The sequence below is a fragment of the Solanum dulcamara genome, chromosome 1 (assembly GCF_947179165.1).
Source record: "Solanum dulcamara chromosome 1, daSolDulc1.2, whole genome shotgun sequence".
Taxonomy (NCBI): Eukaryota; Viridiplantae; Streptophyta; class Magnoliopsida; order Solanales; family Solanaceae; genus Solanum; species Solanum dulcamara.
In genome coordinates, this window is record NC_077237.1 from 37,417,923 (window position 1) to 37,490,011 (window position 72,089).

General features: G+C 37.4%; 1 protein-coding gene across 2 annotated transcripts; it reads right to left on the bottom strand.

Moving 5' to 3' along the window:
• Positions 1–15,099: 15,099 nt before the first annotated feature.
• LOC129884034 (uncharacterized) lies at positions 15,100–45,752 on the bottom strand. 2 transcript variants are annotated; one of them, XM_055958581.1, is made up of 6 exons: positions 45,510–45,744; positions 31,655–31,708; positions 30,596–30,669; positions 15,897–16,014; positions 15,743–15,801; positions 15,100–15,392 (listed from the first exon to the last, which is right to left on the bottom strand). In XM_055958581.1, the coding sequence occupies exons 1-6, from the start codon at positions 45,651–45,653 to the stop codon at positions 15,314–15,316; spliced, it is 528 nt and encodes a 175-aa protein (XP_055814556.1). In that variant the 5' UTR covers positions 45,654–45,744; the 3' UTR covers positions 15,100–15,313. The 2 variants fall into 2 exon arrangements, with proteins under 2 accessions (XP_055814556.1, XP_055815120.1); XM_055959145.1 differs by lacking the exon at positions 30,596–30,669 and having other exon boundaries at positions 15,897–16,009; positions 31,675–31,708; positions 45,510–45,752.
• Positions 45,753–72,089: the final 26,337 nt, after the last annotated feature.

The following is a 72,089-nucleotide window of genomic DNA, read 5'->3' on the forward strand; positions in this document are numbered from 1 at the left end:
AGTATTGGAACTCCTGCAAGAGTTGAGTATTGCCTGTTAAGTCTTTTACGTGTTAAAAAGTAGTGTGTGGAAAGCTATATCTCCTTTCTCTTGATATATATTTGGTATGAAAATGAGGTTATGATTCCATAGTTGTTCACCGAGCCCCAGGATGGGCCGGGTATGAATTATGTACATGATGACCACACGAACGGAAGTACAGACTAAATAGAGCTTGTTCTCTTTCTTTTTTGGCATGTCTTAGTTGTAAGTTAAGTATGATATGAGATACGGAGTAATTCCATTCTTAAGCATCTCCTATTGACTTCTGTATATCGAATAGTTGAACTATTTCCCTAGAAACTTGTATATGTTAAATAAGTACAAAATGTATAGGCTCCAAGTCTTAAAGACTATAGGATAATAAGTGTTTTCGGTTCCATAAGCGACTTGACCTTCCATTGGTACATGTTTAGTGTACCTGAGGTTATAATTGATATAGCCCATAATGGCATTTAGAGGTCACTCGAGATGACTACACTGCTACTCAAGTCCTCAGGCAAAAGCTTAACTTTCTTGTCTTGTCGAGTCTCTGATAATAATTTGAATTGCATATAGTTACTCACTACTCTACTCGTGTATACTGTAACACTTCTTCTCTGAGTCCCAGGCCTATTATCAAATTCGTGCTCAATTCTACTTCATTGTCCACCGCCCCTCACTAGAGGGTCGGGTTACGTATGTATATATATGATGATGTGTTGTAATAAGGTGGTGATGGCGCTGGGACTATGATGGTCCTACAGACATGATTCATTATATCCCTGACAGGGCCAGCTATATGGTATAATTTGAGCATGCATGTTTTTATGATTTACAGAATACAGGTACAGGTTTTGATTCGATATTTTATACCCTGCTTCTCTATTTCAGAGATACTTCTAGTTATGTTATGTTATGTTTTACATACTCAGTACATATGTCGTACTGACCCCCTTCATTTGGGGGGCTGCGTTTCATGCCCGCAGGTACAGATACAGGTTTTGGGAGTCCGTCATCTTAGGATTCCGTTCAACTCAGCTGAAAGAGGCTCCATTATATCGGAGCCTAGTTTTGGCACTAACCGCTGATATATATAATTATTTTTGTTTATCTAGGGTACGGCGGGAGCCCTATCCCACCATATGTTGTCGTTAATATTTTTAGAGGTTTGTAGACATGTATATGTGGGTTGTGTATGTCAGTTTGGTTTAGTTGGGTCTATATGATGTATTGTATGTGTTATTATGCTATAAAAGCCTTGTCGGCTTGCGTTCCCTTTCATGTTATGATGCAATATTTCAAAAATATTCCCCCATGGCACACCCAGAATATGGGGTCAAAAATTGTAGGAAGAGGCTACAAATATATGAAATGCTATAACCCATGGGGGTGTTCTCATGTACGTATCATGTTGTTTGTAGTCCGTCTTGACTACACTTAATTTATATGCATTACGTATCTATAATTCGACTTGACCACAACTGATATAAATATATATACGGAGGGGGGTCTAGGTCGAACTCCAGTCGCGGCCTACGGGGTTGGGTCATGACACTAAAGTGGGATGAAAAGTGGGCTCTACTATCACATGACAAAATCTGATTGGCCCATGCTTTAGTAGGGGACATGTAGTCACCTTGGGCAGCACACATGTTTCTTGTTGACCAATATTTTCAGCCCAAAAAACATTCTAAACTCTAGAACATTTAAGAGAAGAGAGAAGCTCTCATCTTCTCCAAATAGAGAAAGAGAGAGGCTCGATCATGGATGACCATGGAGAAGCTCCAAGATTGGTGATTATTCAAGGTCATGACAGCAAGGTGGAGTTATTAATACAACAAAAACATTGTTGAATCAAGTCCTTAAGTTCAAGTGAATTAAGTCCTTATAGCTTAAGGTAAGATTCAATCTTTCTACATATTTTAGAGGTAATTTAAACTTATGTAAGTTTGTAAATGTGTGATGAATGTATGAAATTATGGGTGTTAATGATAGAATCATGTGGGAGATGTTGGGGGCTATTTATTTTGTAGAAAATGATGAATTAATTTTTCTTAGTATTTCATTGTTATTGTTATGGATTTTATGATGAGAATGAAGGTATTTAGTAGTTAAAGTTGAAGCTAAATTTTTTGTGGGCTGTTGTAAGGATTTTAGTGATAATAATGTAGTTTACTTGCATATGAATAAGGTGATATAATGGTCTTGTGTTTTCTTCTATGTCTCACGAAAATTTGATGAAAAGTTAGTATGAAATAAGGTGTAAAAATCGTATGTGATTTCCTTGGTGCGTCCACAAGTATTCACAAGGTTTCAAGCATCCTTATGTTGTTAATTAGGGGTTGTTTTGATATGTTGTTGTTGTTCTTGTTGAGCTTGGAAGATTAATGATAATTAAGATTATACGTTATAATGCATGTTGGTTGGGTTGTTGTAGGAATATTTCGAAGAAAATGTTAAGACTATGGATCATTAAAGATAACTTGAAGATGTAGTAGTTGTATGTGGATTTGGATTGTTGTCAGATGATATGAATGTGGGATACCTTAATCTAGAAAGGATGTTATAATGAAGATATTAATTTGTATTAAATGAAACTGGAAGTAAGAAAACTCCATGATTAGTGTTGGTGTTGAAATAGACAAGATTGGAGTTACTTGAATTAGATTGGGTTGATTGTCCTTGTTGCTATTATTGTCATGGATTATGTGTTAAAAGTGAAGAGATTGTATATGTTAATGTTAAATCTCTATTTGGGCCAAATTGGAGTTGTTCTAATCTAAAAATAGTGGATTAATATCAATTAATGTTATGGTTATTATTGTGGCTAATTACATGATAAAAATGAAAGCATTCGATATGTCAAGTTGGAGTTGTAATTGATTTAAGGGCTGCTTGTAGTGTGTGGCTACTTGTGTTGAATTGAAGGATTAAGTGTAGTTATGATTATGCATTGTGTAGTTAATTGTTGGGCTGTTATAAATTATTTCAATAAGGTGTGGTGGCTGCAACCTATTAGGAATAATACGATAGCATCGTAGTCGTCATGTTGATAATTAATGAAAGTCGAATGTTATGTGGGCTGTTCAGAGTATTCTTAAATCTCATTTCGGCTAGTTTTAACATAATATTTTAATGTGTGATGGTTGATGTTGCTTGGTAGTTGTATGGCTGATTTGGAGATGAGGAGAGTGAGAATTATAAGGGAGGTTTTGTCCAATTCTTTTCTAGAAATAACCTACCAACGATAAAGTACATTTTATGCCTTTCCATAGCTTAACCATAGTGCTTAACATCTTAATATAGGTTGAGACACTATGGGACAGCATATACATGTTGTGTGCGGATAAATGCTAAAGGTATGTAAAGCGTATCCCTTCTTTCTTTTTGGGCATGTTTTAGATATAAGTTACGAATGATATGTATATGAAATTTGGGGTAATTCTATTCAAAAGCTTCAAACACAATTCATGATTCTTATCCACTTCTTGATGTTAGAACTCTTACAATAATTGAGCTATTGCTTCTCAAGCCTTCTATACGTTGGGAAATAGTAAGTATGTAAAGCTAACCTTTCTTTCTTTTGGAATGATCCATATGAAACAAACGAATGACGAATGTACAAATTCCAAAGAAGCTCTTATTCCTAAATATGCTAGGATGGCTAATGTTCTTGATTCCTAGAACTTATATCATTATATCTTGATATATGTGTATGATTCCAGCCATCCTAATTTGGTATAATTCATGATTCTTATTCACTCCTTAATGTTGGGACTCTTGGAATAATTGAGCTACCGCCCTCAAGTTTTCTATATGATTGGATAGTGATTGATATGAAAAAGCTCCTATATTTTTTTTAAAAAGCTCTATGATGACTAATGTCCTTAACTATCATAAGTTGTTTCATACTAATTTGATATATGTCTATGATCCCTGAGGCTTCACTTACATAGTTCATGATGATAGTTAGAGAAAACTTAACATAACTATTATTTTGATATTCGAGTGTTAGCTTATGTTACTTGTTCTATTGAGTCTCAGATGATAGTTACACATGATTACTAACAATACCCTATTCGTTCATATTTTTATTATATTATCCACCGAGTCCTACAATAGGCCGAGTATGTTATTATGTATGGTTCCACTATATTATTCACCGAGTCCCTCGAAAGAGGTCCGGGTACGCACATTTTACTACATTATCCACTAAGTCCCTCGCTAGGGCCGGGTACGCTATATGATGATGCAATGATATGATTATGACACCGAGTCCCACGACGGTCCGGGTACGGTATATGTGTACACAACTTTATTCACCGAGTATCTTACTAGAGGATCGGGTACGGTATATGTATATGACGATATGATGATATGATGATATAATAATATAATGATACGACTTTATTCACTGAGTTTCATAATGGGTTGGGTACGGCATATGACAATGATAGGTATGACTTCATTATAAAATACAAGTACAGTGATTTCTTAATTTACGTGCTTGTCTCTTGAATCTCTACTTCAAATGTGATATCATTTATGGTATGTTATGATTTATATACTCAGTACATATGTTGTACTGACCCCCTCTTTTTGGGGGGATGCGTTTATGCCCGCAGGTATAGATACTCATTCGGAAATCCACCAGCTTAGGATTTCCACTCAGTTATTTTGGAGTGCTCCATTATTCCGGAGCCTAGACTTTTGGTATAAATTATTTTTATGTATATATTTATTTATCCAGGGGTACGGCGGGGCCTTGTCCCATCATATGTTACTGTCGATATTCTTAAAGGTCTGTAGACATATATGTGGGTTGTATATAGACGTTGTCATGCTATGTTAGCATGACTTATGTTATGGTGACATTCCCTTTTATAGTGGCAGCCTTTTCGGCTTGCATGTATGCATATTTTGGGATGATGTATGTAGTGGCAGTCTTGTCGGCCTACGTATGTATAGTTGGGATGTTCTTATACGTTATGACAACCTTTTTATCTTACGTACTATGTTATCTTTTGATATTGTAACTCCTCAAAAGACAGGTTGCGTTAATATATAAATATGGAACAGTTTTGTGATGACATTCTATTTTCTTAAGTCCCATATTATGTTTAGTTGCTAATTGATTATAGATAACAGGTGTGTATACGAGTGTCCAGTTTGGGCACTAGTCACGGCCCACGAAGTTCGATCGTGACACCCTTCTTGACCTATTTTGCACAAAATTCCTCCATCTAGAAGCCTATAATTGTTGACTTTAACTTAGGCAAAATTGGGCTTCTTTCCTTTGATATTTAACAGTTGACCTTTGGACCCCAATATTCTTTTTGGGCTTTATATTGGGCTCATCTTTGAAATTTCTTCCACAATAAACAACTTCTTAATTTTTATTGAATCCATCAAATTTAATGAAGGCTTGTCATCGTGGATACTATCAGGGATGGTACTCAATCCCATACAAATCATTCATCCATAAGCTCACATCGGACTTTAGTCACTCATCATCCGGATAGTGGTTATATAGTCACTATATCTACATATTTAAATATGCTATCCTCTCAAATTACCTCTTAGGAAAATATCAAGTATACATAGACACAATATCATCATTCAATAACATCATCATATCATAGAGTAATTACAAGTTCATAAGCCATAATATCAATGATTAATCAATTTAATATTTTGCATGCTAAATCTTACAAACAACACTTATTTTCATCTAAACAACAACTACTATGTCCAAAGACCAATCAACATGCAATACAATTCACATTACATATTGGCAACAAAGCAAAGTCTAACTCCAAATAAACTGTAGTCTACCTCAACAAATGAATTGGAGTGAAAAGGCTAAATTGCCGGAGCTTTCTCTTTTCACAATGCCTCAAAACGCTCAAAGTCTAATACAAATAAAGCATAAGACCACTTTAATACCGTATTTACTCAAAAAAAAGGTTTTGAGTATTCAAACCCACTTGATTCTTCCCTTTTTAAAGGTCTAACGAATAATTAACGGGTTACTTTATCAAACCAGAGATTTTTGCGATCAACTCAATTTCATTCATAGAGTTTTAATCCCTATTCTCTGTTGAACAATTTGTATGCTGAGAATTCATATTTATGGGGTTTCTAGATTTCCCAATATCAAAGTGTAAGTCTAGTCTCACAATTTCATGCTAGAAGACTGAATTCAATGAAAAAGAATTAAAAACATGCACAAATATCCTAACTTTACATTCTTTGCTCAACAATTATAAGTCTAGGGTTTAACCCAAAACTTTCTACAAAGAACTTAGCCTTCAATTCGATGAAGAAACTAAATTACGAAAGAAAAAGATGGATCGAAATCGCTTACCTCAAGAGCGAAAAGCCTAAGTCTTGAAAAAATCGCCCTTGGGGTCCTCTGGTCGAACATTCTAAGTTATGATCAAGATTGGATGAAAAATAAATTAAAAGATAAAAATAAAATCCCAAAATTTGCTATAGAGAATGTCACTATAGCGTACCACACCTTCGCTAATGTGAAGTCTCATATATTTGTTGTCTTTGCTATAGCGAAGCCCGACAGTTTTCTCCAACTTGATCATTTTTCAATTTTTTTGGTCAGTTCTTAGCCTGGAAGGACCTATGTAAGGGTACTAGGATCTTATATAGTTATTACAATGGGATAGGTCATTATAGATTTCTAAGAATAGCCATTAGATTTTCGTGCTTTGATTCATAAAATTAAGATTTGAAATCCTAAAACAAAAATAAAAATTATTGATTTGAAGATTGATTTGTAATAGGATTTCATTCATTTTGAACACAACTTAAGGTCTTTATGTTATGGGTAAACAGATTTTGACATCAAATTTTTGATTTGTCAATTATTTCATCATTAAAATCGTGTATGAGCATGAAAATTAGATTTTTGGGCGTAAAGTTAAGAGGTCGTATTCTGATAATTTGAGAGTCAATTTGAACTCTAATTTTTGACGAACTTTCTTATTTGGGTTCCTTACCTTATGCGTAAGTTGATTTTAAAATATATATATATATATATATATATGATTCTACCCTTAAGAGGTTTGGGATAGACATTTTGGATTTGGGATAGAAGTATGGTACTATGAGTATCGATAAACTCGTATTCAATCCTAGATCATGTTCTTGATAGTTTAGGAGTAGTCCGATGTTGTTTGGAAAAAAAGGGCACATTTGTGATTGTTCATAGAGCGTTTGCTCAATATTCACGGTAGTTTATGTCTTACTCCTCTTAGACTTAGCTTATGTGGAACCTTATTGTGTAAAGCATGTTATGAATTGGGTAAAACATTGGGTTTAACCAGTTATTACGTTGATGTGATTTGATATTGTGATCCTCGAAATGAGTTCTAAGCCAATAAATAGCTTGAGATTGAAAATTGTATTGTTGTTTCTTTATAATGGTTTCATACATTGTATCATACATGAGGGGTCGTTTTGATTAGATGGGCATCGTATAGAAGATTATTTGATCAATGAGAAAGTGTGGCATATGAGAATGATTTTTGAGGAAACGTTATTGATTGATGAGGCTTATAGTCTATGTATTGTGTTGAGAAAGACATTTTTATATACTTGTTGAAGTTGAAACTTACTTTATTACTATGATCATGCATATTTTCCATTTTCTCATTGGTCACGAGATTGATACTAAGAAAAAATTGTGTTTTTGATAGAAATTTTCTTTTTTTTTATGTATTTTGGAAAATGGTTCCGGATGAGTGATTCTTGATTTATTATGTCTGATGGAAAATGGTTCTCAGTTTGTGGATCTACATGAGTCCCACATGTGTCCCTCCTCACAATATGCTACTGTGGAGGGGATCTATACTGGTAGGATCATTGATTATTGCATTAAATTTCATATTATTATTTATTTTATTGCCTCTTATTATTGTATCGTTTGAACGTATGGGATTTTTATGCATGCAAGCCTATTTAACATTCTTTATACGATATAGTTATTATCTTTGCTCGGTTGATCTATGATGCCTACTGAGTATTTGTGATTTTTGTGATCATACTAAGCTTGCTGCATCAACTTTTGTGCAGATCCTGGCATCAACTATTCGTGTGATTCTTCATGCATTCCTTGTTTTTGTTAATTCTAATTTGTGGTGAGCTCCTTGCATTTAGGGATAGCAATGGGGAGAGACGGATCCGGAGCGGTGTGGGTTTGAACCCTATGCAGGGCGGGGCGGATTTGGACTTATGCATTTGCGGGGCGGAGAGGGACGAGTTCGAATATTTTGGAAAAAACACACTCCATATGTATTTAAGATGATATATTACACTTCATAAACTTATTAATTAATAATTAATAAAATTACAAATTAATTACGAGTGATAATAGATTCAAATTAATTAATATTAATTTTGTTTTTAATTTTAGTATTTAATGAATGTAAGAGAAAGTTAAAAGAGTGCTTTTTTTTGAGGGGTTACAGAGTAAATCAAACTACTGCAATTTAGGGAGGAGTTACTAAAGAAATCATATTACTATAATTTTGGGGTTGAGTAATACGTTTTTCAAATAGGTAAAAATTTCAACCATTTCTTATAATCTCAAACCTTTCTCCATAATCTTCTCTAAAAAAGAAATTCATAACCATCTCCATTCCCGTATTTATAGATTTTGATAATAATTGTATGTTGTGACTTTTAGTAATGTATCTTCAACCTTATTTCAACGATATTTTATTTATTTTTAAATCTCATTCTCAAACTTTTGTGTGATTTTTTGCTTCAATTCAAAGTCATGAACAAAACATTAAAATCTCCTTTTATTTCATTTTTAAAAAGTCCCAAATTAGAGCATAATCATGGCTTGAGTGACCGATCGAGCTTTGATTTGCTCACGCAAAAATCGGAGAAGGACCGTAAGAAGAATACGAAAAGTGACAATGTTATCATTCAAATTAGTTCTACAAAACAATCATACAAAAAGAGAAAGTGCAAGAATGTCGCCTCTTCTCCGTTAGGCAATTTTGATTCAGACTTTGTTCAAGAAACACATCACAAAAGAGGCAAAAATTTCATTAAGGATGAGACTTCACCAAAAAAAAAAATGTTCAAAGCCTAGTGTAGGTGTAAAGAATAATTTAAAGGATTTCAAGTCTAAAAAAGAAAAGTTGTTTCAAATGTATTAAAAGTTTAATTATTTTTTTCCATATTTTGATGATATTTATTGTTTAGAACCTGTATATTGTGTTTTATAATTTTATTAAGTGATATATATTCCGCACACACAGATGCCCCAGTGCGGAGGTGTGAGAGGTTGGCCATAGATGATTTCAGAAGAGGTAGGGGTAGGCCGAAGAAATATTGGGGAGAGGTGATTAGACAGGACATGACGCAGTTACAGCTTACCGAGGACATGACCTTAGATATCGCTTTGAACTTTTTAGCTTTATCTGATCTCTTTTTATGCTTCTATTGAGCCGAGGGTCTCTCGGAAACAGCCGTCCTACCTTGGTAGAAGTAAGTTCTGCGTACACTTTACCTTCTCCAGACCTCACATTGTGGGATTTCACTGGATTATTGTTGTTGTATATATTTCGCACACAATCTTTGTTGAATGAATTATGAATGAACTTGAAATATGTTCATCCGTCTGCAAAATAGGTATAAGAATTGGATTTTTTGATGGTGGATATGAATATGAAGTAGGTATTAAAAATGCATTCTTATTACTTTTAGAATCAGGTCGATTTTTGAAATGTCTTTCTGGATATTTTTCAATGTCATTAATTAGTTATTTTCAAAATAAAATCGAATAATTTTTTGAGAATCCTACAAGATCCGTTCATTGGACAGAACTTCATCTAAATTCGAATCCAACTAAGAGGTCCACTAGAGATCAAAAATTATTGAAGAAATAACAAAAAAAAATTGTGTTCCTTCCAGACGATCGAAAAATTAAAAATGGTTATATTCAAGATAATTACGTAATTACAAAATATCGTTTCAATTCATCTTATTTCATCATATTCGGAATGTGATATGGTTCTGAAGGATGAACTAGATATGGACAGTTCCAATAAAATTTCATTCTTGAACAAAGATTCATTTTTCAATTTATTTCATCTATTTCATAACCGAAAGACTTAATTTCATTTATTCCATGAACAACGTTGATTTTATACTTCACTATGAATTATTGTTGATGGATGTGAGTATGAATTAGGTATTAAAAGTGCATTCTTATTACTTTACTTATGATTTTAATGAAATGTGTGAAATCTACATTAATCTAGGTTCCTAACCCTTTCTCAAGTTGATTAAATTTAGTTCATCATTTGTTATCAATTTATATGTCAAATTCATACACTTATGAATAAGTTAGTGAAGCAGTTTTCATTGACATTACATACAAACATGTTTTAATACCAGTTACATACTCTACATTATATACTATATATTTAGTAAAGCAGTTTCTATTAACATTACATACAAGCAGTTTTCATTCACATTATACCAACTATATACAATACTGTCGTAAGCATTACCTTGTTTTAATTTTCTGTATATTTACTTTGTTTTAAAGTTTTTTATTATTATTTTAAGAAAAAATAAAAATAAAAAATCAATCTAGATACTAGAAGAAAACATACTGGCACTTTCTCATCTATCACGTTGAATCACTATTGAAAACATACTGATACTTTCCACCAATAAATCACAAAAAAATCAATCTAGATATTAGAAAAAAAGGTGAATAGAGAAGAAGAAAGAAAAATAAAGTATACAACAACAACAACCCAGTGAAATCCCACATCGTGGGGTTTGGGGAGGGTAGAGTGTACGCAGACCTGACTCCTACCAATGTAGGACGGCTGTTTCCGAAAGACTCTCGGCTCAATAAAAGCATAGAAAAATGTCAGACAAGAATATTAGAATAAATAAGTAGATAAGTAGATGACGAAAACGGTCCAAACAATAGTATAATCAAAGCACAAAAAATAGTATATATTATTATTGGATAATAACATAAATACCATAAATAACATACATCAGAGTACAAGAAATCATAGTGCGTTAATACGCCTACGAATAAGGGAGAATAAAACCACTATGTACTAGCCTTCTACCCTAATGTGTGTCCTCCACACCCTCCTATCTAGGGTCATGTCCTCGGTAAGTCGTAAATGCGCCATGTCCTGTCTGATCACCTCTCCCCAATATTTCTTCGGCCTACCCCTACCTCTTCTGAAATCATCCATGGCCAGCCTCTCACATCTCCGCACTGGTGCATCTGGGACTCTCCTCTTCACATGTCCAAACCATCTCAGTCGCGTTTCCCGCATCTTGTCCTCCACCGAGGCCACTCCTACCTTTTTCTCGAATAGCCTCATTTCTAATCTTGTCACTTCTGGTATGCCCACACATCCATCTCAACATTCTCATCTCGGCAACCTTCATCTTTTGCACGTGGGAGACCTTAACTGGCCAGCACTCCGCCCCATATAACATAGCTGGTCTAACGACCACTTTGTAGAACTTGCCCTTAAGTTGTGGTGGCACCTTCTTGTCACATAACACACCGGAGGCGAGCCTCCATTTCAACCATCCTGCCCCAATACGGTGTGTGACATCCTCGTCGATCTCTCCGTTGTCTTGCATGATAGAACCAAGGTACTTAAAACTACTTCTCTTTTGGATGGCTTGGTCCCCGAGCCTAACTTCCGCGCCAACCTCTTGAGGTGTCTCACTGAACTTGCACTCTAGGTACTCTGTCTTGGTCCTACTCAGCTTAAACCCCTTAGACTCCAAGGTGCGTCTCCAATCTTTCAGCTTAGCGTTAACTCCGCTACGAGTCTCATCGATGAGGACTATGTCGTCCGCAAAAAGTATACACCATGGCACCTCACCTTGAATTTGTCGCGTCAATCCATCCATCACCAAGGCAAATAGGAACGGGCTAAGAGTTGATCCTTGATGCAACCCCATCATAACTGGGAAGTGTTCTGAGTCCCCTCCTACTGTTCTTACCCTGGTTTTGGCACCCTCGTACATGTCCTTGAACACCCTTATGTACGCTACAGGTACACCTTTAGCCTCCAAACATCTCCATAGTATCTCTCGTGGGACTTTATCGTAAGCCTTTTCCAAGTCGATGAACACCATATGCAAGTCTCTCTTCCTCTCCCTATATTGCTCCATTAGTCTCCTCATAAGGTGGATGGCTTCTGTAGTTGAGCGTCCCGACATAAATCCGAACTGGTTCTCTGAAATAGACACGCCTCTCCTCACCCTCATCTCTACCACTCTTTCCCACACTTTCATAGTATGGCTTAGAAGCTTAATACCTCTATAGTTGTCACAGCTCTGGCTATCCCCTTTATTTTTGTAAAGCGGGATCATGATGCTCGATCTCCATTCTACGGGCATCGTTGCCGTCGTAAAGATGACATTAAATAACCTAGTCAGCCATTCCAAACCTACCGAGCCCGCACTCTTCCAAAATTCTCCAGGGATCTCGTCATGTCCGGTCGCTTTTTCCTTGCGCATCCTACGAACAGCATCCTTAACCTCATCGACCGTAATACTCCTACAACCCCCAAAATCGTGACTCCTTCCTGTATGTTCCAAATCTCCCAACACAATTTCTCTGTCCCCTTTGTCATTCAAAAGTTTATGGACGTATGACTGCCATCTTTGTTTGATAAGGGTCTCCTCTATCAATACTTTTCCGTCTTCGTCTTTAATGCACTTCACTTGATCCACATCGCGTGCCCTTCTCTCCCGGGCATCAGATAAATAGAAGAAACACAAACTGATTGAGAGAAATTTATGGAATGCAATATTCCATCAGTTATACACTCCTAAATTTATGGAAAATATACATTATCATCAATGCATCACTAATTTATTTATTATTTACACGTTTTTAAATAAAATATGTTAGATGTTAGTAATTTAACGCTAGGACTTAAAAACTTAAGAATCTTGTTAAGACAAGTAATAACAACACTTAAATACATCCCTTATTCAATTTTCTCAATATTTATTTAGAAAATTTATGAAGGGAGGGGTTGCGAATTGTAGAATTTTTAGGTTTAAATTAAATCATTTCTTTTGAACTAAAACAAATTTTCTTAATTTCTCTGCTATTAAATTCTTTCGTCTAGCATGTCTTTTTTTTCTTTTCTTGTAAAGTTCACTTTTTAAATGTTTTTCTCCGATATTGTGAGATCTTTTATTTTTTGAGGAAGCAAAATTAGAATAAACTTATTTGGTATCCGTTGAAAAACTATCCTGTAGCTTTTTCAATTTTAGGATTTATAGTTTCCACTTCATCACTTTTTTCTAGAAAAAATATCACTTTCCTCGTAAAAAGAAAAAGGAATAACTTATTCCCTTATTTATCAATTAATTACCTTCTAGTTTAACAATAACTAAGAAAATGTATTTAAAGAATGTGTGATGAATTTTCAGAATTAGAAAATGTATATGTCGTTTAAACTGAAAATATGAAGTTCTGTGGTGTGTTTTCAAAAAGGCTAGTTACTTTTTATATAATTAACTTTGAGAATTACTAGTTATTATAATAACCATTATAAAAAATACTAAATTAATTAAATTGACTACTACTGTAAATGTAAAGAAAATATAATTATCTTAAAGAATGAAAATTTTGGAATTGATAGCGTTCTATCAGAAAAATTATTATACGATGCGGTGTGGGATGGACTTTTGCAGAAAGAATTAAAAATTTTAAAAAATATTATGTGGAGCGAAGCGAGGTGGGTTGAGAATTATGCAAGTTGATTCTCAACCCGCCCTGTCGTTGGCATTCCTACTTGCGTCCTGACACTTGGTCGAGTCCCTTTTTATTCGTTTCTGTCTTAGTAGCTTTTTGACAGTTTATACACTAAACTTGATACTTTTCTTGTAATATAAAACTCATGTGCATGTGACACTGAATCTTGAGTTGGTTTTGTCTTGATTGTTGCATAATTTATGAGTTATTTGAGATCTTGATTATTGTGTTATCATTTACATTTTTTCCGCAATTTCTTTATTTCCCTTTGAATTTAGTTATTTCAATTATTCTTTACTGCTTCGCATAGTCTTTCATTATTGTTCATTACTTCAAACCTAACTTCAAAAAAATATATAAAATAATTGAATTGATTTTGTTGCTATAGACCCTTTTAAACAAAATTCAACTGATTTTCCTAATAAACAAATTTTAGGCTAAACAACCTTCTAGTCGCATTGTATCGAGAGGAGTCCTCTCATATGTTTAACGCTTTTATAGTATTTAGGAAGCACTGTATTGTATCGGGAATGAGTTAGGCGACCTTAGTAGATTGGTCGACTTATGAACCAACTTAAGAACGGAGTTAAGGTTTATATCTCCCTCCTTGTATTTTTCCTTTTATGTATAATAAGGCTTGGGGGTGTGCGGCTCAACCCCTGGCTGTGCACAAGAGGTGAAAATCTCGTATAGGGTCTGTTCCCGGAAAAAAAAAAACAACCTTCTAGTTTGACTTGTAATTTTTATAATTCTAAAAATCTATTTCACGTTCAAGATGATAGCCATTCATCAATGTTTAATTCAATTTTGTCAAAGATATTTTGGGTATATCACAACTAGATTTATAATTGAAAAAAAATCATTGTATAAAATCTTATTATATTCCTTTAAATAGCTAAATTTGAATAATGCGTACGAATTATGTGTGTGTGTGTGTGTCATTTTGTTAAAGAGTTATTAATTAGAAAGCGTTATTTTGGAATATAGTCAACCTGATATGTTCTTGAAATTATATTATCATATATTTTATATTTAAAAAGTAACAAAAAAAAAACGACAAAATCAACAACATCCATAGCAATGAAAAATCGACTTAATTGATTTAGTTTGATTTTAATATTTAAAAAACCAACTTAATTTATTTACTTTACTTCTAGGGAAAAATCGAGTCAAATCAAACCATGCACGTCCCTAGTTTACATCAATCGAGTCAAACCAAATTTTTGACCAACCCGCCCACCATTAGTCAACCCCAAATGGGTACTCGATAGTCTCCATTCACTTCAAAAAGAAAAATTTACGCGTTACATAGGATCAGAAGTTAGCTCGTTTGATAAACAACGAATTTCAATCAAAATACCTCCATTTGACCAAAGGTTCACTCACCTAACCCATTCTATGGATTAAAACACCTGCTGCAGGTGGTGCAAACTTGCCAAATGCACACTGTACATATTTGCATGTATAATCCTTCCCTCAGGGTATAGAACCCTAGAATTCTGTATCAAAGCAAGCCATCATCACTTTGGAGACCATGGACCTTGCAAAAGGAACGTAACTCAAACTATGCCTGTAATGCAACAAAGAGCATCAGCTTTCACGTCTAAAGAAATTATATTTAGGATTTGACAACTATCTTAGAAAGATAACAAAGTCCAGTAGACGCGGATCCAGAATAAGACAGCAAAAAGGGCGAAGCTTTCTATTTATAAGCTAATGGTCCTATCTGCCCTAAGTTTGAGCCAAATGCAAAAGCTGATAAATGAGAGATAATTACCAGCGTGCTGCACACAAGGTTACATGTTCATCAACAAAATTACATATACAACATCTCAACATACTAGTTTATTCAAATTCTCTAAATTATTAACGCAAAATGTCTGTTTAAGACTGAACCAGTATGACTACAGGCCGACATACCAGATAAGTGCACCAAACTCCAATATAATTGACAACAGTGTCAGTAGCTTGTTCCGCACCTGATGCAAGCAAATGTACATGAGATACAGAATAGCAAAGTTTGTCGAAAGACAAAATGAGGAAACTAAAAAGTGTGACTGATACAGTAACTCACATATAGAGCACAAAACAGAGCAATGATAGTGCTTGCTATATAAATGGCAGTGGCATATATACGAACTGGGTCAAGCATCATTGTCACTTGTCGTTTAGGCCCTATGAGGAATGCTGTGCTGCCACAAAAAAAAATCCCAGTGAAAAGATGAAACACAAAATGGAACAAAGAAAGGCAGAAACCCCGGTTGTCGATGCTATATATTATACAGCATATCTTAAAAGCGAGGAAATTACCATTATCAAGTCTACTCTCTCCAGCATGCTTGCATACTACATATCCGTGTTCCCTATTCTATCCTCTCATCAGGAGATCAGAGAAGTTGGATTAAAAATTTCCTATGCAATGGAGTAGGGGAAGGGAAATATGAATGGAAGAAGGTGGTGACTCCTTTTGAGGAAGGTCTGAGTGCGAAACATTTCTAAATCGAACAGACCTCTCCTTCAGAAGTAATTTTGGATGTTTAAGAATGAGGGAGGGGATTTTTCGAGAGGGGGTTGATTGCACGTAAGTATGGAAGAAAGAGAAATGCTTGGTTCACTAAAAAGGTAAGAAACTCATGGGATTTGTGTTTGGAAAGGAATAATGAAAGGATATCTGACTTCTCAACATATATCGGACTCCTAGTTGGGAATTGTTAGGGTGTGCTTGGTACAACTAAAAATGGTTTCCTAAAAATTATTTTCTTAGAAAAGAAGTGGGTTTTATACTTATTTTCTAATGTTTGGTAAGTAACCAAAAAAAATTATCCCAAGAGTATTTATATGCAATCTAGCAAAACACTATGGGGTGAGATGAGGTGGGGAATGAGAGTTCAGAGCTGGAGGGGGTGGGGTGGGGGTGGGGTGGGGTGTTGGAATGGTCAAGAGGTGGGGGTTGGAGGTGCTGGGTGGGTGGAGAGACGGCAATGAACTTGGAATGTCACTTATGCTTGTTTTCTCTACTTCCATTAGAGAAGTCGAACTTGTTTTCCTACAACATTCCCAGTGAAATCCCACTAAGTGGGATTTGGGGAAGGTAGAATGTACGTAGACCTTACCACTACCTCATGGAGGTAGAGAAGCTGTTTCCGAAAGACCATCGACTCAAGTGCATCGAACTGAAGTAAAAGAAGAAGACATGAAGGAAGCATAACAATTGATACTAAAAGCAGTATAGAGCCTACAAGACAAAAACAATACCAACGGCAAAATACGCAAAAAGACAAAAACAATAGCGTAATAATTGACACACAATACACAACATATGCAGATAAATAAAAAGCAAGGCAAGACAACACTCTACCACTACTAACATTCTACTCTAATACGTGACCTCCACTCCTTCCTATCTAAGGTTATGTCCTAAGTAATATGAACTTGCGCCATATCCTATCTAATCACCTCACCCCAATATTTTTTTGGCCTAACTCTACCCCTCCGCGTACTTAGTGGAAATTTTTACCAAAATATTTTGATCAACCAAACATGGAGAAATGGAAAATATTTTTTGAAAAATGTTTTCCTCCCTACAACACTCTAAATTTGTTTTTCGCTTGACATTTGGTGGGAGAAATTAACATATAGAGATGCTTCTTGGCTATACTCCATAGCAAGAAGCAAAGAAGTACCAACACCAAATTTAATTATAAGGTTGCAACGAAATATCATAGGATATAGTCTTCAAAGAACTTATATGATGGTAAATGTTGGGCTGAAAAAGTCTAGCATATCCACAAGATAAGTGTTACAGAGATGTAAATATTAAGATGGACGGACGGTCAAAAGATTAAACAAGATTAGAAAAGATTACATTTGACATTAGCGATTGTGTCTTTCTTAATTTTATCTATTATAGGGAATATATTGTAAGTGTTTGGTTCACACTACGGGGGTGGTTTGGTGTCAATCATGACTAGGGATAATTTGGGTGGGCCATGACAAATTGGTATCAGAGCCCTAAGTTTCCAATTTTTACGAGTCATGAGCATTGTCTTGATGATAGGTATAGAGACGTCTAAAATTATCTACGACAAGCTATAATGACATTTAGGAAACTTCCCTCACTATTCAATCATGATCAGCTTTTAGGCAGGTAAATATTTTCATTAATCACAAGGACAAAAGATATGGTTCTCTACAAAAGACACCCAATCTTCTATACAACCCAGAACTACATGGGTGCATCAAAAATAAATAAGGAATTGGAGACTACTCCTCAACTACCAAACACTCAATTTTACCCCTTCAAAAGCCCTCAAGCTTCTATCTCCAAACAATCCACATCAATGACGTAGGAACAACATTCTATGCCCTGCACTTTCCCCTACTTCTTCCAACTTGTTTTAGTCCTTATCTCTTACTCTTTAGGAAGTTACTCTTCTATTTAAGTTCGTAGTTAGGCTGATGCCTCTGCCGAGTCCTAAACTCCAACTCTTGAAATCAAGACTGTCCGGACAGGCCTATTTTAAGCTTGCTCAGGCTGATGTTCCCAGTGATCTTGACTTTACAAAGTATCATCTGTTGCCTTTCCATACGGAGTCTTGACACTATTCTTGCTTATTTTGTTTTCTTTCTTTCCTTATTGCACGGTATGTGTTTCAACGAAAGTATAACTTCTCGTTCATTCTCTCACATAAGGTGAGGACACATTCATCCGAGTCTGATGAGCAGGAGGTTGCGCTTGGTGCTAAGGCCACTACTGGGAGTAGAGAAAGTCCTAGAGAACGGGCTGGGACAGAGGCTGAGGCTTGCACAATGACTCAAACTATGGCTATAGCACAGGTGGCTTCTCGTGGATGAGGTCATGTTGCTAGATCTGTGTCAGTTGATCCACCTGCAGTTCCAAAGGTTCATTAGGGTGTGATTCAGGTTCTAGATGAGTTTGTTGCTACACCAAGGCTACAGGATACCCTGTTCCATATTCTGGAATTATTGGAGAGGTTTGTTCAGTCTGGAGTGGTTCCTGCGCGTCCAGCTACGTCACATGCTCAGGCGGTATGGGAATGCAGACGCTCTAACCAAACCTAGGGGTTCAAAATGATACTTAATCCATCTAGGTTATCCAAAACAAACTTTGAATCATCTTTCAAGAGGTAGAGAGATATCAGCTACAAAATTTATTGTGTACATGCCATGAGGTTATGTTTCTCTTAATGGGAATTCTGTTTGTTTTGGTGCTTATCCATGTATTAATAGCCCATGTATTGTTAATACCATGGTTTGTTATGTATTCGTTATACACCCTATAATACTAAATAAATAGGGTGTATAACTAATACATTTATTAGTTACACATAGGCTCAAAATCCTACCAAACAAAGGATTAAATAATACCATGACGAATATATGTATTAAATTCTCTAATGCATCCTATCAAACGACCCCTTAGAATTGTTGCAGTAACATCAGCAAAAGCCTTCGTACACCAAAAACAGAATGATAATATACAATTGATCTTAAGCTTCTGTATATTACTACTCCTATTCTGAAAACATCTAGAATTCCTTTCTTTCCAAATTGTCCACCAAATACATGGTGGAATAATTCTCCATCTATCTCTATCTCATGCACCAACTTCAGCTTCCTCCCAGATGAAAAGAGTGTCAACAATCTTTCTAGGTATTGTCCATGAAATGCCTCTGAAATTGATAAAAATCTTCCACAATTGATTAGTGACAGGACGGTGTAGAAACAGGTGGTTGACTATCTTAATATCCTTCCAAATGAAAAACATCTTGAGCAAAGAGATATCCCTCTATTGGCACTCAATCTGGTTTAAGATCTGATTTTTCTTCCAAAGGCATGCCAAGGTATGCAGTAGGCAGGTCACCTACTACACCCAGAATTTGTATCAGCTGCTCTATATTAGGTACCAAATTAAATGTGTTAAATATGGTATTATTACATAGAGTAGATATGAGAATTGAGAATATCCTCAATTCCTATAATTAGGCAATTAGGAGATTATGTAATATTCGTATTAGTTTCCTTCCTTATTTACATTCTTTGCAACACTAATTAATCCCATTAGCTTGAGGGAATAATCAAGACACTAACTCCCAAATTCTCTTCTCTTCTACTTTTAATTTCTCATCATATTAGAGCCCTCATTTCTCTAATTTTCCTTCTTTTTCTCCAAAAACAGACTCTGCAAAACAGAATCAAAGAAACAAAAAACAAATCTGCCAGTTTTGTTCAGTTCGGTTACTGCTGGTTTCTATATCTTTTGGGTGATAAATCATGCATCCACGCAATAGTGACCGCCCTCGATACGCAAAAAATGTGGCTTATAATGGAGATGATAACAGCCCACTCCTGATGTCAGGGATGAATCATCTCAATCTATCACATTAACTGGAGCAGACTATAATGACTTCCTTCAGTACCAAGCGTCAAGCCAACAGTCATCAACTTCATCAGTTGCTTGCACAAAGCAACCTAGTAACTCCTTTGCTTATGTCGCATAGTCTTCATCTAAGGAACAATGTATTCTTGCTGGTGCTTCTGACCAAATTTCTGGTAACAAAAATACTCTCTACTCTTATTACCCCTTATCCACTCTACTGTTACTTTGACTAAAGGATCAAAGACTATTGTAAAAGGGATAGGTATAGCTCACCCTCTGTCTTCCATACCTTTAAAACCAGTCCTTTTTGCACCTGCATGTCCATATAATCTTATTTCCATTAGCAAATTAACCAAAATCCTGAAATGTGTTGTAATGTACCTTGGTGATTCTGTTCTTGTGCAGGAACGGAGTACGTGACAGATAATTGGAAAAGGACCCGAGTCACAGGGATTGTACCTGCTATCCATCCAACAATCACATGTTGCTTTCATTTTCGCTACTTCCTCTGAATTGCTTCACAATCAACTAGGTCATCCGAGTCGCTTGAAACTGCAGAAGATGGTTCCTGATTTATCTAGTTTATCTTTGTTAGAATGTGATCGTGTCAGCTTGGGAAGCACACTCTTGCCTTTTTCCCAAAGCGCATCAATAATAAGGCCACCTCTATGTTTGAAATTGTTCATTCAGACATATGGGGTCCAAGTCGTGTCAGTTCTTCCTTAGGCTTTCATTATTTTGTGACTTTTATTGATGATTATACTCTACGCATGTTGTTATTTTAATGAAAAATAGATATCAGTTATTTTCTATCTTCCAGAAATATTGTGCTGAAATTCGCAATCAATTTGGTATTGCCATTAAGAAGTTAATTAGTGATAATGCCCGAGAATATTTCTCCACTTCTCTCTTCTTTTATGTCATCCCAGGGCATATTGCACTTTCGACTTGTGCACATACCCCTCAACTTGTTGAGCATAAGAATAAACATCTAATCAAAACAGCTCGGACATTGCTTATTCACAATCATGTCCCTGTACATTTTTGGGTTGATGCCAATTGTTATTGCCAGTAATTTAATCAATCGTATGCCTTCTTTAGTTTTGCAGCACAAGAATTCACATTCAGTCCTCTATCCAAACCAAAATTTGTTCCCCCTTCCTCTACGTGCGTTTTGTTGCACATGTTTTGTTCATGACCTTACCCCGAGAAAAGACAAACTTTCAGCAAGAGGCTTTTAAATGTGTCTTTCTTGGGTATTCTTGCCTACAAAAAGGTTACAAATGCTTTGAGCCCTCTACTACTAATAAGTACTTGATATCTGCAGATGTTACTTTTTTCGAGTCTTCTCCATATTTTTCTCCTCAAACGGAAAATTAAAAGACCATATCAACAGTCCATCCAATTCCAACTATTCCACCCCCCGCTCCACCTCCGTCTCTTAAGGTCTATTCCCGACGACCTCAACCTCCTTCTGAGCCTGCTACTCCAGTAAGTATTTCTAACTCTAATACAAATACAGAAAGCACTCTTGGTGACTCGATACTTGCTCCAACAATGTCTCCTTCTTCGGTCAAGCACTCATCAGATAATCTTCCTATTGCTCTTCACAAAGGTACTAGAACTACTGCCAATCAAGCACCCATTTATACTTATTTAAGATATCATCATTTGTCACCTTCATATCATGCCTTCATTACTAGCTTCTCCACTGTCAAAGTCCCCAAGACTGGCAGAAGCATTGGTTCATCCAGGTTGGCATCAGGCTATGATTAAGGAACTGACTGCTTTGCATGGTAATGGTACTGTTATACCCCATACTCATGAGCTCGGAATGTTTCTTAGGCTTCTTAGAAGTTATCATGTGAGCCGGATAATCTACGACACTATCAAACAACTCTAAGGAAGGGAGAATGTGATACCCCATAGTAGGGAAGGTTGGAAATAGGGTCATGAGAAGTCGGAAGGAGTTGGAGACCAAGTAAGGAGTCGTAGGACTCGACTTACCTACGTAAGCTACTAGCTTAGAAGTCCTACATACTTAAGCTACTTGAGTACATACCAAGCTTACGTAGCAAGGATTACATAGGTTCTTAAAATAAGACGAGATTACGAACCCACGAGAAAGAGGAGAGAATGAGACGTGGCAGCAAGGAGGGAGTGACACGTGGCAGTAGATGAAGAAAGCAGGTGACTCACCTGCCTGCTTGGGGGGTGGACCTCACCTGCCATGAGGCAGCCACGGATTGGCTGCATAGATGTGTTGGCCCAATAAGGGCTGGACACGTGTCACCCTAAGGGGATGACACGTGTCACCTCCTAAGTCATCATATATATGTATGTTATGTGACTAATAACCTTATTCTTTATCCAAAATTCAGCCAAGAACAAAGAAGAAAACCCTAAAGCTAAGAGAGAGAGAGAGGTGGTGGATTTGGGAGAGAAAAGGTGAGTCTCCAATTTTTCTCCGTGAATTAATTATCTAAGGTGTTCCTCGATCACGTGGAGATGTATATATGTATCTTATGATGACTAAGGAGTCATTTCTTCAGCTGTACACTTGGAAAAGTTGGAGAGAAACTTGAGAGAAAGAAGAGAGGAGGGCTACGGCCTAGGGGCTGCCAAGGTAAGCCTCCGAGCTTCACTCCGTAAATTAATTATCTAAGGTATCCTACGATGAATTGAGGGTGTTAATAACATAAATTTACTGGTTGGGGCAGCAAGGAAGTGAAGCAAACAGCCCCACCAATTTTCAGCATGTTAAGGAACTTCCGAGGCAAGTTTTGGCGAGTTTTGATAAGGTAAGGTCTTTCCTTTCAATTTGGAGTTTATGGTGTTATTATGAAGTGTATTACACGTCTTGTATGTGGCAAATATGAAAATTTCATAAAGATGGTTGACGTTAGAAACAATCTAAATTGAAGTCGTTATAGTTAAATTGAAGTCGAGTTGGGTGTTGTGCTTGTGGTGCTGCGGCTGTAGGTGGTGTGGTGGTGTGTTGCAGGGCTGAAAAGTATTCTAAAAGAGGTGTGGGTGCTGCTGATTGCAGACATACGACCCTCCGTTTCGTATGGTTAAAGATTTTGCGAAATAGAGACTAGAAACCCTATTTTGGATATCGTAATTTTGAGCAAGTCGTTTGGAGTTTGTATTGTGTAATGTTGATGTGAATTACTTGTATATGTGCTGCAGGTTGTTGTTGTTGGTTGGCTGTAGTGATTAGGGATGTAATTGAAAATTCAGATAGGGCATGTTATAGGGGAGGTGCAGCCCGATTTCCGTTAACGCCTTAACTAACTAAAGAACTAGTCGAGAAGACGAGTGAGGAAATGAGTTCTATGAATACTCGTGTGCAACCTAAGATGCTGAAAAATCAAGGGTTGTTGATATTCGTATTGCTTCCGTGTTGAATAGGTTCAAAGGACGACGAGGCGAACGTGATAAAGAGTAACCCGTAAGAGATATGTAAAGCTATCTCTCTTTCCTTTTGGCATGTCCTAGCCTTAAGTGGGTTGTATATGAAATGTGGGGATAATTCCATTCCCAGAACTCCAAGTATGCCTCATAATCCCTATCCACTGCTTGATATTGGAACCCCTACAAGAATTGAGTATTGCCTTTCAAGGCTTCTACATGTTAAAAAGTAGTGTGTGGGAAGCTACCCTTCCCTTCTCTTGATATGTATTTGGCATGAAAATGAGGTTATGATGCCATGGTTGTTCACCGAGCCCCATGATGGACCGGGTACGAAATAGGTACATGATGACCACATGAAGGGAAGTACAGACTATGTAAAGCTTATCCTCTTTCTTCTTTTGGCATGTCTTAGACGTAAGTAGAACATGATACAATCTCTGGGGTAATTCCATTCTTAAGCATCTCCTGTTTACTTCTGGATATCGAACTCTTATGGTAGTAGAACTATTTTCCTTGAAACTTCTATATGTTAAAGAGGTAACAAATGTACAGGCTCCAAGTTTTAAAGACTATATGATAACAAGTGGTTCTGGTTCCATAAGCAATTTGACCTTACTTTAGCACATGTCTAGGGTCCCGAGATTACAATTGATATAGCCCTAATGGCATTTAGAGGGCACTCGAGATGACTACACTAATACTCGGGTCCTCAGACAAAAGCTTAACCTTCTTATACGGTCGAGTCTCCGATAATGATTTAAATTGCATATAGTTACTCACTACTCTGCTCGTGTATACTATAGCACTTCTTTCACCGAGTCCCGGGCCGGATATGTAATCGTGCATTGTTCACTACATTATCAACCGAGTCCCTCACTAAAGGGCCGGGTACGCTATATGGAGACATGATAATGCAATGACATGAACAACTCACCGAGTCCCTCACTAGAGGGCCGGGTACGTATGTATATATATGATGATGTGATGTGATAAGGTGGTGATAGCGTCGGGCCCTATGATGGTCCTACAGATATGATTCACCGAGTCCCTAAAAGGACCGGCTATATTGTATAATTTGAGCATGCATGCTTTTATGATTCACAGGATACAGGTACAGAGGTTTCTTATAAGATATTTTACCCCCTGCTTCTCTATTTCAGATATGCTTCCAGTTGTACTATGTTATGTTTTACATACTCAGTACATATGTCGTACTGACCCCCTTTCTTCGGAGGGCTGCGTTTCATGCCCGCAGGTACAGATACAGGTTTCGGGAGTTCGTCAGCTTAGGATTCCGCTCAGCTCAGCTGGAAGAGGCTCCATTGTATCGGAGCCTAATTTTGGTACTGACCGCTGATGTATATACCTGCTTTTGTTTACTCAGGGGTACGGCGGGGACCTTGTCCCGCCATATGTTGTCGTTAATATTTTTAGAGGTCTGCAGACATGTATATGTGGGTTGTGTATGTCAGTTTGGTTCAGCTGGGTCTACATGATATATGGTACGTATTATTATGTTATGGCAGCCTTGTCGGCTTGCGTGCCCTTTCATGATGTGACACAAATGAAAAAGGCTACGGGTTTATGAAAATGTTATCACCCAATAGGGTTCTGATGCATAGTATTACGTTGTTTATAGTTCGACCTGACCACAACTGATAGATACGTATACGGGGGTCCAGGTCGGCCCCCAGTCGCGGCCTACGGGGTTGGGTCGTGACAGGTACTTGGGAGCTTGTTCCATTACCGAAAGGCAAAACCACTATTGGTTCTCATTGGGTATTCACAGTTAAGGAAGGTTAAGATGGAGCTATTGATAGTCTCAAAGTGAGACTGGTTGCTAAGGGATACACTCTGATTTATGGCATTGACTATGGAGATAGTTTTTCACCAGTTGCCAAGATGGCTTTTTTCCGTCTTCTCATCTCTATGGCAGCAATGAAACATTGTCCCTTTTTCCAACTGGACATCAAAAACGCATTCCTTCACGGAGAAGGTTTATATGGAGCAACCATCAGGATTCGTTGTGGGGTCTGGACTAGTATGTAAACTTCGTTGGTCCCTTTATGGTCTCAAGCAGTCTCCTAGAGCATTGTTTGGTCGTCTGTTTCAAACTAAGGATTTGGGCAAGCTGAAATACTTTCTAGGCATTGAAGTGGCATAAACTGGCAATGATATTGCTATTACACAAAGGAAATAAGCCTTGGGCATTCTGGAAGACACTGGTATGTTGGATTGCAAACATGTGGACACTCCCATGTATCCAAAAACTAAGCTTATTCCAGGATAGGGTAAGCCTCTAAAAGATCCTAGCAAATATGGGAGACTTATTGGCAAACTCAGCTACCTTACAATCACAAGAACAAACATCTTATTTGTTGTCAGTGTTAGTGTTGTTAGCCAGTTTCTGCAATCACCTTGTGACAGTCACTAGAATGCAATGATTCGCATTCTGCAATATATACAAAGCTCTCAAGGACAAGGTTTATAGTATGAACACAAGGGACGCCACCCACATTGTTAGGTATTCTGATGCAAATTGGGCCGGATCTACTTCTGATAGGCGGTCCACTTCAGGCTATTGTATTAAAATGGGAGGCAATCTAACATCCTGTAAAAGTAAAAAAGCAAGATGTCATGGCTAGATCAAGCGCAGAGGCAAGGTATCGAGCTATGGCATTGGCTACATGTGAGCTTATATGGTTGAGACAACTCCAAGAATTGAAGATGGGAGGAATTGAACCGATGAAATTGTTTTGTGATAAACAAGTTGCACTAAATATCTCTTCTAATGTAGTGTTTCATGAAAGAATGAAACACATTAAGATAGATTGTCACTTCATTCGAGAGAAGATTGAGTCTGGATACATCTCCACGAGTTTTGTCAACTTAAAAGATCATCTAGCAAATATTTTCACAAAATCACTCTGAAAAACTAGAATTGATTATCTTTGTGGCAAGCAAGGAGCATGACTTATGCACTCCAGCTTGAGGGGAGTGTTAAATATGGTATTATTACATAGTGTTACATCATATCATAGATGTTTATACACAATTTATACAATATGGATACATTACATATACATGTGGGCATTTAGTTGGGGAAAACATTGGCCGATGGTACATTTACGTGAAGATTGGCAAAATAACACTAGGTGATTTCTTCTCATCCGTCTAAGCTTTGATGGTAGAGTTACCCTCTACCTATGCTGGTGGGAGATAGTAAGTACCTAGTGGCTAGTAGAATAGTCGAGATGCGTACAAATTGGGCCGGACACCACCATCATTAAAAAAAGAATATCTTGTCACACAAGAAAATTGGTACAAAGACAAAGAAGACGCAGCCAATTTTTAAAGGATGAAGGATAAGAACCTCTATTGGAGAATCAATGCTCTAAGAAAATGATGTAGAGTAATGTCAATTGTTTCCAATAAAGATCACCTGCCTCACCTGGATTGTTCTAAATGGAGCAACTCTTACCCAGGACAATCTCAAAAGAAAAAACATTGCCATAGTCAACAGATGTTTATGAGGCTACAGGACTCGGAGAGTGTCAATTATCTCCTACTACACTGCCCATTTGCAATAGAATATCTGGAATATTTTTCTGCCTATTTTTTGTCTGCAATGGGTCACACACAATCAAGGATGCTTTCACAAGCTGGAATTTTTGGAGAGTTGACAAATCAATCAAAGAAGATCTGGTGATTGATTCCAGCAGCAATTTTTTGGTGTATCTGGAAAGAAGGAAATAACAAAGGCTTTGATGGGATTTCAACACCAATTCACTCTCTGAAGTCTAGATGTTTAGTCCTTTTGTTTAGTTGGTACTATAGCTCCCCTGTAAATAGTATGGACAGGTTTTTGGCCTTTGTTAGCTCCCTGATTTTAGTTAAGACTTAAATGTAATGGAGCTAACCATCTTTTGTAACTTTTTGCTCTCATAGCATCTTCCTGATGTTTTTCAATGATAACTACATCATCAAAAGAAAGAACACACTGTCAAACCATGAAAGGAAGAGAAAGGAAGCTGATGAGGGGAAATTTTTCAATACTCACTATGGTGGCCAGCCAGTAAGCAGGAACTACACAGTCAAACCATCCACGACCAACCACCTAGGGCCATCAGAGGAAGAGAAATAAACGAAAACATTATTTTTTTTGTCCCTAACTTAGTATCCTGTGTTACTTTGCATGACTATTGAAGTATGAGCTAATGATGTCAATTTCGTTAAGTGACTGATACTGTGAGCCTACATACTAGTTTTCTCTGGAAGACTATAATTTCCTGGCAGAACTTCAAAACAACTTCCTGTGTTCATCAAAAACACAATGAAATAGGTGGAGAAATGAAGTGCTCCAGCTTTGTGGTATTTTTCTAGGTTTGATGATATTTTTGCATTACAAGTACATATTTGCATCTTCCTTGGGAAGGAGTGCATCAAAATTTTCAGTTGAAAGACTTTCCGGCATGCTTGATCTATAGCCACAACCATTATTAAGTCAATCCTTTTCACATTTATCATTTGTCAAGTATATAGGTCCTCAATGCATGAAAAATAAACAGAGGGGTAAAATGAAATTGCTGTAAAGCTTCAGCTATCCAAAACCAGTAGAATTAACACCAATCAAGCAACACAAAAATATCTAAATTTCTGTGTCCTCAAATTTAAAAGAGGGCAAGCATTTGCTTCTCCAAGAAATGACAAAAAAGATCATAGAACTCTAGTTAATCAATCTTCCCATGCCCTTATTAAAAACACAAATTCAGTACTTAAGGAAAAGCTCAAGACTATCATAACATCAAGGCAAACCTAAACAACACTTGGCTAGATCAGTGCACAAAAGCCAGATATCTCACTAAAAGGATCCCTAACAAAAAGGTTATACTGGAATTAAATCTAAATGACCTGGTTTCATTATTTATTTGTTTTTTGGACAAGGTAGAGACTTTTATTAAATGGTACCAAGATGGTACAGGGAAAGAAACATAAACAGCATAAAACAAAAAGCAGCCTACTACACTCTTCTTCCTAGCATATCCAAGAAACCCATACAGATTTCAAATTATCTATTAAGCTATTTTACACCAGAAGTACAAACTTTGTAAACGTCTATCCTTAATTTTAAAAATGTGAATTCTCTGCCCTTTAAAGCAAACTTTGTTCCTCTCCAGCCCTACTGTCCATAAGATGCACAATGGAATAGGTCTCCGTAGCTACTTTATCTCTTTTGGTATCACCTGCTGCTGCAAGTCTTCCAGCAAAACTTCCACATTCTGAGGCATCACTGAATTAATACCACGAAGATATAGGAATAACTCCCAACATTCTCTTGAAAATCTGCAATGGAGAAAATGGTGCTCAACTGTTTCCTGATCTTCTTCACACAGGAAGCATCTACTACATATGTTAAAACCTCTTTTCTACAAGTTATTTTGAGTTAAGCATGCCCCCCAAGTTGCAACCTATCCAAAATTTGCTACTTTAACAGGAGCTTTTGTCTTCCATACCATCTTCCAAGGCCAAGAATTCCCACTGACCTGGCTGCTTTATCAACATACTATAGCAATTCTTAACTGAAAATTTCTTGTCTTTACTTGCCAGACAGAACAGGGTATCCACCTTATTCTGATCAATATAAACTGATCCCAATATTTGAAGCAACTGAAAAAATTCTTCTATCTCACAATCATTCAAATTTCTCCGAAACCTTGGCTTCCAACCAGAGTTAGAATGAAATTCAGCAATATTACCATCCTTCTTAGTAGAGCAGTTAAACAGAGTAGGAAACTTATCTTTAAACATTTATCACCAACCCACAAATCTGTCCAGAATCTATTATTGTTTTTGCCATTTCCCACCTCCAGTCTAGTAAACTGACTGAAGTCTTCCCACAGTCTGCTTATGCCCTTCCATACTCCCCATTAACAGTTCTCCATAGTCCATATCTATGTTGCTCGGACTCTTCAAAAATATCATTGGATGCGTATTGGATCCTTCAAAAGTAGTCCATTTTTGGAGGATCCGAAATGGGTGCGGAAACAATTTTGGAGAGTCCGAGCAACTTAGCTCCATATATCCTTCTTCCCATAGATGGCATTAATATGCATTTCCCAAACTTCCTTACCTTCCATACTACACCTCCACAACCATTTGAGTAGAAGACTTCAATTTTTAAGACTACAATAATCTATCATATTAAACAATAGATTTTTGGGTACGTTGTTGTTGTATTAAACAATAGATTAGGGCTAACAAAGAGAATAAGATATTTCATTACACTATCAAAACAACATAACATGTTGTGTCAAATGGTATCATGGTTATCTGACAGCAGTGATTATCAAATGATCTATGAGTTGCAAATTTAAACGATATCTAGTACAAATTGGAAACATTGGCAAAGCTTAATGTATCAAAACAAGCATCATGGTGGGAAATATTGAGATAGTCTGGAATTGAATGGTGATGTCAGGCACGGTTGAAGAAGCATTGCTTTGTTGGACCCGTAGAAGACAAAAGAGAAGATGCAGGGCTTTGGATGTTGATCCACTAGAGCTTATGTAGATTGTACGGAAGGAGAAAAAGAGGAAAGCTTTTGATGGGATATAGAAGGACTTGGTATACTTGAGGAATAGCCTCTTATTTGATTTCTTTTTGGTGCATCCACGAGGTTCCTATTGGTATAGAAGATTGGGTATTGTTTGTAGAGACTCACATTTTCTATATGGCTTTTCTACTTTTTGATATACCTTTTGTACATGGGTGTTGAATCCGCAAAGTCTACAAACAAGGAAGCTATAAGTAATGCAACTATGAATCTCATGGGAAGTTCGATCTTGGCTCAGGATGAACTTTTCGTCCTTCATTTAACAAAATTTTATGTCATTGTCACAAAAAATCAAAACATGCATCATACAAAACAAAGGAAAACAGAGAATGTTATAACAGACCTTCCAAGAGCAAGCAAATTCCCAAAAGAAAATGTTATTCCAAACTTGATTGGATTGAAGAAAACCAGCATTGACTGTCATAAAGAGAATAATTACATATGCATGAGATCATATGTCAACCGTGCAATTATACTATAAAACTAATAATATAAAACTGAAAAAGATTACACTGCCAAGAAAATAAGTTACCAAGTGAATACTTCATTGAAGAACAAAAGAAGAACTAATGAGCTAACTACTAAAAAAAAATGACCGCTGATGTTATTCAACACAAAATCCTTCAGATTAATGTCCAGTTAAATTTAACCATTAGTTCTGAACAAATTTGTATACAAGAGATCATTGCTGGTGCACATAATATCTGTGCAATAATTATGACCAAAAAGACTCGACTGCAAAATGTTACTTTTCAAAATAAATATAATTTGTCAACAAAGTAAGAAATTCATTGTCAAGGACTTAATTCCTCAGCATTGCTATGAAGAGATTGGAAAAGAAAAAGCTAGTCCCCTTTACTCCTGTAATACATTTGTAAAGCACCAATCCAGATATCTTCCTTAGATCAATACTACCCAGAAATAAGCCCATTCTGCTCCCACAGACAACATAAGAAATGGTATATGACAATAGATTCTAGACTTTAATCCAGCCATCTCTTCCCGTAATCATCACTCTTGCTAAAAGCTATGATACTTTTAAAAGAAGAATAATAAAGAAAGTGAAGCATCCTCCCTAGGCCCACAGGTATAACAACACCAGGTTAGAGTTGCATCACAATTCAAAACGAAGCAGAATTACTAAAAAAGTTACTGTTTAAGCTCTAATGAGCTGAAAGCAACTAGCATGCAATGATTGAAAGCTCAAGCACCTATAAAGATAAGTCGCAACACGACAAAAGCCCACTACAACAGTCACCTATAAAGCAAGAAATTCTTTTTTACTGGAAAAAGTTGAACCAATAGGCTACACATCTGTGACTCCATGTAATGCATTCCAAGAACCAAAAAGAACTAGACACAGAAATGAAAGCAGGAAAGGAATTAAAGAAGTGAAACTAACCAAGAGAGTACAGACGATACCAGTTGTTAAGCATATAGCAAAACCATAAAGCCTCTGTTGAAAAGAAAAAAGTTGAGCATAGTTGGTCACTGGTTACATATATCATAGTGCAGTTAGTTTTCCCATTCAATTTATGCAAGAAAATTCAGTATAGATGTATTGAAGCCTCACATTCTAAGATGAATAAAATTGAACACAGAGGATTTTATAGACCAACGGACAGTGGACATTTCCACTAATCACCATAGTTAGTTCTCCTTGGTTAAATCTCACTAAAAGCACGTGTTATATTTTCTTGAACATTTTTCATGTTGTAGTCATCACAAAGTAGATTCTTTTTAGCCCAATACTGACAATATAGGAGGCATACTAAAAGGAGAGAAGAAATCTGGAAACCCAATAAAGAAAATTGCATAATGAGAAACCCCGTTCACAAGTAAATACACACCAAAGCCACATGTCGGCATAAAATTAACAAGTCCATTCCTTAGGGATTGAGAACTTCCAGGCACTTTATCCAGCATTTGTGAATCCTCTCTTGTCTTTGGTGCCTATCTTACAAGGATTCTTCATTTTTTTATATGTAGCTATGTCTAATGAGTATTAAATGGTTGGGTTCTTCAAAGTACTTAAAGAACCGAAAAACATCATTATAAAATAATGCTGTGATTTCAGATGCTGCAACGTGCTTCAATGCAATGTCCAACATGACATGTGAGGAAGATATGAAGATGTCTTATACCTTATTTTCTTTTTTTTACAACCACTGGTACTTGTTTCCCAAATTGTCCAAAGATGGCCATCTGTTAAAGGCTTAAAGCAAACATGTTTCATTGGGGAGTTACACATGTGACTGACACTATAACATATGTTCATGTACACTCAACAAGGCCCATCCTAATCTACGTAAAGATTATTGACTTAGCCCTATGTTATCAACTTTATAATGGAGCGCATGATGTTAGACAATCACATGAACATTTCTGAATGACATTCTAATTAACCTACCTCTAATTACTAAGTTATAGTAATTTCATATATTTTTGGACTGTTTTGTGTTTTCATCCAAAATCTGAAATCTGATTACATCACATCAATGTTTAATGCAAAAATTGGTTAAATAATCAGAAGCCATATTGGATCAAATACAGTAGGTAAGACGGACAAAGTTGGCTCCTTGGAAACAACAATACCTATCATTTGGGAGCATATTGACATTAGTAAATAGTGTTCTTGATGGCATTACAACCTATCTAATGTCTCTGATCCCTATGCCAGCTAGTGTGGAGAAGAATATTGATAAGATCAGAAGGCAATTCCTATGGGAAGGTAATGCAGAAAGGAGGAACTTTCATTTAGTAAAATGGAGCATTGTGACAAAACATAAGAAGGAAGGGGATCTGGGAGTTAGAAATCTTAGAGCTCACTATCAAAACTTGCTATGTTAATGGCTATGAAAAAGGTTCCCTGGAAAGCAGTGGTAGAGGTGATTTATGGAAGATAGGGCTTTTAAGCACCTAAAGCAGTGAAGACTCCATATGGAGTAGGCAATGGAAGGATTCAACAAGTATGTTGTTTTGAGGGTAGGCAATGGGAAAAAGATCAGACTTTGGGAAGATAATTGGGATGGTTATGGTTTGCTGAAAATTCAATTTCCCAATTTGTACAGATTGACCTATAATCCGGAAGTCCTCTTAGCAGATATATTTATTGATTAAGAATGGAACTTCCAGTATAGAAAGAATCTCTTTGACAGGGAAATGCAAGAAGTTGATTCATTTATCCAAAAGATGCAATCAGTAGTGTTAATTCCAAATAGAGAAGATAGCCTTATCTGGGAAGCGAGTAAAAAAGGTTCTTTTACTGTCAGTCCATTCTATAAGATACTAAATGCTATTCAACCAGTGCAAGTACAAAAGTGGCCCTAGAGGATGATCTGGAAGACTACAGTCCCAACAAAAGCTGCCTTCTTTGGTTGGCTAGTTTCTCATGAAGCATGTCTAACACAAGAAAATTTGAATAAAAGGGGTTGGATAGTGTGCAGCGGATGCTACTTGTGTATCCGTGAACCATATTTTGTTGAATTGTAAATTTACTTGGCAGGTGTGAACTGTGTTCATAGCTAACTTTTGCATTCATTGAACAAGTCCTATGGCGTTCAGGAATGTGTTAGAGTGCTGGGAAACTGCATGTCCAGATGCATCCTTATAGAAGATCTGGAGAGCTACTCCTCTTAGCGTAGCTTGGACTATATGGAAAAAAAGAAATAAGAAGTGTTTTGAAGGCAAAAAGGAGCAGTTGCAGACTGTGAAATATAGTTGTTTGCACCACCTGTACTATTGGAAAGATGGAAATGTTGTTATGAATTTAGATAACAAGGTGGACATGCTAGATTGCTTAGGGTTCTAATGTAATCTAGCCTGCATTTTCTCAGTACTTTCTCATTATCATCTTGATACTACAACAACATACCCAATGTAGTGTAATCCCACAAGTGGGGTCTGGGGAGGATAGAGTATCATCTTGATACTGTTTTTAATAAAATCTTACCTTACCCAAAAAAAAAAAATCTCAAAGATATGAATTACTAACTATATCCACTGCATGTTTTTTTCATATGCTAACTATATGAACTGCATATTTTCTTCATATCCTCTAAAGATTACATGTTGTATATTTTAAGTACTCCCTCCGTCCCAATTTATGTGTCAGTGCCTGACTAGACACGAAGTTTAAGAAAGACCGACTTTTGAGACTTGTAGTATAAAACAAGCTTTAGATATTTGTATGGATATAAATTAAGAAAGGGTAAAATAATGGAAGTTTAATGATAAATTGTTTCTAAATAGGGAAGTATGACACTCTTTTTGGACAGACTAAAACAAAAAGTATGACACATTAATTGGCACAGAGGGAGTATATCGGCATCCATAAATATCAAAGTATTAAACCAGGATTCAGCAGTACCATATCACTTCTTGATACATCATGCCTCTTGAGATCAACATTAAAAAGTTTGTTATTCAAACAAATTGACTATGCTGTTAGTGTCTTCCGAAGATCATCTAGTTACTTCAATTTTTCTTTTAACTTATCATCCATCCTAATTGAGCAATTAATTCTCGGTTACCTACAAAAAAGTTCACATTGTTGAACCTTGTAAGGAGGTTGAAAGGGAAGTGTAGGACCCCGGAAGTTGGAAAGTCCTAAAACGAGGAACAAAGGATGAAATCTAAGAAAAATGCAGAAACTGGCACCAGTGATGACCAAAGAAGGCCATCACGGGCCGTGGTGAGCACCATGCCTTTTGGTGAGCCACCGTGGCGGGGATTCAGAAACTCGGACCTGCAGGAAAGGGACCACGATGAGGAACTACGGACCGCGGTGAGCACCACGGACTGTAGTGCCCTCTGTGGTGACCCCTCCCCTAAGGCCCCGGGAAACTTTCCAAGGCAAGGACCACGGACGACCACCACGGGCCGTATATTAGTCTTTTCCTGTGTTTTAAGGGGTATTTTAGTCTTTTCCTGTGTTTTATGATCAAAGTGTGGTCGTTTTGGGGACTGAATTGACCTATCTACAAGATCTAAACTATCCCAAACCCCTCATTTCTTACACTTAGACTCAAAAACACAGTTTTTTTCTCTCAAGTTCTCCCAAGGGTTTCAAGCCAAGTTAGGATTTCATTTCAAGATATCTTCAAGTCTCCATTATTTTCAAGCTTGCATTAGGGATTCATTCCCCAAGGTATGTGGGTCTCATTCATGGGTTCTTCCACCCATGAAGCCCAAATGTTTTCCAACTTCATAGTTCAATTCAATGGTGGAATCTTATGGATTTTTATGCTATGACTCCAAATGCATGGATTGTTGTTTATTTAAAGTTTACTTATCTATCTTAGTCTATATTGACTCTTAATTGCATGAAATTGATGATTTTATTAAAGATCCCTATATGAAGGCATGAAAGGGTTTTTAAGGTGTTTTGGTGGGTTGTTTCAAAGATATCTAAATTGATGCATTTCATTACTCTCATGTACGCTAGCATTGTTTTAAATGATTTAAAGGTTGAATGAATAGAACCCACCTAGTTTTGCTATGTTCTCATTGAGGTTTGAATTGAAAGCTTCGACTCCAAAATAAATGTTTATGAAAGCAAATGTTTATGATTAAAGGGAGTCTCAAGAAATGAAAGATTGATGAAATGATTATGAAATGATGCACTCCACTTGTGTGAATCAAATTAAAGTTTTTATGAGCTATTCTACCGAATGATGTTTTGATAGTCTAAAGCTATGTAAATGACTATGTTCTTATTATATAAACTATTCCGTGGGACTGACTTAGCACCGAATGAGGCATTGAGCTGGAATTCGGTAAGGGAATCCTAGTAGCAACTCCTTGTCTCATTAACTATGTGCCAACATAGGAGCCCTTGTAGGCTTAGGCTAGTAGATCCACAAATAGCCCTTAAATTTAAAGTTAAAGAAATGAATGAAGTTGACGGAGTTCTACCCGGCAAGTAGTCTCCCCGTGCCAACGTAGGGGTTTATGTTGGATTCCATGTAATAGCTCGCATGGTCTTAAATGTCAGTTACAGTCATCATCCCACAAATGAATATTTCAAATGTTATTCTCATGATTGATTATGCATGCATTACACTATGTCTCATACTTCATTAATGTTCAAACGTTCCTTTAATGTCCATGCATGCCTACATACTTAGTACATTCAAAGTATTAACGCATAATCTTTTGCATACATAATATCACCATGTAAGGACCGGCGTTGCTCCACATTCAGCTCCACGTGGCTAGTTTGATCGTTGAAAGCTACTACCTTGGTGAGTTCCCATGTTTCGGGAACAATACCCCTTTACCTTTCTAGCTTATGATTTGTATAGACGTTCGGATTCCTTTCAGTACTTAGTTTCATTTATTATGAGGGTGAGCTAAGGACATGTCTTAGCTCCTGTCAAGTCTAAAGTAATAGAGGTATTGTTGGACAAATAGACGATGTTTGATGTTGTGTATCACTTTCATGCTATGTTGTTTTCCCTTAGTCCTATTATCCTCATTTATTTCCACTTATTCTTGGATGTCATTACCTATGAAAAGCTAAATGAATGCTAAGAGGCTTGGGTGAGGTACCTCCGGGTGCCTCATTCGCCGTGTCACGCCTAGGCCCTAGGCTTGGGTTATGACAAACTTGGTATCAAAGCTCTAGGTTATTAATGGTTCTCGGAGTCCAACATACCACGTCGAATAGGGTCTTGTTTATGGTTGTGAAGCGCACCACAACTATGAATAGGAGACTATGGGATGTTGAGGAAAGTTTTCACTTCTTTCAAATTCATGTCATGCACTAGAGTGTCCTAAGATTTCCTCTAACTAACAAACCATTTTGTGTTCTCTAGATAATGCTTCGAGGAAGAGCACCTCCACCTAGAGCAAGGGTTGATAATGAGGACCAAGCCCCTCTGGTTCTCGAAGCTCCACATCATGAGGAGGGAGTGACCTAGGCAGAATTCCGAAATATTATCACATTGTTGGCTCAAGCTGTAGCCAACCAAGGGAATCAAGGTGTTCCTATTCCTCCTCAAGTGCCTACTCCGGCTTCTAGGATTCGGAACTTCAAGAGAATGAATCTGCCCGAGCTCGATGGTTCTAAGGTAGATGAGGACCCTATGGAGTTTATTGAGAAGGTTTACCAAATTCTGGCTATAATGGGTGTGCCCCAAATGAGAAGGCCGAGCTAGTGGCCTATGAACTCAAAGGCGTGGCAAGGGTTTGGTATGAGCAATGGGTTGTGGAGAGGGGCGAAGATATGGAGCCTATAGGATGGGAAGAGTTCAAGAGTGCCTTCCTAAACCATTTCTTTCCGTTAGAACTAAGGGAGGCAAAGATCCAAGAATTCATCAATCTTCGCCCAGGGGCATGAGTGTGAGAGAATATGCCCTCAAGTTCACCAAATTGTCTAAATATGCTCCTTTCATGGTCTTCGATCCAAGGGCAAGGATGAGCAAGTTTATTTCCGGTGTTTCTAGTTTGGTATCCAAAGAGTGCAAGACGGCCATGTTGGTCAAGGAGATGGATATCTCCCAACTCATGACTTATGCGGAACAAATTAAGGAAGAAAAGTTGAGGGAGAGGTCAAGAGGGTTCAAGAAGGCTACAGTTGATGGTGGAGGGTTCAATCCTCAAAGGTCCCGCTATGGTGGTAGTGGAAAGGGCCAAGGTGGGCAACGGTTTGTAGGACAAGGTTCCACCAATACTCCTCCAAGGTTCAACAAGGACAAGAGTGCTAACCTGATGGTTCCAAGAGAGAATGTTGGTGCTCAAGCTTTCCCCGCTTGCAAGAAGTGTGGAAGGACTCACAAAGGGGAATGCTTAGCCGACTCCAATGCATGCTAGAGAGAATGTTGGTGCTCAAGCTTTCCCCGCTTGCAAGAAGTGTGGAAGGACTCACAAAGGGGAATGCTTAGCCGACTCCAATGCATGCTTCAAATATGGTAAATCGGGACACCATGCTAGATATTGTAGAGGTGGTGGTGGTAGGCCTCAAGGACAAATTGCTCAAGGACAACAAGCTCAAGAAGGTGGCTAACGCACCAACCGCTTTTATGCCTTGCATGGGAGACAAGAGGTTGAGGAAGCACCCAATGTTGTTACCGGTATGTTAAAGGTCTTTGCTTTTGATGTATATGCATTATTAGATCCGGATGCAAATTTGTTGTTTGTTACTCCATTCCTAGCTAATAAGTTTGGTGTGTCACCCGAAATGTTAATGAGCCCTATTTGGTGTCTACTCCCGTTGGTGAGTCGCTTGTTGCTAGAAAAGTCTATAAGTGTTGTCCCTTGTCGATCTTGCATAAAGTTGTTCCTTGTGATCTCATTGAGCTTGACATGGTAGATTTTGATGTTATACTTAGGATGGATTGATTACATGCATCTTATGCTTCCATAGATTGTAGGACTCGTTGAGTCAAGTTTCAATTCCCAAATGAATCTATTCTTGAATGGAAGAGTCAAAATTTGGTAGTGAAGGGTAGGTTCATTTCTTGTCTTAAAGCCCGAAAATTGATTGCTAAAGGTTGCGTTTACCACATTGTGAAGGTTAGGGATGTCGACTCCAAAGTCCTTCTCTTGAGTCGGTTCTCGTAGTTAATGAGTTTCTCGATGTCTTCCCCGATGACCTTCCCGGTATCCCTCCCAAAAGAAAAGTTGATTTTGGTATCGATCTCCTCCTCGATACCCAACCTATCTCTATTCCTCCCTACCGAATGGCCCCGACAGAATTAAAAGAGTTAAAGGAACAATTGAAGGACTTGTTAGAGAAAGGGTTCATAAGGCCACGTATTTCACCATGGGGTGCTCCCGTGTTGTTTGTAAGGATGAAGGATGGGTCGCTTCAGATGTGCATAGATTACCGTCAATTGAACAAGGTGACCATTAAGAACAAGTACCCAATTCCTAGGATAGATGATTTGTTTAATCAATTGCAAGGAGCAAGTCAGTCTGAAAGATTGATCTCCGGTCTTGCTATCATCAACTAAGGGTAAGTGAGTGTGACATTCCCAAGATGACATTTGGAACACGGTATGGTCACTTTGAGTTTGTGGTGATGTCGTTTGGGTTGACGAATGTGCCGGCAAAGTTTATAGATCTAATGAATAGGGTGTTCAAACCGTACCTTGATACTTTTGTGGTGGTCTTCATTGATGACATCTTGATTTACTCTCGGGTGAGGAAGAACATAAGAATCACTTGAGGGTTGTGCTTCAAACCTTGAGGGAAAGGCAATTGTTTGCCAAATTTAGTAAGTGCAAATTTTGGTTGAAAGAGGTGGCGTTTCTTCGTCACATAGTGTCTGGTGATGGGATCGAGGTTGATCCTAAGAAAACGGAGACGGTCAAGAATTGGCCTAGACCCTTGTCTCCTTCAGATATTAGGAGCTTTTTGGGTCTAGCCGGGCACTATAGAAGATTTTTGAAGGATTCTCTTCTCTCATCCCCTATGACGAAATTGATCTCAAAGAAGGCAAAATTTATATGGATGAATGATTGTGAAAAGAGTTTCCAAACTTTGAAAGATCAACTTACCTCCGCTCCTATTTTGACTCTACCGAAAGGATTAGAAGGGTTTGTGGTGTATTGTGATGCTTCAAAGATTAGTTTGGGTTGTGTCTTGATGCAAAACGGTAAGGTTATAGCCTATGCTTCTAGACAATTGAAAGTGCATGAGCGTAACTACCCTACCCATGATCTTGAGTTAGCGGCCGTTGTATTTACTTTAAAGATTTGGCGGCATTATCTCTATGGGGTACATGTGGATGTGTTCACCAATCACAAAAGTCTCCAATATGTGTTCACCCAAAAGGACTTCAATCTAAGGCAAAGGAGGTGGCTTGAACTCCTCAAAGACTATGACATGAGTGTGCATTACCATCCAGGTAAGGCCAATGTTGTTGTTGATGCACTTAGTAGAGTATCTATGGAGAGTGTGGCTCATGTGGATGAAGGAAAAAGGGAGTTGGTGAAAGATGTTCATCGGTTGGCTAGGTTAGGGGTGAAGTCGAGTGGTTCCGATGATGGTGGTATGTTGGTTCATAACGGGTCCGAATCATCTTTGATGATGGATGTTAAGTCAAAACAAGACCTTGATCCGACATCTGTAGAGTTAAAGAAGTTGATGAAGGAAAAGAAGGTAGAGGTTTTTTCAAAAGGGGGAGATAGGGTACTACACTACCAAGGTCAGTTATGTTTTCGGGATGTGGATGCCCTAAGGAGTTTAATCTTGAAGGAGACTCATAATTCTTTATATTCTATTCATCCCGGTTTAACAAAAATGTACCAAGACTTAAAAGAGTTTTATTGGTGGGGTGGCATGAAAAGGGACATAGCGAGGTTCGTGGCCGAATGCCTAAATTTCCAACAAGTTAAGGCCGAACACCAGAGACCGGGTGGCCTAGCACAAGACATTGAAATTCCTACTTGGAAGTGGGAAGGTGTGAATATCGATTTTGTAGTGGGTTTGCCTCGTACTTGGAAGCATCATGACTCGATTTGGGTGATTGTTGATAGAATGACAAAGTCGGCTCACTTCCTACCGGTCAAGACATCTTATAGTGCCGAAGATTATGCTAAGTTGTATATTCGGGAGTTGGTGAGATTGCATGGTGTGCCATTGTCAATTATTTCGGATCGTGGAACTCAATTCACTTCTCATTTTTGGAGATTGTTTCAAAGGGGTTTTGGTACTAAAGTGAAGCCAAGTACCGCATTCCATCCTCAAACCGATGGGCAAGCCGAATAGATAATTTCAACACTAGAGGATATGTTAAGGGCTTGTGTGTTGGAGTTCAAGGGAGGTTGGGATGACCATCTACAGCTTGTTGAGTTCACCTATAATAATAGCTATCACTCACATATTGAGATGGCACCATTTGAAGCTTTGTATGGGAGACGATGTAGGTCTCCGATTGGTTGGTTCGAAGTAGGTGAGATGACCTTGTTGGGTCCCGATTTGGTGCTTGATGCTTTGGAGACGGTGAGAGTCATTAGAGAAAGGTTGAAGACGGCTCAAAGTCGTCAAAAGTCCTATTCCGATACTAGGAGAAGGGATCTTGAGTTTAATATGGATGATTGGGTATACTTAAAGGTTTCACCATGAAGGGTGTAGTTCGATTTGGTAAGAAGGGAAAATTGAGCCCTAGGTATGTAAGGCCTTATAGAATCTTGAGACGTGTTGGTAAGGTTGCTTATGAGTTCGAATTGCCATTGAAAATGACTATGGTTCATCATGTGTTCCATGTGTCTATGTTGAGGAAATGTGTGGGTGATCCTAGTTCCATTGTCCCATTGGAAGTAGTGAATGTTAAAGAAAACTTGACCTATTAAGAGGTTCCGATTGAAATTTTGGACCGGCAAGTTAAGATATTGAGGAACAAAGAAAGTTGCATCCGTCAAAGTCCTTTGGAGAAATCAACAAGGTGAAAGCGCTACATGGGAAGCGAAAGCGAAAGCGGATATGATGAAGCGTTTCTTTCATTTTAATCAAGCCTAAGGTACTAAGTTATTCATGTTCAAATGTTTAAGACTCCGATGTTTTAGATTTTCCTAAGTCCTCATATGCATGCATGTTCATGAAGTTGAGTTTTAAAGTCATGTTTTATGCTAAGTTTAAAGATCAAGAGTTTTATGCATTTTGAGTGTCATTGTATTCATGTTGGGCTGCTAGTCCTCGTGTCATGTCCTTTTCTATGCTAATGATTCTCATTCGAGGACGAATGTTCCTAAGGGAGAGATATTATAAGACCCCGAAAGTTGGAAAGCCCTAAAATGAGGAACAAAGGATGAAATCTCAGGAAAATGCAGAAACTAGCACTAGTGATGACCACGGAAGGCCATCACGGGCCGTGGTGAGCACCACGCACGGTGGGGATTCAGAGACTCATACCTACAGGGAAGGGACCATGATGAGGGACCACGAGCCGCGGTGAGCAACATGGACCGTGGTGACCCCTCCCCTAAGGCCCCAGGAAACTTTCCAAGGCAAGGACCACGGACAACCACCACAGGCCGTGGAGCTCTTCACGGACCGTGGTGTGTTTTCGTGGTGGTTACTCTGCAGGCCTTCTGTAGGACCTACATCACGACCACGTGTCACGAGCCAAGATGCCCTCCACGGACCGTGAAGGTCTCCATGGAGGAAGTTCAGAGACTCCATATAGACTTTCAAAATCTTTCTCCAAGTCAACATCACGGGACACAACCACGAACCGTGAAGGTCCCCGCGAAGCCTAGTCCTGCCAGATTTAAAAAGGGTATTTTAATTTTTTTCCTGTGTTTTATGATCAAGGTGTGGTCATTTTGGGGCCTGAATTGACCTGTCTAAAAGCCTTAAACTATCCCAAACCCCTCATTTCTTACACTTAGACTCAAAAACACAGTTTTTTTCTCTCAAGTTCTCCCAAGGGTTTCAAGCCAAGTTAGGATTTCATTTCAAGATATCTTCAAGTCTCCATTATTTTCAAGCTTGCATTAGGGATTCATTCCCCAAGGTATGTGGGTCTCATTCATGGGTTCTTCCACCCATGAAGCCCAAATGTTTTCCAACTTCATAGTTCAATTCAATGGTGGAATCTTATGGATTTTTATGCTATGACTCCAAATGCATGGATTGTTGTTTATTTAAAGTTTACTTATCTATCTTAGTCTATATTGACTCTTAATTGCATGAAATTGATGATTTTATTAAAGATCCCTATATGAAGGCATGAAAGGGTTTTTAAGGTGTTTTGGTGGGTTGTTTCAAAGATATCTAAATTGATGCATTTCATTACTCTCATGTACGCTAGCATTGTTTTAAATGATTTAAAGGTTGAATGAATAGAACCCACCTAGTTTTGCTATGTTCTCATTGAGGTTTGAATTGAAAGCTTCGACTCCAAAATAAATGTTTATGAAAGCAAATGTTTATGATTAAAGGGAGTCTCAAGAAATGAAAGATTGATGAAATGATTATGAAATGATGCACTCCACTTGTGTGAATCAAATTAAAGTTTTTATGAGCTATTCTACCGAATGATGTTTTGATAGTCTAAAGCTATGTAAATGACTATGTTCTTATTATATAAACTATTCCGTGGGACTGACTTAGCACCGAATGAGGCATTGAGCTGGAATTCGGTAAGGGAATCCTAGTAGCAACTCCTTGTCTCATTAACTATGCACCAACATAGGAGTCCTTGTAGGCAAGCTAGTGGTTCCACAAATAGCTCTTAAAGTTAAAGTTAAAGAAATGAATGAAGTTGACGAAGTTCTACCCGGAAAGTAGTCTCCCCATGCCAAACGTAGGGGCTTGTGTTGGATTTCATGTAATAGCTCGCATGGTCTTAAATGTCAGTTACAGTCATCATCCCACAAATGAATATTTCAAATGTTATTCTCATGATTGATTATGCATGCATTACACTATGTCTCATACTTCATTAATGTTCAAACGTTCCTTTAATGTCCATGCATGCCTACATACTTAGTACATTCAAAGTATTAACGCATAATCTTTTGCATACATAATATCACCATGTAAGGACCGGCGTTGCTCCACATTCAGCTCCACGTGGCTAGTTTGATCGTTGAAAGCTACTACCTTGGTGAGTTCCCATGTTTCGGGAACAATACCCCTTTACCTTTCTAGCTTATGATTTGTATAGACGTTCGGATTCCTTTCAGTACTTAGTTTCATTTATTATGAGGGTGAGCTAAGGACATGTCTTAGCTCCTGTCAAGTCTAAAGTAATAGAGGTATTGTTGGACAAATAGACGATGTTTGATGTTGTGTATCACTTTCATGCTATGTTGTTTTCCCTTAGTCCCATTATCCTCATTTATTTCCACTTATTCTTGGATGTCATTACCTATGAAAAGCTAAATGAATGCTAAGAGGCTTGGGTGAGGTACCTCCGGGTGTCTCATTCGTCATGTTACGCCTAGGCCCTATGCTTGGGTCGTGACAGGAAGCATACAATGTTTCAAGGTGATGGGATAAGATTGTGAAGATTCATCTGTATAAACTTTCTACATTGGTTGAATTTATCCTCCTTAGTTCTCTCAAGGATTCATACAAATGAGCCCACATTTGGGATCCAATCTCTTGAGCTCTTACCAATCTTAAAATTTATTGTTTCCCCTGATACAAGTGCTTTAATTATGAAGTCGTCTAAAACAGAGACACAGAAACCCCCTGCTCAGAATATCCCTAGATAGAGATATTTTCAGTAATATTTAACTACTAACTACAGCATTTTATTTTTCAGACAGCTTAGTTAACAAGTATATTCCGTTTTCCAATATGCTAAACAGGTATATCTATTAGAAAAATCTACTAACCCATTCAGTGACCTTCCCATTATGTTATTCGAGTACCATTCCAGCAGCCAGAAAGATATTTCTTTAGCATGTAGCGTTTCACCAAGCAGGATAGGTCAAGTGAGTTAAAAGCACAATTCCAGGATTTTACCATTGCTAGAGTTTCTAGAATTTCTTCCATTCTTCTAAATTTCGCTAGTTCTAGCTCTAAATTCAAGTCATCATACACAAAGTACTTACAATAATTATTTTAACCTAATAGCATTGAGGTACTTGTACAAACCTCTTTACAGTACATCTACTTTGAAACAGAAGCTGGTCAACGAAAAGTTGGTTAACTTATGTCAAGTTATCAATCCCAACACATTTTTTTCTCTCATTAAAGGAACTGTTAAGACAATATTTGATCAAAGTTCTCAAGAAAAAACTTTGGAAAAGAAGTCTGTGAAAGTTGAATGTCTTTTAATAGAAATCTAAGCTACCCCCACCTACACTTCCACCCCGGACCCCCAAAAAGCTTTCCCCAAGACAGATCTAAATGGCTCGTTATTAGACAATCACCTAGTCACAAACTTAACGCGAGGAAAATAGTTTTCATTCCCAGTTTCACAATTTGAATATGCATTTATGGTCTCGAGTCCTAGTATATCCAATACAAAAATGCACAAGGTTTAGGGACATTCAGATATTCCACACGTTTTTAGCTATTTAGGTTATTTTAAGGGATCCATTTGAAGTATCTATTGCTCATACTCATGTCATGAAACACAGTAATAATGAATTGATGTGCATTTTAGCTCAAAAATGTAACCAATTAAAGAGAGAAATACTATTTCTACCGAATCAACATTAGATCATACAATAAGTCCACCGCAACCAAAAAAATTACTTGGTATTGAATTATAAGACTATGACAACCGAAAGGATTGAAGAGAAAATGAAATTACCCATTTACTGGGAATGAAATTTAAGAATAACGGTTACCTGTTTGGTAGATAAAGTGCAGTTGCGATTCAAATCATCCATGAAAGCAAATGAAGATTCTTGCTGAGGAGCTGCTGCTTCATCTTCTACATCCATTCCCACCAACATTTTCATCTTCTCCAATGTCTGGTTCATTTTCTCCATTTTTTCTAATCTCACCCTCTAAGGATGAAAGACGGGCAAGTAGCAGTATCAAGAAAAGACAGGTAAAAACACCTCGAGTCTCAATTAAAGAACCGAATAGACGCGCATAAGTGGGCGGGGCGGGATGGGATGGGTATTGGGTTGAAATTAGTTACATTTTTTAGAGGTCAAACCCGTGCCCTAAAGTTGGTATCAACTTTCGCTTACACACCTAAATCATGAGATGTTCATTTTATACAGCTCAAGTAAGGTCCTGATATGTTATTTTGATACTTTATGCTGACTTGGCATATTGTGTGTATTATTTTTTAAAAAAAAATTCTTGTTCTTCTTCTTCTCCATTTTCTAAAAGTTTTCCTCCATAGCTTTGGACCTTGATTTTGTAATCTCATTGTCATTGCCTAGATCTAGTTTTTTCTTTTTCTTCCATTGTTAATTAGTAATTGATTTTTTAAAAGTAACAATTCAGAGCCAACATTTACTCTCAACATTCACGGTCAACATTTACTCTCAACATTCTCAAATTTCATTTGCAATAATATACTCTTTCTATACATCATAATTCCCTATTCCTATTTTACCCTTTTTGAAATAATATACTCTTTCTATACATCATAATTCCCTATTCCTGTTTTACCCTTTGAGTTTACTTTTTCGCATTAGTATCAGAATCAGCCATGGCGGAAAGTTCCACTCAGATCAAATCAGATGCTATATTCGATCAAATGAAACTTCATCTTTCTACCCAGCAGCTATTATAACTCAAATCACATACGATCCGACCCAGTTCAAAGGCAACAAAGATGCCGGATTTGAGATACTAGTCAATTACATCGGCCTATTGGGTACTCCCCAAAACTCTAAACTTAAAAAATCGCCATGACAACCCTTTTAATCACCAAATAGTCGGAGAAAATCGCGATGACTACACCGGTGGTGACTAAGAGTGGTGACGGAGAAAACAAAAATGTAATCTCCAACACTAGATTTCAACATTTAAACCTGGAAATTAGCAACATAAACTAACATAACAGTTAGTACTAACTAAGAATTGAATGAAAATCAAGAAAAATTGAACTTTCATATTCTTACCTAGGATTTTGATCATTGAAATGAAGAAGATAAAATGGGTTTTTGAACTGAAGAAGAGAAAATGGAGTTGAAAATCAACTTTTGACCCTTTAAATCTTAAAGCTATATGATGTGTAAAGAAGACAGTGTTGGCATAATATAATTGATCAACTAATCCATGTGGACGAAAGTGTAATACACGCTCTTAACTCCAACTTCAGATTATTTAAAAAGTGTCAAAATGACACATCAGGACCTTACTTGAGGTGTCTAAAATGAACATCTTTTGGTTTAGGTGTCTAAGTGAAAGTTGGTGCCAACTTTAGGGGGATACCGATGGGTTTGGCCGTTTTTAAAATTGATGCCGGGGTAGATTTATGTGGGTTTTTTTTTTTGGTAACCAGGGATAATTTCGTTAAATAACTTTAGGATACTACAAAAGGAATTGAAATAGTACTATTAGCATCAATAATAGAAACTATATTGCTAGCATCTCTATTAGTATTGCTGTTATCCATCACACTAAGGTTGCCTAAGGTTGCTAGTTTAGTATAGGTAGACAATGATATTGATCTAGTAGATACTACTCCGTCTTTGTCTACACGCAAAATGGGATAAGCCTTTTCTGGAGGAGCTACCAAAATAGGGAGTTGATTGACGATACTTAGATTAGATTGCAACCTTTTTTGGCCAAAAAGACAGCTAGTTGTTGGCTTGGCAAAAGCTATGGCGGGCCATTAGATTCCCTAGCCTCCTCAACAATGACCTGCATGAATCCCAACATAGAGTGATAAATGGGGTGAGTGAAGAAGTTCAATTACCTCAGTGGAGTCAGTTTCAACTTCGATTGGTATCATTTCTCTGTCGAGGGCCAGCTGTAAACCAAGTACTAGGGCCTGAAATTCCACCAAAGTGTGGGTAAAAACACTTATTTTTTTTATAAAAATCAATAACCTAATTATCATTTGGATCTCTAACAACTCTGCCAAGTCCTCCTATTTGGTTTTTTTTTATGAATACACCATCCATAGTAGCTTATAATAATTAACAGTAGAGGGGGACCAATAGATTAAAATTTCTTTTTTAAGGGAGTTATGAGCAGGAGAGGTGTTCAAGAGCTTAAACTCAAACGCATACATCATAATCAGCCAAAGTAGTGCAGATGGAGTAATAATGGGGTCTTTTGCAAAAACTTTTTGGTTTCTTTGCAACCAAATGTGGCATAAAGCAAAAGGGTAAAAATCTTTCCAAGTAAGATTATTATCATTATTATTAAGGGATATGTCCAGATCATAGAGGTTTTGAAGCTAGTGGAGTTGGGTATTGGCGATATGATGTAACCTCATATCTAGCCAGAATTTCTTAACCAAATGGCATTCCAAGAATATGTGAGTGATAGTTTCAGTTACGATATGGTAGGTTCAACAAGAAGGATCAGCAGTGAACCCTAAATGGTGAAGGTACGAATTAGGGAGGACTCTATTATATGAACATAACCATAAGAAGTGCAAGCGACCAAATCCATTAGAAAGAGTAATCAGTTCCGTTATCTGGATCTATTCTTAATATCATCAGGAATGGCTATAGAAAGACTATCCAGTTCCAGTTACCATTATTCAAAATGTTAGAAAGCTTGATAGTATTTTCATTATAGTTTAAGGGTCCTTAGATTAGAGTTCTAAACGGGGGAGTATTAGGAATCCAACTATATTTTCAGAAATCAATGACTTTCCTTGAGCCCGGGGACCAAGCTACACCTTTAGCGCATAGCTTACCTCCAATCAGAATATTACACCAAATAAAGGAGGAGCTAGTTTGAGAAGTCCTAGAACCATATTTACTAATCAGAGTGCAAGCCCACAGGGATTTATAATTGGTGAGAAGTCTCTAGACGAGACTGTCCATACTAGCGAGGTTTTTATCAAGGGAATTTGAAATTCCCAGGCCTCCATTGCACTAGGGCTTTGTCATTAAGTCCCAGTTAATGTAGTGTAATTTCCTTTTTTGAGTATTAGAGCCCCAAAGGAAGTCCTTCTAGATCTTATCTATGTCCTTACAGATACTCTATGGAAGGATAAAGTATTGCATAGTGTAGGATGGAATAGCATCTAGATTTGATTTGATGAAAGTTAGGCGATCTGCCAAACTAAGGGAATTTAGTTTCCATTTAGAAAATTTACCTCTCAAATTGTGCAAAATGTATTGGAAGTCCCGAGGCTTAGGATTCTTCTTAAGAATTGGGAAACCTACATACCTGCCAAAATTATCAGTGTAATGTATTTAGAGGAGCATTTGGACCTGATACGAGTAGCATCTAGACAAGTATTAGAGAACAAAACCTTTGATTTAAGAGGGCTTATTTTTTGTTTAGAAAGTTGACGAAAAATGGAGAGCGTACAGTGAATGGTGTTGATAGATTTAGAGTAGGCTTTGGTCATACGGGTTAGATCATCAGCGTAGAAGAAATGGGAAAGGGGCTGGCCTTTTCTCAAAAGGGTAATTAGATCCCACTTGAGGAGACCAACCTGATGGCTAATGTAATTTGAGAGTGTCTCCATACATAGAATGAATATATATGGAGATATTGGATTGCCTTGACGGATACCCCTAGAGGGGAAAAAAGTTATGTTCTAGTACCATTAACATGGATGGAAATCCTACTAGTGCTTATGCAACTCATGATAAGCTTAGTGATTTTTAGAGGAAATTTGAAGAATAAAAGAGTACGGTAGACAAAAGACCAGTTGATATGGTCAAAAGCTTTTTCCAAGTCTATTGTAAGAACAAGACTCCCTTTAGAGCATTTGCTATTGGACATGTAATGAATAATTTCCTGAACAAGAATAGCATTATTACAAGCTCTTCTACCCTTAAGGAAACTAGTTTGTTGAGGACTAATGAACTTGTCCAAGAAAGGTTAATGTAGTTAGCAATAATTTTGGTGACTACCTTATAAATAGTGTTGTATAAACCAATAGGTCAAAAGTTTTATATTTGTTTATTATTTTTAATTTAGGTATTAGGCAGAGGAAAGTATCGTTTAGAGGAGTAGGGATGGTCTGAGTTTTTATTATACCCCGCACTTTTGTACATTGGAACATTTTTTTTCCTGAAAGGTTGCCATATGATCCATGTTATCCTTAAAGTTCTGTGTGAGTAGTGATGGTTGGAAATAAGTTTAGAGGGATTTGAAAGGAGTTGGAGGCCAAATAATGAGTCGTGGTAATCGACCTACTTGCGTAAGCTATCGATTTGGATGTCTTACATAATTAAGCTACTTGAGTACATATCGAGCTTAAGTAGGAAGGATTACGTAGGTTCTTAAAGGGAGACGAGATTACAAACCCACGGAAAATGAGTAAGTAGGTGATGCACCTACTTGGAGTAAGGAGGTGATGCACCTACTTAGAATGAGTAGGTGATGTACCTACTAAGGTGGACCCCACCCCGCCATGTAGCAGCACCTGGGTGGGTGCAGGGGCTGATGTGGATGCCTAGGGGCTGGACATGTGTCACCCTTAGGGGATGACACATGTCACTCTCAAGAGAGGGATATATATATGTCTAACTGTGACTAAGCCCTCATTTCTCATCTTCTACACTTAGAGAAGCTTAGAGAAAAATAGAGAGAAAGAAGAAGAAAGAGCCACGACAAGGGATACAGCAAGGTAAGTCCTCCAATTTTGATCCGTAAATTAATTATCTAAGGTATTCTTCGATCAAATGAAGGTGTTTAACAACATAAATTAATTATTGGGGCAGCAATAAAGTTCAACGAGAAGTCCATCAATTTTCAGTCGAGTTGCGGAGCCAAGTTGCTAAGGTAGGGTTTCTTCCTTTCAAATTGGAGTTAATGATGTTGTAATAAAAAGATTAATTGTGTTAAGTGATGTTGGAGGTAAGAAAATTACATAGTTATTATTGACGTTGTAAATGGACAAAATTGAGGCCGTTCTAAGTTGGATTAAAGTTTGGTTAGTGTTGTCGTTATTATGGTATTGTGTTTGAAGGTAATTTGTATATGTTGAAGGGTTGGAAAGGTGGTTATAAATGTGTATAAGTTCTACTATTCGTAGCCACAGTATGCTCCTTTCAGTGTTGTTGTGATTTTAGGAAATAAAGATCGAAAACTGTATTTTGATGTCGTGATTTTGGGTGGGCTATTTGGAACTTGTATTGAATAATGTTGAAGTAGTTTTATTGTATATGGATGGTGTTGGTTGTTGTTGGTATGACTGTGTTAATTGGAGATTAATTGGAAGTCCGGATTAGGCGAGTTATATAAGGGACATGCTGCCCAATTTCCGTTAAAGTTCTTAACTAACCAAAATACTAATCGAGAAGTGTGAATGAGGAAATGATTCCTATGGGTAGTTTGTTATAGATTTATAAGTTAGAAAGTTGTAGTTTATTAATAATAGTATTATTTTTGTGTTAAATAGGTTCAACGGATAACGAAGCAAGCTTGGTTACGGTTAATCCATAAAAGGTATGTAAAGCCTATCCCTTCTTTTCTTTTGGCATGTCTTAGCTATAAGTGATATATGATATGAGCTTTGGGGGTAATTTCATTCATAAGCTCCGAGTATTATTCATGACTCTTATTCACTTCTTGACGGTAAAACTCCTAAAATAGTTGAGTTATTGCCCTCGAGCCTTCTATATCTTGAATAGTAGTTGGATGAATAAGCTCCTATTCTTAAAGACTCTACGATGAAAAATATCTCTGATTCCATAAGCTGTTTAGCATTGTCTTGATACATGTCTATGATTCCTGAGGCTCCATTTGATATGATCCCTAATGATATGTAAAGGGTACTTGAGACGATTACTACCCTGATCTTCAGGTGATGGTTCACTTGACCTTTCTATTGAGTCTCAGATGATAATTTAATTTGCATATGGTTACTCACTACTCTGCTCATGCATATTGTTAATACATCTTTTACCAATTTTCGGGCCAGGTATGATATATGTATACGATAATATGATGATGTACTGACATGGTTATGGCACCGAGTCCTATAATGGGTCGGGTGCGATATAAGTGTACACTACTCTATTCACTGAGTCCCTTACTAGAGGGCCGAGTACGGTATATATTTACATATGATGATATCATGATATAATTGTAACACCGAGTCCCAAAATGGGCTGGATACGATATACGATGATGATATGCATGACTTCATTTTATAAGATACAGGTACAGTGATTTATTAATTGTTATACTTATCTCCTGCATCCTTATTTCAGCTGTAATTTCCTTATGGTATTATATGCTTTATATATTCTATACGTATTCTGTGCTGACCCCCCTCTTTTCGGAGGGCTGTATTTCATGCCCGCAGGTACAGACTCGCATTTTGGGGATCCACCATCTTAGGATTTCTACTCAACGATTTTGGAAGTGCTCCACTATGCTAGAGCCCAGATATTTGGTACTGATCTTTTTGATATATATATTCGTTCATTCATGGGTATAGAGGATGCCCTGTCTTGCCATATGATACCGTTGACACTCTTAGAAGTCTGTACACATATATGTTTGTGGGTTGTATGTAAGTTTTATTCAGCTGCGTCTATACGATGTATTGCGAATATTAATATGTAATGACAGTCTTGTCGGCTTGCGTGCCTTTTCCTGATATGAATAATGTTGACTTCTCAGGAGATAAATGGTAGGGCTATATGTAAATGAAGATGTATGACCCGTTGGGGTTCTTATGTAAGTTAGCATACTATTCGTAGTTCAGATTGACTACATCCGATAGGTATGGATATGGGTGTCCAGGTCAGACCCCAGTCACAGCCTACGGAGTTGGGTCGTGACAGTTTTGAAGATAGAATGACAGTATTTAAGGACAAAATTACCAACTATACCCCAATATTTTTTGATATAGAAAAGTATGGATACCATCAGGAAATTTGAGGGGTTTAAAGGTGAAGATATCTTGAGCGACTTCTAGATTATGGAGAGGTCTGTCCAGAGTTGTTAAATCCAAATTGTGAAAGATCTTAGGAGAGTAACAAGTGCCTTTCCAATTAGAACACAGATGGTCAGTGTGGTAAATTTGTTAGAAGTAACTGGAGGTGTGATCGTCTATCCAGTAACCCTTCTCATATTTGAAGAAGGATATTTTGTTCATACGTCTTCAATTAATGACAGAGAGTTGGAAAAAATTAGTAATAGCATCCCCATCAGTGAGCTAATTTATACTAGAGCTATTTTCCAGTGATCTTCCTCGATTCTAAGAATATTATTATAATTTTGAAGAAGGTCTTATTCTAGTTCTTGAAGGAAGAGGCTAGGGCGATAGGCATCGGATTGTTGAATGCCATCAAGTCTAGCTAAAATCCTTTTTTGTTTTATGAGGGAAGTCGCCAAAGGGGGTGTTTCTCCAAGAAGTAGCCTTATTTTAAAGGTGACTAATGGCCTCACTTAGATTCCTATTCTGCCAACTATTGGATAATGTTTTGAAACTCAGGGTGATCCATCCAATATTTTTCTAGTCTAAAGGATTTGTGCCTAAGAGGGTTATCTGAGAAGAGAGCTTAACTAAGAACGGATTATGATCTGAATGGGTTTTGGGAAGGTGGGTAATAGAAACATTAGGATAGTAATCCAACCAACTACTATTAGAGAAGCATCTATCTAGTCTCTCTAATAACAGGCCTTTAGAATGCTTTATATGATTTGACTACGTGTAACGACAACCTTTAAAGACTAAGTTGATTAAATTATAATGATTAACACAAGATCAGAATCTAGAGCTATGAGAATAATTAATAGAGATGTCTTCCCATTTGTCTTATTGAGTAAGAATATCATTAAAATCACCTGTTATGAACCATATTTCAGTAGATAGAGAATGAGAAAATATGGTATGGGAGATAGATTCTAAATTTTCCCAAAGCATGTGTCTCCTATATCTTTTAGTACTAGCATAAATAACACTAAAGAACCAAGGTTTCTGGTTAGGATATACCTAAATCATCGCATGCAAATCTTACTCAAGTTCCCTGAAAAGCGAGACAGTAACCATGCCAATATTCCAAAGTAGAACAATTCCTCTCGATCTACCCATTGCAAGAACTTCAAGAAAATCCTCAAAACCAAATTCATCTCTAAGTTCCACATGACATGCCATTCGAGTTTCCAACAAAGCTACCATGCAAGGCTTGTGTCTATGAATAAGATCCCTAAAATTCCTTTTGAAGGTGGGGTTATTTCCACCCCTAATGTTCCATACAATAAAGCTACAGAGATTGATCATGGGGGTACGTGTGATTGATGGGTTCACTGTTAAAGGAGTATCCTTAATAGAAAATTGGATTTGACGTATAGTGGAGTCATCAATGTTGTGTATTTGTCCAAAGTAGGGTTCATCGCTGGGCATAGGTCAAATAAGCATTTCATTAGTGCTATAGGGCATAAGTAGACGTATTTCTTATCCTTTCCCTCAAGAATTATCATCTGTACCACCTGTCTAAGGATTGAGATCTCGGTGTAAGAACCCATGGGCATCACTTTCGGTGGCTCAATTTTATCTGGACCATATGGGTGGAGGGGAAAGTCTATTGGCATCTGAGGAACCTGGCCCTGGAGAGGAATTGGGACCCATAGAAAAAAGAAGAGGGTTGGCATCTATGGCTTCCTGCGAGGTGTAGAAAGAAAGATGGTGAACATGATTTAGGTTCACATGAGGATTGAAGTGATGTGGTAGGTTCCAGTAAAGTTGGACATTATGGAAGCGAGTTGGGGATACAACTGAAGCTAATAGGTTCAACACATTTTTCATCCATTGGTGATTCATATAGTTATCCATGGACATCTTCATGCCCTATATGATTAGTTGAGCTGGGTAGTTAGGATTCTCGATAATAATCATCATGTTTTCTCCATTGATGTCCATTATGAAGATAACTTCCTGGTCTCTCAAACCAAGTTCTATCCATAATTGCGGTTGGTGGAAAGGATGCACTAGTTATGTTGCTACCACCCAAGGATGATGAAAAACTTGTTGAGGAATTTGAGGGTAGTTTTTCATGTTTGAAAGATTGGAGTTGATCGGATGTGTATGATACTGAGGATACTTTCTTTTGTTTAGAGGGATTAGGGGTCTTAACATAGTTAGAACTATTAGAGGTACTAGATGGAAGGAAGAATGTAAAAGCAGTGGTGATGATTGAAAATATTTGGAGTGGGATATATAACACATGGCATTGGCTAGATTTTGGATTGGTAATACGACTAAAAGATTTTGTGGAGGATTATTTTCCTCAAATTGTATGGCCATTTGGCCATTCTTCGTTACCACCTAGCTAAGATCAATTGCCACTTGTTTTTGATTTCTAGAGGAGGGAAGTTAGGTAGTGTCCAAGTAACCTATGAGACTGGTTAAAAGTTTAGGGTTAATGTGTTTATTTGGGGTAAAGAAAGGTTATTTACCGTAGAGTCCCTTTGAGACACGTGTCCTTTTTATTAGGGGTCTTCCTCATTGGTAACAAAAGGGTAGTGGGAAGAGATTGAGGATTTTGAGACTCCTCATTTTGTTGAATATTGCCAGAAGGCATAGATTGTTCCGTAACATATTCAGAGATGTGAGATAGAATAGAAAAACTATTGAGGACCTTACCAAGATTTTAGGTAGGTTGATGTTTTCTAAAGTTGAAAATAGATATAAAATTATTAACTTTCTACATAGTATTATTGGATTAGGCTTAACAGACTTAAAGGATAATTTTTGAGAAGATAGTAGTTTACCTGAGTCTGCTAAAAAAAATTTAACGCTAATACCTGGATTGTTATCTCTTTGTTTTCATGCTTTGAGGATGTTGGCTTTGCCTTCCTCGTGAAGGAGGCAACTTGCATTCATGGAAGTCGCCGCCTTTTCGTTGCTTCTCTTCCATATTGGTGGGATTATCCATTTTTTCATTTCTAGCTGATGACAAATACGGACAACCTGGTGGCATGTGTCCAAGTCGTCCAGAATTTTAACACAAGAATCCTTCCCTCTCATAAATAATTTTTTGAATATGGGGTCCGATTCGGATGCAAGTAGAAAAAGATTCATCTAGAGGGACTTCTATACATAAATGTGCATATCTTCCTCTTAGTGTAGAGCTAGTACATGCATCAATTTTAGAATTTTACCAATTGTACTGCCAATTTTCTTTAACAATGATCATCATAGAACTCTTTCGGTAGCAGATGTAGCCTTACCCACACTACTGAGTGTAAGACCCCGGAAGTTGAAAAGTTGAAAAACGAGGAACAAAAGATGAAAACTAAGAAAAGTGTAGCTTTTGGCACCAGGTGATAAACACGGAAGGACATCACAGGCCGTGGAACGCACCATACCTCATGGTGAGCTACTGTGGTGGTGGTTCTGAAAGTGAGTCCTATAGGGAAGAGACCACGATCAAGGACTACGGATCGTGGTAAGCACTACGAGCCGTGATGCCCTCCGTGGTGACCCCTCCGCTGAGACCTCAGAAAATGATCCCTAGCAAGGTAGCCTCCCTCTTCTCGATATGGGGATCATCGTATTTCATGTAATAGTTCATATGGTCTTAAGTGTCGGTTAAGGTCCTATCCCACACCAGTTAAATTAAAAGGTATGAGTTCTCATAATGATGACATTTTGGTACATTAACCAATAGTTATAATGTTTTCATGGTTTTATTCATGTTTTAATATATTTGTCTTACATCCCATGTTTCATATTGATTATGTTCTATGTTTGTTGTTCATGCATACTTCTAATATACTTAGTATATTTCATCTACTAACACATATTTTTTGCCTACGATCACGCTCATCCTCCCGCTCGTGGCTAGAGCTTATTATACTTGTACTGGTGGTGAGTCATCATGTTCCAAGTATGTGACACTTTACTTTCTTATGAGTTTATTATATTCTTTCATCGGTTATATTGGGTGAGCTAGGAGCTTGTCTTACGCCCCCATCTATTAGTAGAGACATGTTGGATATTTTGAGTTTATTTTGTTGTTCATTCTGTATTTTGAGACTTGTGCTCCTTATTGAGACTATGCTTCTGAATCTATGAATTAGCTAATTTTCTTGTTTACCTTATGTATGCTCATGAATAATATGCTAAGAAGGTTGATTGGGGTCCTCTGAGATTCTAATCGTTGTTTTACGCCTAGGAACTAATTTTCATCATGGCAGGAAGTGGAAGCGCATTACTATGGACTTTGTAGCTAGATTACTCTTTAAGTTGGGTAAGTATGAATCTATTTGGGTGATTATGGATCGATTGACCAAATTGGCATATTTCATTCTGGTAAAGACTAGTTATAATGCAGAACAATTGGCCAAGATCTACATTCGTGAGATTGTTCAGTTGCATGGAGTACCTAGCTCTATTGTGTCCTATAGAGGTACACAGTTTACCTCATATTTCTAAAGCTCTATGCAGGAGCAGGTGGGTACATAGCTTAAGTTGAGCACTGACTTTCGTCCTCAGACCAATGGTCAGTATGTGAAGGCTATTCCAATGCTTGATATATGCTTTGGGCTTTTTTTTTATAAATTTTGATGGTCATTAAGACCAATTTTTTCTCCTTGTGGAGTTTGCCTATAATAATAGTTGTCATGCCATCACTCAAATGACACTAGTTTGAGACATTATATTGGAGAAGGTGTTGATCTACCATTAGATGGCTTGATTTATTTGACGAATGACTTTGGGGTACAAATTTGTTGAAGAACTGTATGGATAAAGTGAGATTGACTCAATGACATCTTGGAACAGCCCAGAGTAGGTAACAAAGCTATACATATAGGTGTGTTCATGATGTGTCCTTTTTTATTGTTGAGCAATTTTTGCTTAAGGTGTTGCCTACTAAGGGTTTTATGAGGTTTGGTAGGAAAGAGAATCTTAGTCCGAGATTTATTGGCCCTTTCAAGATTTTGGAGAAGTATGAAGAGGTAGCGTATAGGCTGGATTTGCATCTAGACCTTTCAGCGATTCACCCCATGTTTCATATTTTGATGCTTAAGCGATACCATCATGATGACTCCCATGCGATTCAGTAGGACTCGATTGCTTTGGATCAGGATTTGTCCTATAAGGAAAAGCTTGTTGCTATCTTAGATAGGCAGATGAGACAACTGTGATCCAAGCATATTAATTTAGTGAAAGTGCAGTGGAGGCACCAGCCGGTTGAGGAGGCTTTATAGGAGGTTGAGTCCAACATGCGTCTTAGATGCCCCCCATCTTTTCACCCCTTCAGGTACTTTATTTGCTTTTTGTTTGAGGATGAATACTATTTTAGTAGTGGATAGTATAATGTCCCATTTCATGGAAAATTACTTTTATATGTGAAATGAGCATTTTCCCCTTCCCCTTAGCATTATCATGCTTAATATGTGTTGCGCGAATGATTAGCTTGGTCCTTAATAAGATCGGGTAAGGTTTTGATGGTTTTGAGCCTTTTGATTTGAGTTATATTGAAAAAGTTCACTTTGGTCAATATTATAAGATCAGAGTATCAGATGGTAATTTTGTTAGTTTCGTTGCATCCAAAATGTTAAGTCTGTTCTAGTAGGATGGTTGGTTAGAGTTTTGAGACCTTAGATCGAGTTTTTGGACTAAAGAGAGGTTCAAGGGGATATTTCAATCATAACGATAATTGTTTTTCCAGAAATCCAATGATCACATTGAGTCCAGAATGTCAAAATTAGTAGGGTAGCATGGCTAGTTTATTTTTATCTGTCATGACCTAGAGTAGGGCCTAGCCATGATACGGCGATTAGGATTCCCGAAGAAATCCCAAACAAGCCTCTTAGAATATCATAAGCATACATAAGGTTAACAATAAATGGAAACTCATAAAAGTCCAAAAGACATAAGATAAACTTGAAAGAATCAAGACAACATAGACTTCTACATTTGTGTCCAACAAGCCTCTACATAGTCAATATGAATGGGGGTTAAGACATGTCCCTAGATGATCCTCAATGTAACATAACCAAAGTCTTTGAAATAAAAGGAAGAAACCATAATCCGACCCTTAATAAATGAGGACTCACCAATACTAGAAGTAGAAACTCAACGCTAACTACTTGGAGGGTGGATGTGCTCATCAACCCCTATATTATGATACAATATAGGTTAAGTATGCGTTAGTTTCTTTGAATGTATTAAGTATGCGGGCATGCTATGCAATATAAAACATGAGATACAATGATCATTTAACGTACATGCTATATAAAATAATAAGTTGAGTCATAAGAAAACCATAGTTGATCAAAGCAATTGAAAGGCATAAGTGAAATCATAAGAATTACATAAAGAGAGTATACATATGTGGGATAGAACCGTAATCGAAAACAAGACCATGCAAGCTATGACATGGAATTTCAATGTCTATCCGTTCATAGGAGAAAAAAGAGCCATACTTGCCAAGGTAGAACTCTACTACTAAGTGAGTCATGAACATGTGCTATACGTGATCCACTAGGTAGGCCATAAGGAAAACCTATGGTGGCACGTAGTTATGAGACAAGAGTCTTTATATAAGGACCCCGTAGGTCGAGCCCCTACCTTAAGCCTCATTCGATGCTAAGTCAAATATCACGAAATACATATCATAAATTATACTTATCATATATTTATAAGCTTGTTCACAAAGTTCATAATTCATAGAACATTTCAAATTCATAAATCGTATCATCATAATAAATATCATTAGGATCTTAGGTCACAATTTAAGGATCCTAAGTCATCCCTTTTCTTTCATAAGCTTGCATGAAAAATAACATTAGGTCCCTAGGTCACCATTTAAGGATCCTAAGTTACCTGTTGTCCTAAAATTGCTTTCATACTTAAAATTCTTGATCATAGCTTATACTTGAAATTAGGGTAAAACATGAAGACATGATAAATTAATTTGGAAATCATGAAATTTGATTGAAAACATTGCACAATCGTATACTTGATATCAATCCATACATAATTCATAAAGATAGTATCAATTGGAAGTATAATTCAAAATACCCATAACCCATATCATGAACCCTAGAGATCAAGGTCATAAATTCATAGAAAAACTCTTTAATTCCATGAAATAATCATCAATTTATCTGGAAATAGGATCATAATCATAATTGAAAATCACAATTCGTGCAATTGGAGCAGGGATCATAAACCATAAAAATACCTACTTGAATTTTTTATAAAAAGATGAGAAATTGTTGGGCTCCATGAGTGAAAGTACCCTAGTATGAAATACCCACACACCTTGATGAATTCTAGCCTTGAGATTGAAAAAAAGAGACTTGATCTGGAAAAAAAACCTAGAAATTTCTTGTTGAAATAGAAGACTCTTGAGAGGAACCTTCGAAGAGAAGGTTTTGTGATTTTGAGATTTAGTGAGGGAATAAGAAGTTTAGGAGTATTTAGGATTAGTTAATAGGTGAGAAAATAGTCCCAAAATATCCATATTCATTAGTGGAATATAGGGAAAAGCCTATAATACCCCTCATTAAATCTGGCTGGAAGAGTCTACGAGTGGGTCCTTATGAGTCGTAGAAATGACATCCTATTGAGTTTGAATAAACCATGAAACCTTGAGCCTCTGAACTTCTTCTATGACTTATTCCTAGGATTCATCATTTCTTCTACAATTCATCATGTCGAGTCGTTTAAACGATTCTGAAACTTGTTATGTACAAAACTCAGGCACTAACCTTGGGACTCACTTTTACGGGTCCTAACAACTTCGATGAGTTGTAAACCAATTCTTAAACCTACTCCTACATTTAGCGAAATTTTCAACCTCACTACTAACCCTATAAGTCACTCTTATGATCCGTAGGAGTTCCTACGACTTGTAGGTCAAGTCGTACACTTTGAACCAGTCCATTTTCCCATGTTTTCCTTTATTTTAATTTTTCAATTTTTAGGGTCTTACATTATTTGACCTAAAAATATTTTTGAGGGTCCGTATAGAGACTTTGTGAATTTTGACTTATGGGTTTTTTGGTGCATGAAACATTACCCATCGCGATCACAATAGCAGGTCACGCGATTGCGATGAGTTTACCATATATATGTGCTTCCCAATAACGTCAATGAGCTCTTGTTCATGATGAGTTTACCCTGTGTGTACTTCATGATTGTAGAAACTGAGCTCGCATTCATAATGAGTTGTTCCAGTGTGATCACGATGAGCAAAATTCACCTAGACAGAACTAAATTTTAGGATTCTTCCTTATTTTTTCACATATAACAATTTTTCAGTCGATTTGAGCTAAGCAGAAGCAATTTTGGATTCTTTATCAATTTCTTCAACTTTATTGTAATATCCCAGAAATTGAAAAGTTGAACGAAAGAGAATTTAAGGAAAGTTTGGACTGTCCCAAAGTCTACGAGTTGGTCTACGACTCATAGGGACTTTTACCAGTCATTGAGATGAGTTGTGGAAGTGAGATCAGGGCTAGAAATTTGTCTAAGGATGAAGGCTGATGATTTACTTGATGACTCGTAGGATCCATAATGACTCATAGAAATGAGTCATTATTGTAGTGTTTTTTTAAAATATTTACTTTGTATTTTTTGGTGGGTTCAGATCGATCGATGATTTCTACCAATAAGTGTTGTTTGTGTTGATACTAGTCTTTCTATGCCACTTGGCATAATCTGATTATAGGATCAGTGATATTTCTTAGGTAAAAATGATGATGATCTCTAACAATTTCTACTCCTTTTTTCCTTATGGTTGGAGTTGGGTCTTACTTTTCATATATTACACTCTCTTAGTAGCTCTTGTACTTGTTTAGACTAGTTCTCTGGGAGCCTTTTCTTTGTATTTTCAAAAGGCTTTCATTGTACTTATATGACTGTTTTAATGTATTAAAGAGATTTTTTATGCTTTTTTAATTTCTGCATTGACTTTTTTTCGAAATGGATGGAAGAATTCTCCTATCTAGGTATTAAAGTAGGTGCCTGTACGCCCCAGTAGGCCGGGTCATGATAATTTGGTATCAAAGCTAAGGTTACCAGTTTTTAAATACAAGAGCAAATGTCGGATTGAGTCTTGAAAATTGGTGTGTTGAAGTCCATATCTAATCTTCAGGGATTTATAAAGCATTCTAGTAAATCACTTCACTTTCTTCCTTCTTTCATGCTGTCTGTTGCTTGTGGTATGGGTTGATTCCAATTGATATCTATGAATTTCAATTGGTAAATTAATGAAGTAATATAGATGTCATAGTCTCGGATGAAGGGACACAAGCAAGGGACATTGAAATTGGGAAGGTTACAATTGGTATCTGGCCTTATAAGTTATGTGAATGCATGAATAATCGACTAATGGTCATCCATGAAATGAATTAAGTTAATAATTTTGACTTGTTTATTTGATATAGATTGAAATTGTTATAATGTGCATAGTGTTGCCTAAATTACTGTCAGTGTCTAAAGTGTACTTGCCTGAATGACAAGATGTGATTATGTGCAATGATTTAATGATAAACTACAATGTGATTAATGAACAAAATTTCTGATGTGTTATATGATGTATTTTATTTTATGTGAGAGAATGCAAATTCTTAATTGTGCATGGACTTACCATTGATAAAAATGGTAAGACAAAACAATGACTTGTGACTATAGGAAAACTCCGATTTCGGAAGAGTTGGGCTTGATTGGAAATCATGGAAAAAAGGCTATTCTGATGTGATAGAAAAAATATGATGTGATGAATAATTTTCTTATGTGTGCATTACAGGATTTGGTCTTGGAATGTGCATTTCTGAGTTTGATCTTGGGATGTGCATTGCAGGATTTGGTCTTTTGGTTATATTTGGGACCTAGATGTAATTTCAAATGTTATTACTAATAACCAAAGAGGTGAAGGGTTGAATGTGCGGTTAGTTAGGAATAAGTTGATAATAAGTTGTGGTTAGTATTCACTGAGTGATGGTGATGTTTTTGTTATAGCATTTCTTAGAATATAAATGCCCAGGTAGAGTCTCTCTAGGATGAGAGTTGACAAAACTCTCCAGGTAGGATGGGTTTCAATGAAATTTCTGTATTTTGTGATTTAGAGATATTTGGTGTCTCGAGGTATAGCATTTGAGAAAATTAAGGTGGTATCATGATATATGAGGGATATAGTATCCCATAGAAATTTTGGGAATGGAGTTCGGGTTAGTAGAACTCCGAATATAACATTTGACGTAAAAAGGTTATTCCAAATATCAAATTCTAGGTTTTGTGATGTATATTTGACCAAAATTAGGATTGTCCGGGGTTACTGTCCTGTCTACGCCGCAAGAAAGGCCACTACTGCAAAGCCACTATAGCGGGAAAGGGTCTCCATAGCCGGATCTATTTTTTATAGCACAAAAAAATCATTTTTTGTCTATTATGTTTAAAATCTTTTTGTTTTGGTATATTGACAAGGCCCCGAATTACTTGGGCGCTTGGGTAAAGGTTTTCTCTACGTACTTCATGTGACTCAAAGGAAGATAAATTTCTTGATCAATCGGTGATATAATAATTTTGGCTGGGTTTTTGATAGATCGAGGGGGAACATAATTTTGATGGTTTGCATACAGCTAAATTTGCATAGTCATTATAATGGTGTTAAGGTTCAATATTATGGCCTACTTCTTTTCCTCCATAATAGTGATCATTCGGGGAAGAACAACGAGTAAATTGATATCTATTATAATAAACTATTCCGTCGTTAATAAAAATATATGAATTAAAGGTATACAAATCTCATTCTTCATAGGGTTAGGATCAATTTCTTGTTATGTGAGTGCATTAGTTATGAATTAAGGTTATACAATGCCCTTATCAAAAAGTTAAGGTAAAAGTGCCCTTACTGATTTAGTTCCGGGCTTAAGTTTAAACTAAGGTCAAATTCAAATGGGTATCCCCCTAGAATATAAGGATTATTGGGGCCTAATACCATAAAATTAAAGATCTCCAAGTTTTCTTTTCATAGTCACCAATCATTCGTTAATCCACTTTTAGAATAAAAAGTTATGATAATTTTACTAAAGACTATGCGTGTTGAAAAGCTGAGGCCAGTATAGCAGGAATTAGGTCGCTAAAGTAGGGCCTCTACAATGGATTACGTGCAGTTAAATATAATTTTCAATCTTGAAATATTATTTTACTCCCAAAACTTGTTTAAGGTCAGATTAGAACAAGGGAGGGGTGATTTCTTCAGTTTTTCATTGATTTCCTCCTTCAAGGTAAATCTTTCCATTAATCTAACACTCATTTGATTCTTTAATCCTTAGAATAATATTAGATTGATCATAGTGGGAGTAGAAATTTCACATTGGTAGAATTGTTTGGTGTAAAGAGAATTAATAGGTTCAAAATCTCTTGAATTTGAGTTAGTTGTTGATATATTCTGTCCTTGGGACTAGAAATTGATATAACCATACAAAAATATAGATTTTTGAGTACATTAAAGGGTAGAACTTGTGGGTTTGAATTCCAAAGTATTTGTTGGAAGAATTAGTTTTTAAATTACTCTTATAATTGTTATTATTAGAGATTTAGCCTTTGAAAACACGAAGAAGAAGGAAGATCATCATTGGAGTAGCTTACTTGTTACAGCATCTTGGCGCCCATGTAAGCTAAATTTCTTAACCAAATAGTTATAAACCTGCTCTCATTAAATAATATATTTTAGATTGATGGGATATTTCATGTCTAGGCCTTTAGGCACAGATTCTGGATGGATAAATATTGTAATGACCCTCCAGATTATTTTTAAATTTAAGCATTCATTTCATCGTTTAGAGCATTCGTGTAGTGACCCCAAATTATTTATGACTTGCTGGCATTGACTGTTCAGTCGCCTGGTCGTTCGTTTAGGTTTTAGACCCATTTCCCTATTTTTAGAGTTTTAATAACTTGAAAAGTTGACTTCGATTATAACTTTAGGAAAATGACCTCAGAATGAAATTCTGACAGTTCCATCAGCTCCAGAATGGCCAAATTAGGCTTGTAGCATGGTCGGCATGAGTATCGAGGCAATCAATATGAATTTAGGACCATTTGACGCTTTTGCCTATGAAATTTAGCCTACAGTTGACTTTGTTCAACATTCTTGAAAAATGCATTTGGACAAAAATTCTAACAGCGCAGATAGTTTGGAATGTCGAGTTTGGTCTAGAACTATCCTTCATTTGCTTTCTGAGGCTTCTAGTCTAATCCGAGGTCTATTGTGGAATTTGGCTCAAAATGGCCCTTAGGTGTGGGACCCATTTTCAGTCATAATGATCTCGTATGAAAATTGTAACTGCGCCATTGAGTTCGGAACATAAAATTTAGTTGGGTAGCATATCTTGTTTAAGCACATAGGATTCCGAATGAATTTCGAGCACCCCGTTGGACTATTTAAACTTGGGTGAAAACTCAACTTTTATCTGATATTTGATGCAACACAAATTTCTCTCTGCGATCGTAGGACCTTGGCTGCATTCACGAAGGTCCATGAATTTGTTCTTTGCGATTGCGGAGCAATGGCCGCATTTGCGGAGGTGTAAGTCTTTGGCCTCCAAGATCGTGGGCCTTTGACCGTGTTCGTGAAGGTCAAGTTTCTTGACTTCCGCATTCGCGAAGCACTATAGCCGCATTCGCAAATGCTAATGTCTTGGTCTTTTAATAAAGACCAAGGATGATTCAACTTTAATTTGTGGAGATTGTATCTTTGATCGTATGAACTCCATTTTTAGTGATTTTTGAGGCTAGATTATGGGGTTTTTTACAAGGGACATCATGTTGTAATTTGTTTGGATTGGGAGAGTCTCATTTTTTTAGAATTCACTGATCAAGAAGCTGTTATTTTCATCTTTTAGTTTGAATTTTGTGAATTTTTGTTGCATACTTGTTTTGCGTAGTCTCCCAAACCCGTACTGGCTACCAAATTGATTTGTGAGCTTGAGGAAATGTTTAGAACCTATTTTAGGGGAAATTACGGAATTCCAAATGTGGGTCCCACATTTTTTGTTTTAGATCCCAAACTTGGTCCGTCTTCAAATTCGATAATTTTAGTTTCATAACGACCGTATTAATGTTGTGATTCTATTGTTGATAGCGTGGTAGCATTTAGAGGTCGCTCGGAAGAGAAAAGCTCTGGTTTTATAAGTTGGAGCGTGCATGGTCGGCTTATAGGTAAGCTACGGTTTTTTCGTCATTAGACTGAGCATGTTTAGGTAATTTCATATTGAATAGTATGAGTTTTGAGGGGTTGGGTGTCGAGCATGCTAAATTCCTAGATTTCATGCCATAAGTACTTTTTTGGGAAATTGTCGGACTGTTTAAGCATGACTCCTGTAGTTGTTGGTTGTTCATATCCTGTGATTAATTTTGAGCCTGTGGTTATATGTTTGGAAGCATGTTTGGCCTTAGACTAGGCTTAAATTAGTGTTGCCTTAGACTTGCATTATTTTGGTGCCGTTGGTCCTTAGAACTTCTCCGACGTTGTTTTGGAAGGTTAGTGTCACGACCCAACCCCGTAGGCCGCAACTGGGGTCCGACCTGGACCCTCTTATGCGTATTTATCAACTACACTTAAGTTGAACCGTGTGTGATGTGATACTATATACAAAAACCCCAATAGTTTAAAACTTTTTCATGTACATGTAGCCTCTTTCATTTGTATCATATCATGAAAGGGCATGCGAGCCGACAAGGCTGCTATAACAAAAACATTCACAACATATCGAATAGGCAACATCAAAACTAACTCACAAATAACCCACATATACATATGTCTACAGACCTCTAAGAATAGTAACAACAACATATGGCGGAACAAGGCCCCCGCCGTACCCCTGAATGTACAAATATATACATTAAGTGACCAGCATCAAAATTTAGGCTCTAGAACAGTTAAGCACTTCCGACACAGCTGAGGGAAACTCCTACGCTGATGGATCTCCAGAATAAACATCTGTACCTGCGGGCATGAAACGCAGCCCCCCCGAGAAAAGGGGGGTCAGTACGATATATGTACTGAGTATGTAAAGCATAACACATCGTAACTGAGATCATAACTGAAATAGGGATGCAGGGGACAAGTATAATAACTAAATGAATTACTGTACCTGCACCTTAGGACACGTAAATCATAAACATCATCATATGCTGTGCCCGGCCCTCTAGTGAACTCGGTGTTATAATCACTTCTTCATAATCACATATCATCATATCATAATGTATTTCATTTCATCATATCATCGTATACGGTATCATACCATCGTATACGGTATCATCTCATCATGTATATCATCATATCACACCCGGTTCACTGCGGGGCTCAGGGTCACAATGTATTACTTTAATCTCATATGCATGCCTACATAAAGTATCCGGCCCTTTAGTGAGGGACTCGGTGAATGGAGTGGTGTACGTCTATAGCGTACCATCATAATATACATATGTACCCGTCCCTCTAAGGAGGGACTCAGTGTTCCTTCCTTATTTCACCACATATACTATCATATTACAGCCGGCCCGGGACTCGGTGAATAATCGTATCGTCATAACATATAACATATATCACACCTCACGTACGGCATCGTCTCCTCATGCGTGGAACTATACACATCCGGCCCGGGACATGGTGAAAGAAGTAGTAACACTGTGCACGATAACATATCCCGGCCCATCGTGGGACTCGAGGAAGGATGGGTTACAGTATGTACGAGTAGAGTAGTGAGAAACCATATGCAACTAAGTCATTATCTAAGACTCGATGAAACAGTCAAGTGAACCATCACCTGAAGACTGGGGAGTAATTATCCAAGGTATCCCTTTAGATGTCATTAGAGCTTATATCAGTTGGGGCCTCAAGAATCACAGACATGCATCCAGACAATGCCATATAGCTTATGCAATCAGAAACATGGTTTATAAAATCAAAGACACGATTATGAAATCAAAGACACAGTTATGCAATCAGAGACACAGTTATCTAGTCAAAGACTCAACTTATGCAATCAGACGCATTTACCATTTTAGAGCCTTTAAAAAAAAGAGGAGCTGGTACCTCCACTTACTATTCATTATATAGAAGGCTCGAGAATAGCAGTTTGACTACTTTCAGACTCTTATGTTCAGGAGTGACTACAAGTCATGAGTTACAATCAGAGCTCATAAATGGAATTACCTCTAAACCTATATCATATACCATTTAACTCAAAATTAAGCCATTCCAAAGGAAAGAAGAAATAGGCTTTACATATAATAATTTTCATCACATAGAAGACTAAAAGGAAATGACTCAGCTATTACAGAAGTTTTAATACCAAGAAGTAAACAAGTGTCTCGACTCATACTCAGGGCTTTACGAATGGATTGAATCCCAAATATCGTATACATATCATTCATAACTTATATCTAAGACATGCCAAAAGAAAAGAAGAATAGTTCTACATATCTATTCCAAAAACACGCCAAAGGAAAGCTTCACATACCTTGTATGGACTTCTCTTAATCACGTCCACATCGTTGTCCTTGAAACCTATTTAACATGGAAGTAATGTAAGTATTAACAACCTTGGAATTTTCAGCAACTTAGACTACCCACGAGTATTCATAACATTCATCCCTTCGCTCGCCTTCTCGGCTAGTTCCTTAACTAGTTAAGGCGTTAACGAAAATCGGACAGCACCTCCCCTATAATGTGCCCTATCCGAAATCCTAACCATGCCCTTAGAACCTGCAGCCAACCAAAAATAGAACCATCAGCCCATACATATACATATTACGACCAAAATTACATAATATAAACTCCAAACGGCTCGTCCGAAGTTACGATATCAAAAGAGGGTTTCTAGTTTCTATTTTGCGAAACCTTTAACCGTACGAAGCGTGGAATCGTGTGGCTGCAAACATCAGATCCAAAACCTATTTTAGAACACATTTATACCCTGCAACACACACCACACAACCATCAGCAGCCTCCAAACACACCACGCCTCACTTCGACTACAATTTAACTACGACGACTTCAATTTAGATTGTTTCTTTCGCTGAGCATTCCCACGATTTTTTTCATACTTACAGCAGTATAAAAGGTACATAATACACTCCATAATAACCTCATAAAGTCCTAATTTAAATGAGAAACCTTACCTTACCCGAAATTGGCCAAAACTAGCCAAAATCGCATCTCGGAAACCTCTTTAGCGCGCTGAAACTGTGTGGACTGGTTGCTGTCCGTTTTGGCTGCACCAAGCCGTGATTTTATACTTCTAATACCTCCATATCATCGTGGTATATGCTGAATAATTAATTTACAGAACAAAATCGGAACGTACCTATTTGTTTTCCACCTAGCCGTCGCAATTTTCTCTCTTGTTCTAGGGTTCGTTTTCTGTTCTTTTGCTGCAGTTTGAAGACCAAAACTGAAGTATATCCATAATATACATACATATATGTGGTCCCAAGGGGTGACACATGTCTGCCCCTAAGGATGACACGTGTCAAGCCATGATTGGCCACCGTGTCATGTTGCCAATTAGGGGCTGCCACGTGGCAACGGGGTCCACCTCCCCCAAGCAGCTGCATCACCTACTTGAACCTAAGTAGGTGCATCACCTGCTTGCTTGAGGTGCTGCCACGTGTCGCTCCTCCATTGGCTACCACGCGTCGTCTTTTTCCCTTCCTCGCGGGTTCGTAATTTCGTCTCACTTTAAGAGCCTATGTAATCCGTACTACGTAAGGTTGATATATCCTTAAGAAACTTAAGTGTATAAGACTCTTAACTTAGTGTCTTACGTAGGTAAATCGAGTCCTACGACTCATTTCTTAGCCTCCAACTCTTTCCGGATTCTTATGACTCTATCTCCAACCTCCCTTCTCGCGAGGTATCACAATCTTCTTTCCTTAGAGTTGTTTGATAGTGTCGTAGCTTATCCGGCTCACATGATAGTGTCTAAGGAACTCAAGAAGATGTTTCGAGCTCAAGAGTGCGGGGTGTAACATCCTTCCCCCTTTAGAACATTCGTCCCCGAATGTTGAATAAATCTTTCCTTAAGACTTTATATGGATCATAAGGAGACTCTTTTCTACTGGAATGACATACATTTTCATCCAAGTAATTAATATACGAGTTCCAAGACTGGGGCTATCCGTAGACATCGGGAATAGGTACGGACACTTGTGTTTCATGTCCTTTTCAACCTCCTAATTTATGTCTTCACGATTCTTATTCCGCCACAGTACCTTGACGGAAACTATGTCCTTAGTTCGCAACCCGTTAAATCTGCTGATCTCGGATGGAGATAGGTTGCCCCTCGTAGGATAACTCCCTGTTACGTGGACCTTCTCTATGGGAAATATTCTGGGAGCGTCGTTCCCATTCTTACGAAGCATTGATCTGTGACAACTAAATGTATTATTTCAAATCGGACGGTAGGTATCACTCATAGGCAGCTTTTATTCTAAAAAAATACCCTGCGAAGGATCAATGTATCCCCTTCTTGTCGACTTTAGGCTGCTAATCGATATCTTGTCCCGAAATAAGATTTACTTTATCAATAATTTAGTGGATCACATCTGGGCCTGTCCCTTAATCGAAGGGAAAAATGTCATACTAAGATTCATCTGGGTTCCTCAATCCCTTTCGAAATGATTTCCAGCAGTTAGCTGTAAATTGAACTTTTCTATCTGAGATAATAGATGTGGGGACTCCATGAAATCTTATTGTTTCCGTACTATGTCATTTCGCAGAACCCTCAGCTGAATATGCCTTTCTAACTGGAGGGGAACAGGTTGATTCTGTCAGCCCATCTACCATAGCCCGTATGAACTCCCAGTTCCTTAGAATGCGAGGTCAGCTCATACTATAATACATATTAATTGCTTTCCACCTCTGAGTCGGGGTTTCTATTCCCTGAGATAGGCTATCAGACTGCTGATGCTTCTTTTAACTTAAGCTATTGTACAACTTCTCTTAATCCAACTTGTAATACCTTAGGTATGCTATCTTTCTCTTTTACTCAGATCTTTTCTCCAGTTTTCTTACCATACATCATATTGTAATCCTTACATAAACGTGTGTACGGACATAGAGCAACCCAGAAAATTCCTTAGCATTGCTATACTAATGGCTTATCTCCTTTAGTCGAGGTCAAGGCTCCACTATGGATCTTGTCCTTAATACCGATTATATCTAAATAGTTCTGCCTCGAACCATCTTACACTTTTCCTGAATAGATTCTAAATATGGCAATCACATTGTTATTACTGACTTTCTTTTATCGAGTAATCATTTGACCTCGCTCTTAGTATGCCAATATTCATAGGTTGTACGACTATTCTTGTGCCATTTTCACGAGGTGCATTGTATTTCAGTCATAATCTTTTCTGCTCTTGGCTTACTCTGTTCTATATGTGTCGTTGTACTAACCCGCTTTTATAATCTCTTTTTGTCATACTTGTTTCGTTCCCTTTCTCACTTCCCAGGGGGTCACCCATCCCAGTGCTACTCTCATCCAAGCACGCTTAACTATAGAGTTTTGACGGAATCTGGTGCATTAATGCGGATATGATCGCGTCCATCCTTTATGGGGTCTCGTTTGAAGTTTAAGCGTTCCTATTTACATACGGTAGCGTCAGTTGATTTTCTTTTACGCTTGTACTTCTTTTGTCCACTTCCCCCCTTTTTGGGTGTACCTATGTCATTCTCCGTATATCTTCAGCTATTTACACGCGAATGATTCTATTCCAATATATTTAACGGGCTGCACGATATCTACCTCTTCTGTTAAATCATCCCCACGTTAGGTTGCCTTTCTAGGAAACCCTAGCACAACCGTAGGGTGCTTTAGTATTCGCAATGTATCGTATAAAATCTCATCTAACAATTGATATTCGAGTAATATCTGTAATGTAGCAGTACATTCAAAGCCATATTCCATTCATCCCAATCAGTAATTAGGGAGGGCTCATAATTGGTGCACATTCCTCACTCGAGTGTACTTATACTTTAATGACTCATGTTTCGAGCTTCGTCATTATACTAACTTTATTCCAGTGGATATCACTAATCATTAGAGTGGAGTCACGTGTACACCATACTTCTTCACGCCTCCCGAGCTTGCATCTTTTTTGTGTGCTTTAAGGCTCATTTCTAATCCTGCTTAAAACCATATCAATTTCGTGGTAGTAGGGGCCTTATCTTATTACTTTTTCATCATACTATACTTTCAATTCGTAACTGTTTATGTCTCTTTTTGTTCGATACTTATACTTAATTAATCGCATCTATCTTGAGTGCCTCTATTAGAACTTCTGTATTATTCCTTCAACTCATTTCCATTTTTGGTTGGGCGTAAGGAATTCCATATTA

What these genes read in the sequence shown, in the direction of transcription:
- LOC129884034 (XM_055958581.1), bottom strand. Translation starts at nt 45,653, where the DNA reads ATGGAGAAAATGAACCAGACATTGGAGAAGATGAAAATGTTGGTGGGA. An exon ending in AATTTGCTTGCTCTTGGAAG is followed by an intron (nt 16,015 to 30,595) that starts GTCTGTTATAAC and finishes TTTTTGTGGCAG; the next exon opens with CACAGCATTCCTCATAGGGC. An exon ending in GAGTTTGGTGCACTTATCTG is followed by an intron (nt 15,393 to 15,742) that starts GTATGTCGGCCT and finishes GTTGCATTACAG; the next exon opens with GCATAGTTTGAGTTACGTTC.